The sequence below is a fragment of the Benincasa hispida genome, chromosome 3 (assembly GCF_027475165.1).
Source record: "Benincasa hispida cultivar pf3 chromosome 3, pf3_genome.v1.1, whole genome shotgun sequence".
Classification (NCBI taxonomy): domain Eukaryota; kingdom Viridiplantae; phylum Streptophyta; class Magnoliopsida; order Cucurbitales; family Cucurbitaceae; genus Benincasa; species Benincasa hispida.
This window is the reverse complement of record NC_143480.1, coordinates 69,446,069-69,518,157: the sequence shown is the minus strand read 5'-3', so window position 1 is coordinate 69,518,157 and position 72,089 is coordinate 69,446,069. Positions and strand designations below refer to the sequence as shown.

Here is a 72,089-nt window from a genome sequence, read left to right as displayed (position 1 = left end):
CGGGGCTTGAACAATGTGGCGTCACACCTTTTCTTAGCCCAAGAAATGTTTACTCATAGTAGGACTATGATGTATTGTTCATTAGAGGAATCAATGGTACTTAAGGAGTTAGATGTAACTACAGAGGCAAAACGATAAATTGGCCCAGCTATACTTACAAGCAATTTGTGAAGGGTCATCGTACTGTTGATTGGTTATATCCAATGGACATAGAAATATATCTGTAGTACGAAGAGTGTAGCTGTCAGTCTTTAGTGGAATATCCAGCAGTTAACGGATGGTGGATATTGTGATTAAAGAGTTTAGTCCGTTATTCACGTATCCTTGGAGCTTTAAGCTATAGGTCTATAAGGTCCCCTTAGTAGCTCAATGGATTCATGTTGAGAATCAGTTTTTTGGGTTAGTTTGAAATGTTCAAATTAACAAGAGGGAATTTGATTATATATGATATAATTAAATTAGTTTAATTATATATGATATAATTGATTTGATGTATTTGATACATTTTTTGATTGGAGGAATTAATATAAATATGATTTATATTAAATGCAATAAAGGAGAAAAATAACTATGGTTTAAATATTAGATATTAAAACTATAGGTTATAAATATAATATGATAAATTAGTTATTATATTTATTTATAACAAAAACAATTATAAGATAATTATGGTTGGTTATTTTTCTCTATTAACTGATTAAGTGGGAGGTTTTTATCAGTTTTAATAATTGATGGATAAAAAGAAAAATCGTTTCAATTTTTTTCAGAGATGCAATATAATCAAATGCATACCAATCGCATAAAGAAAATAGCTATACGATAGCCTTTGAGAGAATGAACGATCAAGGATCAAACGTCGAGTTTGCTAGACAATAGCTCCTCGCTACTCAACGATCGAGTATCCAAGTCTTTCTCATTCTCCCACTTACTCGATCATGTAAATAATCATTCAGTTCCTTCTTCCCTCTACCAAATCCACACAGAGCCCATACCTCTTGGATTCTCACACCAAGAATACCAAGGTAGCCTCTTGGTAGTGTCGAGTTTGCTGTTCGAGGGTCGAGGATCGAGTGTTACTCGATTGGTTTCGAGGATCTAACAGTTCGTGTTATTCACTGGTTGTTCGTTGCGTTCGTGCACTTGATCGAGTTTGCTTGGACGCCGGACTGGTGTTGATCGGGGGAATAGTCGAAGAATAGTTCTTCAAAGGTATGTCATTTGATTCCTTTTGTTTTTAACTTAAAAGCATGCTATAATTTACTTGATGATGCATAACTATTCTTGTTTGATTGTAAATGCATTGTTATTTCACAATGGGTTTGGAATGATCTGCTTCCGCTCAATGGTTCTCTTTGTTAAGAGTTCCTTCACAAGGATGTGGCCAACAAAAGGATAGGCGTTGGAAAGCTTGCAACCATGCGATGGGACTAGGTTGGTACCATGTGATGGTTAGGGTATTTGAGGTTAGTGTGGCACAAAGGAAGGTGATGCGATGATCAATTCATTTGATCAAGTAAGTATGCGGGCATGTAATTGGAAGGATGTGATGACAAGGGGAACTTGGAGAGCAAGGCTGAGTTAGCAATTTATCCAGAAAAATGGCTAAACCGTGAGGAGTTTGAGCTTAAGTTGGGAGGAGGTGGATGAATATTAAGGCATACAAAGAGGACATGCATGAGGAAGGCAACACAAACTTCATGCAAGTAGGAAGTGGCATGGAAGTAGGTGGTGGCAAAGCAAGGTGAAGACACTCCAAAAGTTCCTTAGTAGGAGGTGTCATGCGATGGAGCCTTAAGAGGTGATGAGGATCGGTTGATAAAGGCCTATAAATACCACCTCAAGGCTTCTCTTCAATTCATAACACAAAATTCTCTTCAAAGAACATTAGGAAGAGTGTTTGAGGGAAGATTCAAAAGAAGCTTTGTGTTGATCATGAAGAGCATGCATTGATAGCAAAACCATGCATTGATCAAGTGGTTCCAAGAGTTGGAGATGCTATCGGACAGTGAGGTCATGAAGTAGCATCAACTTGGAATGAGGAGTTCTCCCAAACTACTCGTGCATTTTAAGTTATTCTAAAGCCTCTTGAAAACTCTGAGTGTCTAGTTTTCAAGGCAGGGCTACTAAAGAAGAAACTCAAAGGAATTGGGCTGGAAAGTGAAGAAAAGGCAGAAGGGTTGAGCTCTCGGGTAAGCTTGAGCTAGTCTTAATGATTTGAAGATTTCAGCCAAATCATGAGAAGTTCTGAGTTGATATTTTAAAGTAAGTCTTCTGAGATAGAACATGTGTGTAGAAGGAACCTTCCAGAAATAATGCGAATAATGCTGAGTAATCTAAGCTTGAATTTGAATCTGGAAATTAGGGTTCAAAGGGAAACCAAGGGAGACCAAGGAACTTAGAAGAAGACAAAGGTTTTGGCGAAACAAGGTGGGTGGTATTCTTTTAAAGGTCTTAAAGCATATCCTTTAGATCATATGTTTATGTGTGAATGAGTAGCCAGAACGAGCATGAGAATATGTGGCTGGGATGGTTAGGGAGTTAACAGACCTAGTTCCTGAGCCCGAAGCTGAATCTCATGGGATGGTCAGGGGGCCATCAGGCTTAGTTCCTAAGCCTATGGGAGGAACCTCATATAGGATGGTCAGAGGGTCGACGGGCCTAGCTTCTAAGAGGAGAAACTATGTGCACATAGGAGATAGAATGGATATGTTGAGTTTTAGTTTTAACTATCTACCATGTGTGTAGGTAGGGATGCGAACAGACTCATTCGAGACTGATGTTTGGATGTTGACCTCATAATTATGATATGTTTTTATTGCTATAAGTTGAAAGAGACTTGTTAAGTTGTTTACCACTCACTGGGCTTTTTGAAGCTCATTCTTTTCTTTCATGTTTTCTTCCCAGATAGCGAAAGATGAGGAGTTCCAGGGTGCTACTAAAGTCAAGGTCTATCACGCCATAGCCACACTTCCAGTTCTAAGTTGTTGTTGTAAACTTTATAGTTAAGTCTGGGAATTGTAAAAATGTTATACTATTTGTAATAAAATAAGTTTAGCCAAATAGTTGTTGCTTATTTCCTTGTCTTTAAGTTTAATGAGTGAAAAAGGTTCAGATGGGCAGTAGGTATCACAAAAGAGTGGTATCTGCCGTCCTCACGCCTTCTCTCAGGTTCAAGAGGTGAGTTCGAGAGGGGGTGTGAAGTCTGTTATTGTTGTCATTTATATTGTATAGAACGTTGAGAAACTTATTTTATCAATATAAATGCATATATAGTATTTTGTTTATCCATCTTTCACCTTGTACCATGAGCAACTAATTTCTTAATGGATTGAGAAACATTGCAACTAACATGAACTAAGTAAAGCTTAATCGTGCAATCAACTTGTTTTATGTATGCTTTATAAACTATTTGAAGAAGTCAATATATTGTTCTAAATAGAATGAATCTATGCTTGAAAGAGTAAAAGATTTAGACCTCGTAAAACAAGAAGGGATTACCTTTAGGAATAAAGAGACATCTTTTGCATCAAACACTTATCGCATGCATCCTAGAAATAGGATATGGTGGCTAAATACACTAAGAAGTGTAGGTTTTGACTTATGAGTGATTTGCTTGAATGCATGATTTATGAAATTACTTAGGAATTGTTAGTGAATATTTTTCTCAACCCTACTTTTATTCATTGGAAATCGAAATCTCACCGCATAGGTTGTTTTCCTTACGATTATGATTCTCATCACATCCACCATTATTTATTTTAGCGATAGAATAGGAACAAACTCATTGCATACTTAACAAACAACTCACATAAAGATCGAAAGACTTATTGTTAACGCATCAATAGAACGCAATCCCTGAGTTCGACCCTGGACTCACCAGGATTCTAGTTGGATTTATACTTGGATCTAACTAGGTAAAACAATGTGTTTGTAAGGTATCCCATAGTAATTAATCCACTACATAGACAGAATGCATCAGTGGTATTTCGGGAGTGACACCAAAAGGTTATGGTCAAATTGGCACCGTTACCAAGGAATCTAGCAACATTTTAGCTGATTATTGAATTCTATTAGTGTGCATGAGTTCTCTTTTGTGTATGACTCGCTCCTTTGGAAATCCTGGACTTCATTATTTTGTAGATAGAGATAGAGAGGAGTGGTAACTTAGAAGAGAAAGTAGAGAAAGGCTAGAGGAGGTATGCAACACTCAATCAGACCAAGAAGAAAAAGAGGACATTCAGAAGCATAGAAAGAAGGTGACCAAGCACTTAGAGCCTGAGGCAGACATGGGGGATGCCTCAGAACACACATTGAGGCAGTTAGTTAAGCCCGACTTGACACAATAGCCACTGTGTATTGTCTATCCGAAGACTACTGTTCCATTTGAGCTTAAGCTAGGCCTAATTTGTCTGTTGCCATAGTTCACTGATAGTCCAGGAGAGAACCCAACACAAACATTTGAAGAACTTTAATATGGTGTGGTATGAGGCTCCATGGAGTTACTGAAGAACAACTAAATCTGAAAGAATTTCCATTCTCTTTGAAGGAAGAAGCAAAATAATGGCTATACTACCTTCCTCTGGGGTCTATTAGAATATGGTCAAGTTTAAAAAGAGGTTTTTAGAAAAAGTTCTTTCCTCCTTCTAGAGCCAATAGTATAAGGAAAGAGATTTATAGGATCATTCAAGGTGCTGGAGAAACCCTATATAAGTACTGGGAGCATTACAAACGGTTGTGTGCGAGTTTTCCACACCACCAGATTTTAAATCAGCTTCTCATCCAGTATTTCTATGAGTGGTTGCTTTCTCATGATCGAAGCACAATTGATGTTGCAGCTGGTGGAGCATTAGCTGATAAAACTTCCACCAAGGCCAAACTACTGATTTCAATGATGGTTGAGAATTCTCAACACTTCGGGAGGTGAGCTCCGCCGTCATGGCTATTACTCAAGAGGTAAGTGAACTTAAATCTCAAATATCAAATCTTACTTCTCTTGTGCAACAGGTAGCCCTTGCCCAGCTGCAACCTCAAGCTCTTGTGGAGGAAGTGAACTATGCTGGCAACCAGGGAGGACGAAGGTATGAACCTCATGGTAGCTCGTATAATCAGGGATGGTGAGACCACCAAAACTCCCATTGGGGAGGAAAGCCAGTTGAACAACTGAGCAGATCAAACTCAAGTACATCACTAGATGATATTATCAGGTCATTGGCAGAAAACTAAGGGAGGTTTCAGTGGGAAACGATGACTTTCTCGAAAGAAAACTCATTGTTCCAGTAGGAGACAAGAGCAGAAATGCAAAAGTTGAAGAATTAGATTTACCAAACGGTCATGAGTCTGAGGAAGAAGAAACAAAGCCAAGGCTACTTAGAAGCCTTAAACAAGTAAGAACTGTTCACCATGGTCAATCTAGAAGGCATAAAACACCCCTGTAACCCTCTTTCTAGGCAGACTTCTCAGTCCCAAGAGAAGTAAGGACAAGAAATATGTGAATGACGAAACCTTTGGATCTGTGGCTACCGCTCCCCTGAGATAAGCAATGTTCAATGGATCAAAAAGAAGGAAGAGCCTAAGCTTGAGAAAGCAATGACAGTTTGTCCAGGTAATCTTCCAGAGAAGTGCAACGATCCAGGTATGTTCACTTTGCCTTGCAAAATAGGTAAGAAGAAGCTTGAGAATGTCATGTTAGATCTTGGAGCTTTTATGAATGTGATGTTTGCCTCTGTCTTTTATGAGCTTAAACTTAGAAATTTTCAAATTCTAGAATTGTAATTCAGTTGGCAGACCGTTCTCTAATTAAGCCTTTAGGAGTAGTTAGAGATGTAATTGTGAATGTTGATGGCTTTCTCTTCCCTGATGACTTTTATGTTTTGAATGTTAGTGCAAAAAAAATTTTCTACTTGGAAATATGTTATGTTAAGAGGACCTTTCCTTAAGACTGCCAAGGCCCATATAGATGTTGGGGAAGGGTTAATTTCCATTGATTTGTGTGGAAAATCCAAAAAAATTCTCCATGTTTGATGTTGATGCCTTTACTAATCCTTTTTCGTATAGTGAGATTTTACCCTTGCAGGATGGTGGGCAATCTAGTACTTCACAGACAGATGATGGAGAGGTGATGATTATCTCTGATCCTGGATGATTAGACAGAATACGATTAAGCAACCGACCTTAAATATTTACGCTTCCTGAAGGTAGCCAGACATCGAAAAAGAAAAAAAAAATTATCGTTTTCCCTTTGTTTTTAGTATTCAGTATAGCTTCTTTTTTTTTTCTCTTTTTAGCTTATTTGAGAAATTTTGTTTGTAGAGTATCACTTGAGGTTGCATCTTGAAGCAAGCCCAACCGTCCTTTTAGCATGCCTAAATTCAGGGAGTTTCTCTATTCCTCTTTAATTTATTCCTTGCTTTTGATTTTTACTTTTATATATTGGGGACAATATATGTTTTAAAAGTTAGGGCTAGTTTGGGTATCGGTTGCTTATGTGTTGATGCATATTGGACAATCCTTGAGCATTTGTGCTCAAACTTGAGTGATTTTGTATGCCTGTTTGTTTTGTTGCTTGTGCCCGTTTTTAGGATCGTTCATGATATACTCATTTAGGATCTTGCATATTTCAAATAATGTAGGAAGAAAAAAAGCATGATTTTTTAGCCTTTTTTTTTTATAAAAAAAAATCTTCTATCTCCCATGCACACTTGAGTTCTTTGCCTACCTATCCTAGGTCTTTTGTATGCTTAGAGTAGCATTACAGGACCTAGATATTTGTTGTCACCTCGAAAGGCCTTGGTGATAGGATTAAACTCTCCTAAACATCAATTTAATAATGCATGCATAAGGAATTAACCAACTAATTTTTCCACTTATCTAAAAAAAGTAGAGAGAAGAAAGTATTAGGGTTGATGCACTAAACCTCGTGGTCTTGTAATTTGTAATTGTATTGTATAAATATTTTATTTATTTAACAAAATAAGATGTTATTCAACATTTAGTTGAATTTACTCACAAAAACTAATAAACTAAGATCCAAGGTTATCTTCTGTAACTTAAACATGTATGTGGAGACATACAAGTGGATCATGTTTAAGAGGTAACCTAAACGATCTATTGTAGATGGATAAGGCTGGGTACTTTCCCCTGGTGACACTATGAATACAACTTGTTTTGTAGTTGTTACAATTATTGTAAAGTACCACAAATGATCTGACCCTGATCATTCATTTGGAGACATGTGAACAAATGTATTCTATACAAAGAGTTTGTATAAGATCGGACTACGAAATGAATAGTCTCTCTATATAACATCGTTGTTAGAAGAGACTTACATTTCATCAAGATGACCATAGGTGACTTGACCTGAATCTTAAGTGAGTTGTGAACTCCTACCTATGAAGGCGGTCCTTTGATTTATATGGGTAAGGGTGGCCAGTTTTGCCGACGTAACATGTTTATCATTTTGGGGATTCATCTAATTAAGGAGCTGAGAACGTAGTTACACAAGAAAGAGTTCACTCCTTCTCTATAGTTAGGGTAAGTAGGTAAGTTACTCCCTTAAGGATTGATTATGGGACTTGAACAATGTGGCACTACACCCTCTCTTGGCCCGAGAGGGTTCGGTTATAGTTAGACTATAACTTATTGTTAATTAAAGGGATCAGTGGTACTTAAGAAATTAGATGTAACTACAGGGGCAAAATGATAATTTTGGCCCAGTTGTACTTACGAATAATTTTTGAAAGGTCAACATATTGTTGATTGGTTATATCCAATAGACACAAAAATTTATTTAAAGCATAAAGAGTGTAGCTGTCAGTCTTTAATGAAGTGACCGACAATTAATAGAAGTTGAATAATTCAATTAAAGAGTTTAATTAATTAATCAAGTACCACTAGAGCTTCAATCTATAGATTCATAAGGACCCCTCGTTAGCTCAAATTGGATTAAAGAGAATTGAATTAATCTGGATTAAATTGAGTTGTTCAAGTTAATAAAGGGAATTAATTATATAAGATATAATTAATATAAAGTTATTTATATGAGATATAATAATATAAATTTTTATTTGAGAGAAAATGAATATTTGAATATGATTCAAATATTAAAATTAATATGAACATGATTCATATTAAATATTATAGGTTAAATGAGAGAATATTAAACTGTAATTTATATTATATGTGATATAATATAAACTATCACATATAATATAAACTATAGGTTATGTGTTATATTAGATATAACATATGGTGTTATATATATATATATAATCAATTAATTAATTAATGAAAGAAAAATCAAGTTTGTTTTAATTAAATAATTTAGTCAGTAGGGAAGGGAGTTATTTGATAACTTTTCCCCTCCCCCTATTATTCCCTCATTAACTAACATATGGAAGTGGGAAGGATTGAATCTGTCATTTTCCCCTTATGTTCTAGTATAAATAGGTGTCCATTACTCTCTCAAATTGTAGAATATTATCCCTTACAAGTTAATCTTGAAGCACACAAAACTCTCACTGATTCTCTACCCTTCGAAAATATCGAGGTTGCCGTGTGGTTGTGTTTGGGATTTGGAGAAATGTTGTTGCGTTTTTCTAGTTGTTTGAGAGTTCGAAGGGAATTCAAAGAGTTGTTCATTTCAAAAGGAACATGGAGTTTCGGTTTTTAAAGGTGAGCGATCTTCCAATCTTCTTTTCCTCTCTGTGTGATGACATGCTCAATTATATCAAATGTTTACGTTTCCATTCTTTGTTTGATTATATGTTTTGTAAAACAATTTTTGGAATACCGATTCTTTCCACATAGAGTGTCATCCACTCTTTCAGAAAGAGCAGTAAAAAAAATTATAATAAGAGAGATTTACTTTGCTTTCTTAGGAGCATGATTAACCTGGGGCAGTTATGACACCCATAGTGTCCCTCTAGGCTAAAGTGCTCTCGAGAAATGAGTAGCTTAGGCACCTTTGAAGGAATTCGGCCTGTAGTTGGATGTTATTCTCGTAACCCGAGTGGGGAAGCCAAAACGAAAGTAGTCTTTCTTAATTCGGTTTCCTCTCCATTTACTTAGAAAGAAAAGAGAGAATAAAAGAAAAGACAATGAATAAGAAAGAATTGAAGTTTTTTTTCCTTATTGCACGTCATTGCCACTTTGGGTCTAGGTAGTTTAATTTTTTATCTTTCGAGCTAAAGTAGGGAAAAACAAACTGAGAGTTCTATAAAACTAGTCCGGACTTTGCTTAGGCTTAGGTAATGTGGCTTTGAACTCATTTATGCATGAATAGGTTTGAAGAGAGCTTTCATAAATTGTCTCAATTGATTGATTCTTGGAATACATTGTTGATCACATGCCTGATCTTGATAGACTGATAAAACGCGATTAACGAGTCTTGTAACTAAGCAAACATATTATTTGGTGCCTGATTGTTTGTCTCTGCCTTGCTCGGGACGATCAAACATAACTCATTCAAGTTGAAGAAACTATAAATTTAACTTTCATACATGTTAAATTTGTATATGAAATATCATTTTAATTTGAAGTTTCAATCCAATTTGAAAGTTTCTAAACAATAAATTTAATCTATATAATTAAATCTAATTTTATGTTTCAATATTCAATTGTTTCACTTTCTTTCGTTATATATATATACAACCAAAAAATACAAGGTTTCAATTTTATATTTAAATATGTTTGTTTTTTTTAAAAAAAAAAAATACATAAGACATATGGATTTGTGAAAAATGATATTTCACTTGAATATAAATTTGAAATAAATAACTTCTGTAAAGTTATTATTATTTGTATTTAAACTAGTTGTAACATGTACCATGCAAGTGAAATTACAGTTTACTTTAAAATATAAATAAAATAAAGTTGTAAAAAGATTATAATTAATATACATATAATTTATTTACAATGTTGACTCAAATAATTGTATCTATTTGAAGAGAAAAGATAAAATTAAGAATTTATAAAACTTTGAAAGGTGAAAGACGTGATTTTCTGGTCAAACATATCTTCATTGTTGGATATTGATGTTTCCTACATATGACCTAACTCACACTCATGCGTGATATGTATATTTCAACCTAAATAATTGTAATGTGGTAAAGGATTTGTTCAAACATATCTCACTATTGTAAATTTTCATATCTATGATCTACATCACATCCATACACATAAAAAGATATATCAATCAAACCCGAATAGTTGTAACCGAAAATGATGTGATTGTTTGTTCAAATGTCTCTACCATTAGATTTTGATCTTTCATATTTATGTCTAGATCATACCCATATGTAAAAGAATACATCTCTTCATGTATAATATAAACTATAGGTTATATATTATATACGATATAATATACTATTAGTTTTAATTATATTTTTATTAATATAATAAAAATATGAGAAATAACTTCTTTTGGGAGGTAAGGAGTTATTTTTCACGCATTATCTCATATACATTTTTTGGTTGTAAAGAGGGAGGATCAATGTGGTTAACGTGAAAACACATCTTGATCCAAATAGTTGTGACGAATCACAAAATAAAAATTATGAATACTTGTAAGGACGGAATGGGGATGTAAAGATTCTCCCTTCATAACTTCTTTTATATATAGTATAGATATAGATATAGTTAAATATTTAATAAAATATCATAATACATATGAATATAATATTATATAATATTTATTAAATATATTTATTTATTATATAATATAATATTTATGATTATATTCATTATCATTGAACTTATATAAAGTTATTATTAGATTTATTTAAATATAAAATGATATTCAATTATATAATTTATATAAAGTTATTAAATATAATATTTATTTCATACATATATGAGAATCCAATAATAGACAACTTTAAACTCAAGGGTTTTATTAGACTAGACATAAGATTGAAAGATGAATGACTTACTAAATATAAGTCTACAAATTGAGACTATATTTGTAATTTAATAAAACAAATAAGAGAAAATGATTTTTTTTTAAAAAAATTACAAAGTTATCAGATAAGCTGGTTTTGGATAACATATAGATTGATCCCTATTTTAAAAATGATTGATATGGACCCAAATGAACAAATTATCAAAATAAAATAATGAATGAATCAGATTTGGATAATGATAAAAAAAAAAAAAAAAAACCTTTGAATGCTAGTATGTACTTTGGTTCCAATTGAATAATATGTGCAAATGACCAAAATGGTCAATTGGATTGTCATTCATACTTCACTCCAATTCAATATGGGCCATACTTATTACTTGCTTTCATTTTCCAATTGCCTCATTTTTGGAGCAATCAAGGTGGCAATATTTTATCATATAAAATAATCCAATGCAATTATATTTAATTTAGAGTTAAGTGAAAATATTAAAATGAATCTAGGTTAGAAGTGTTTAACCTTGATTAAAAGGTCCCTCAATTTAGTTAAAAAATATTTTATACTAAAAAAAAGAAGGGTAAGGCTATGGATTGAAAGAATAGATAAAATTTGACATAGTTTATGAACTTGCTAAAGAAAAAACTATTTAATCTTGTCAAATACTAATTTTCTATCAATAAAACATGATTAAAAGCTTAGGTTAATAAACCCTTTTATTTTATTTTCATTTCCTTCCAATCAAACAAAAAAAACAGGCTAAATTACAAATTTAATCCAGATGGTTTTAAGAAAGTTAGACTTTAATCTCTATAATTTATAATTAGAATTTATTCCTTATGATTTAATAAAAGTCTTATAAATAGTGTTGACTTTTTGGCCATTAATCTCAAATTAATTAGTTTTAGTTAATTAATTAATTAATATTTTGATGATAACAAACTTGTTTTCGTTCACTAATAATTTTAGAGTTTTGAAGAGCACATTATGTAAGCTCAAAATTACGAATCCAACACAATTTGAATCACTCAAATCGGAACTCAAATGAAAAAAAATGTAGCCAAAACAAACCTAACGGAAAATATATGTGATAACATGGTGGCCAAATCATCAAAATTGACCCAATTGAAAAGTGTCACTTGAGGATGAAAAGAATGACAAATGGTGGACTTTTGATTTTTGGACTGGTTTTATATATATATATATATATATATATATATATATATATATATATTTTACCAGCATCTAATGACCCAAATTGAATTTGGTTTTCACTGACCCCATCTCTTTTTAAACTCTTATCTTCTTCAAAATTAAAAATAACAATTACACTTTTTTACAATCCTCAAAGCCACCATTGTTATACTCTCAAAGCTCTAATTTTTTTTCTTTTCATCTTATACTTGAGAGAGTTATATTATATTGTGAGGATTCATCCGTTGAGTGCTTAAACTTGTAAATCCACTCTTTTAGAGAGTTTGTCAAATGTGTTTTTAATTCTTTCATATCATTTTAAGGGTTTCTCTTGATCTCGAAAAGAGTCGTTGTAATAGTTTGATCTTCAACCGTGGAAAGGATCGGGTTGTTCTTGAGTCCAAAAAAAGAACATTATATAGTTTGACTCTAAGTGGAAAGAGTCAAGTTCATAAACATACCAAAGAGTAACTTGGGAAGTGGATGTAAGCCGGGTGTGTCAAACCACTATAAAATTATCAATGTCAGATTCTCTATCTCTCTCCTTTTTAATGTTTCTCTATCCCTTTCCTATTTAATTTTGCAATTAATTTGTTAATAGATTTCATCACATAGAATTAATTGCTACAATTTGTTGTTGAACTTGTTTATGCCAATTTATTAATCTTTTTTCACGTGAACGTATTTGTATAAAATTTTTGTTTAAATTACTGATTAACAAAAGTGTATTAGTTTGTTTAATTGAGCCCGCTTAGAGAAAAGTTTTCATTAGTTTAAAATAAACCTTATTCACCTCTTTAGGTTTGTCATAATAAAAGTCTTATAAACAGTCCTTCTGATAGGGATTATTTATGAGAATTTTATCGAAACATAGGTGAAAAATTGGATGAATAGTCACTCAAATCACATATGTTAAATAAAATGCACAAGCATGTACTGTAATAACAAAATAACCACAATCGGAGAATCAAGAAAGAATATATAGAAGTTAGTAGTCCACAATTCAATGACAACCACCTACGTCTGTGGGGCAGTATACCCAGAAAGTTAATCCACCGATATTAAAGAGTCAAGGATTATAACCGTAGTACTTATGTGTAATGTAATAACTATCACAGTGACTCACGCAGAGCCTTACTCATTGATCACTTAGGCTCCCCCTAATGTAAGACTCCCTCTCCAAATAACTTAGGCTCTCACTAAGTATGCTAATATTAGCTAGTGTTAAACATTTCGACTCTCCTCGATGTTTGAAACTCCCTCTCTGTTATTATTATCTTTCCTTCATTCAATGAATGACCTACACTAATCTCACTTAGGTACACCCTAAGATGGAGAACTCCTTCTCGCATAGTGAAGTATTAGACTCCTTCTAAGACCGAGAATCCTCTCTCAAGAATAAAGCCTTAGACTCCTCCTAAGACTGTGAATTTCTTCTTGCACAAAAAGCCTTAACACTGATTTCCACAATGGAATATAGAACAAAGGACAACACAAAGTTGACATTCCAAATTTTCAGTCGCCCACCGAAAACAAAAGCTTCAAATCTCAAAATAAAAATTTGCAATCCTAACAAGTATCAATACTCGCAAATTATAAGGCACGCTAGAAAAGGAAAGCATCCTCAAAAGAATTCTGTGGACCATAAGAAAGGAAAAAAAATCATATAAAATAACTCTGCAGTATTTTTCAAATAAGGAAACAAATAATCACTACAAGAATTTTGGGCTTTAATGTCGGTTGAAAAAAGTGAAATCGGATGTATAATGTCGGTTTTGTTTTTTTTAAAAAAAAGAGGATCTTTAATGTCGATTTTAAACCAACATTATAGGAGTACCTTTAATGTCGGTTTTAAACCGACATTAAAGACCCGCTTAATTTATCCTCTCACTTTTTATTTTCCCCCTATTTTCTTTTTCCTCTCACTCTCACACTTCCCTCTTCAGACCCTCTTCTTTCTCACTTCTCTCTTCCAAACTCTTGTCATTCGTCCATCGATTGTAGGTGAAGAGTCTGTCATGGTGTAGATTTGGCTTCCGTGCAGGTCTGTTCATCGTGCAACCCAGATCTACTGCTCATTCTGTCGAAGCACCACAGCCAACCTGGATCTGATCGTGGGTGAAGCTCGTTTTGTCGAAGTGCCATAACTCGAATCTGTTGCTCTTTCTTCAGTTATTTTTCTGTGTCTTATACTCTCGGTTTGATAAATAAGCACCCAAACTTAATACACTAATCATGTATCTCCAGATCTAAAGTTCATATTCCCACGTGGTGTGTGCTACCGTTCATCATTCGATTTTCCCTCGCCGTCGTTCTTCGTTCGATTTTCCCTCGCTGCGTGTCTCTAGATCTGTCGCCATTTGTCTTTGTCCATCGCGCTACCGTCCAGATCAATATGCTCTTCTTCTCTTTCCTCTCTTAAACTCACAACAATTTTTGTTCTTATGTTTACGCCTCTCAACTATTTGTGTAAATATCTCAATGAAAGGCGTTGGGTAGACGATCGTGTAGAAAATGAGCAGCGCTACACTATGAGGTAGACAATCGTCTAGTAAGTGAGTGGCACTACACGATGAGGCAGGTGATCGTGTAGGCGGGCGTTGGACGATCGTGTAGTAATACGGGGAGCTAAACAATGAGGTAGGCGATCGTGTAGGCGAGCGCTGGACCATCGTGTAGTAATGCGGGGAGCTAAATGATGAGGTAGACGATCGTGTAGATATGTGCATGGCATTAAACTAGACGATCGTATAGCAAATGTGCGGAGCTAAACGATGAGGTGGGCAATCGTGTAGGCGGGCGCTAAACGATCGTGTAGCAATGCGGGGAGCTAAGCGATAGACTACACGATGGCGCTACGCGATGGGCATGAGCACTAGACGATAGCCGTGTTGTGCTAGACGATGAGCAAACGTGCTACACGATAGGCGGAATGCTAAGCGATAGGCGAATACGTTAGACGATAAGGTGTCAACGCTAAACGATGCAGGTAAACAATGGGCGGGGTAGCTAAACGATAGGCTATGTGCGAGATTGTTGAGAGCGAGATCGTTTACTAAACGATTGAGCTACAAGATGGGCCGCTGGAGCTAAGCGATAGATGCAGGAACTAAATGATGGAAGCTAGTGCAACCAGAGAAGCAATCCTTTTCAAATACTCTGAGCAGAGAGATTACCGTTGACTGTTAAAGCAACCTTTGAAGATTATGGATTTGGATGCATTCCCTTTAAATGTGAATTTGGTAAAGATTCTATTTTATATTCATAGTCTCTTGTTGCTTTAGAAGATAGCTGCAGGTATGGCGTCTTTTAGTTGTTTTGGAAGTTGTACTCTACATATCAATATTTACTAGAGTCTCTGCTATATTATGGCAGTTAGAGATTCTCCTAGAGTAAAAAGTATTTTGATTGGCTTGAGAACATGTGCATTATACTAATTAAATACTCTAAAAGAATGTTTTACTCACAGTTTTAATAAGTTTTAGTTGATGAGTCCAACTCCATCGTTATGCTGTTGAAAATTTTCCATCATCTTTGTATCTCATATCTAGGTAATCAAGCTTCTCTTCTTCAAGATCTTGAAAAAGAAGATTCTCTCATTTATTCAATTATTGAGTTTTCTTGTTTTGCAGGTGCAACAAAGGAGTAAAGATTTGGTATCGCAGCCTCTTTATGCTTTTTCTTGGGGAACTCTAGATCCAACACATTCACTACAAGAATTTTGCCTTGAATGTACTATTTATACACATTCCCAATAAACAAGGTTAGTTGAATATGAATTCTGATCACATTTTCACTTTCAATCCTTTGTCTTAAACCTTTTTTGTTTATGATCCTTTGAACAATAGTGGTCAAACAAAGATGCCTATAACTGACACTACTGAAGCCGGGGGGTCTGTTCAAGAAGAATTATGAAGGGATCCATACTTACCAAGTGGAGAGGGACAGTAAAGTCATAATGTTTGTATTACTTGTAATTTGTGTTTTCAAGGGCAGAATCATTGTACAGCCTTTTAAATTATAATTTTATAGTAGAATTTGCGGATTAAATGTAATAGATTTGCAATCCATACATAAATAATATGTCATAGCCACAGTATTCAATGATGATGTGTCATGTTATACTTTTTGACTGAAAAAATGGATTCGGCAACGAAATTTAAAAAAACGGATAATAATTGATAAAACGAGCTTCAATGTCGGTTTAAAGGGCTTCATTTGATTCTTAGGCTTCAATTGCAACCGACATTAAAGACAGTGTTATTAAAGCCCTTTGATGTTGGTTTAAACCGACATTAAAGACAACTGACATTAAAGGGCTTTAATTACACTATCTTTAATGTCGGTTGTCGATCGACATTAAACCCTTTATATCGGTTGAAAACCGACATTAAAGCCTGAAATTCTTCTAGTGAATCTGCAAGAAAAGTATCTTTTGTGACATCTTCTGTGACAACCACAACACCATAAAAAACATCGCCCTTAAACAAATATACAGACAATAACAAAACTCTAAAATTAAGTACTATTTTATGAAGTTTTATTAAACTATAGGGACTAAATTCTAACTTTTGAAAGCATAGAAATTAAATTCTAACTTTCTCTAAATTATAGAAAACAAATTTACAATTTTATTTTTTAAAATTTTTTATTCAGAAAATATAAAATAATTATTTAATATCGTTTCTTGAATGCAAATATAGGATTGGATGGTTTTTTGGTTTTATTTTTGTTCATTTTAAATGCGAGTGTCAGTCCATTCTATACAGCCAATTTCAATACTTACTTTTATCATATCCGATTTAAAAACTATATAGAATATAATACATATATCATTTGATAAAGATTTGACAACAATAATAAGAACTCACAATAATAATAATAACAATTATTATTTTTATTATTAATGTCGTTGTTTTTGCTATAATTGTTTTTTTTATTATTTCCTAAAAGAAAATATTGTTTTATTAATATATTAACTCATATTATACTTATTCATCAAATAAGAAAACATAATTCCATAATAATGCATCATAATAGATTTGTTTTAACCCATATGATATAATAATGTATCTTAATACTTTCTAAAATAATAATAATAATAATAATAATAATAATAATAATAATAATAATAATAATGTATCTTAATAATAAAAACTTATTGACGTAACTTTTTTTTTTTTAAGCAACTTGTATCTTTTTAAATTATTATTAACCATAAATAAAATAATTTATATTTATTTTATTATTTCTCAAAATAGAAATAATTCAAATGGCTTTATTTAATTTTTCTATATAATTTCTTTGATTATATTATTCTTTCAAATGTTTATATTCCTTTTCACAAAAATATCCCAATATTTGGTATCAAAAGTGGTTATCATATTTACAAAAAAAAAATGTCATACAAATAAATAATTTGCAAATATGACATTTTTTTTTAAAAAAAAAATCAGGTCTATCACTAATACACGTGCCATTTATATAGTATATGAACGATAGACTTCTATCATCGATAAACCATTATATAATAGTTACTAATCGATCTCTATCATTGACAAACAAACTTTCTTTTTTCTGTCATTGATAGACTATTTCTATGTTTATCATTGATACATGTCAATCATTTATCAACCATTTTTATGTCTATTATTGTTAAACAATTTTTGTATATATTACCGACAGACCATTAATATGTCTATTTGTTGTGTTTTTTTAATCTATGAACAACTAAATTACTACACGTCACTGACAAATAACATTTTCATGTTTATAATTAATAGACCATTTTTACCTCTATTATTGATACATATCTATAGCTACAATGATATATTAGCGATATATTGTTATTAATAATTTAATGTTATTTGTTATCAATTGTTTATTATTAATATTAAATGATCACTAATTTACTATTTAATCGTTTGATATGTTATATTGATGATAGACCAGATGAGTATGCAAAATAATCATTATAATAAAGAAAGAATGGTCAAATATATTGATATACTCTTTTTAATTCTATTATAGGGATATCGGTGATATTATTAATAACAAATAAACATGTTAACTATTACAAATTAAAATGAAAAATAAATATCGTCAATATATCATTTTTCCTTTATTCATATATAAGGTATATATAAGCAAAATATATCTAATAGTAAATAAACATATAAACAACAATTGGCAAAAAAAACTTGGAGAAATATTAATTGCATACATTTTTTTTTTATTACATTGATAATTATTAACATTTTTTTATATTTATTGGTACGATACATCATAGATCTAATAACAAATGAGTTGACAAACAAGTTTATGTTTTTTAATTTATTGATACGGTAAATCAATAATATATCTCATAATATATGATCATCAAATATTCCTGGATAGAAATTTTTTTTCAAATATCATCGATATACCATGTTTAATTCTATTGATATGATATATCGATGATATACTTAATAATAAATTAACATGCAAATAATCAAATGTAAAAAAAATAAAATAAAAGTTAAATATCGTTATATAATGTTTCTATTTCATTGATAATGCGAAAAAACATTAGACATTCCATCTTCTGAAACCAACACTAGAAAAATCCAAAAAATATTTACATTTTATAACACTTTTAGAACTTTTTGCTATAAACTGTAAATATTTTTTTATATTTTAAAAAATCCCTAATGTATATCCATAATAAACTTAAAAAATAAACAAGCAAGAAATAATCTAATAATAAATGAAGCAAAATATTATGATTCTTATAATAATTGTATAGAGAGCGCCTTTAAGGACCCAAATGAAAAGTAACCCCAAGTTCCAAAACTAATAAATTTTCGCCTTTTGTTGATGTCATCATCATGTGAAATTACCACTTTAATCCTTCTTCCTTCTTTTTTCCTTTTGCAACTTTTTTCTTTCTTTTTTTCCCATTTTCTATGCGTTTCTTTTTCTTTTTTCCTTCTTCTGCGTTTTTTTTTTACGTTTCTTCTTCTGTTTTTTTTTCTTCTTCTATCTTTTCTTTTCTTTCCTTTTCTTTTTTGTGTTTCTTCTTTGCTTTACTCCCACCACAAGACTCACTTTGTTGGAATTTTCATAGTTGCCCTCTTTTCCAATGATTTCATACGTTTCGTCGTTGCCTTCTTCAACTTCTCGAATTGAAGATGTAAGTTGGAGTGTGAATCAGAACAAGAGAAAGAAGCGAGAATGAGACCATGGAGCGAGAGGAAGAGACAAGAGCAAGAATTCGAATGAAGGAAAAAAAATTCGAGGAAAAAACTATAAAATTGACGAGGAAGAAGCTAGAGGAAGAAGCAATAGAAAGAAATGTGATAAAGACCCGAGAGAAAGAAGTGAGAGGAAGAAGCTAGAGGAAGAAGTTAGAGGAAGAATTCAAGTGGGCCTTCAAAAAGGGGTCGTCCCTACAAAATTTTCATTCTTATATACCATATTTATATTCTATTGATATGATATACCAATAACAATAACAATCATAATAGTAAATACGAGCATACAAACGATCAATGATGAATCATTAATAAACCTCAAACAATGATAGGTCTATCAGATATGTCTTTTAGTGATTATGGACTTCGGTTAGTGATAGGTATCAAATAAAAGTTAAAAAAATTTCATATTTACCAATAGTTTTAAATGGAATTAGATTTGTGATAGAGAAAATATTCCTCAAGACAAAATGTCAAAAATAAAATATTATAATATTTAAAAAAAAAAACCCAAAATTATGAAGGTTAAGATTAAATTAGTGACTAATGATGAAATTTGGTCATTTTTAAAAGTTACCTAAACCTTAATTACGTTTTTTTAAAAGATGATATAGTGCTAATATAAACATATTAATCGGAAAAAAGACAAAAAACACCAAATGGGCATTGCTCGACTGACACAAACATGTACATGTATGCTCTTATTTAGGGAATGCTTCGGTATGCTGACTATTAGCCTCTTTTGGAAAGGGTAACTCCTTGTGTGCAGAATTGGTTAGTTAGAGCCTGGTCCTATATTGGTCTGTTACAAATTATCTGGTCTGTTCTTTAGAGCTTTGATTGATTACTACACTATTATCTTTAGAAAGGGAAGCTGGACAGAGTTGGCAAGGCCAAGGGTGCTTGGTCAGAGGTTTGTCTTTCGTGTTCTGAGGGTTATCTTGGTATCTGACACTTTTCTTCTTGGAATATTGTTGCTATCATGAAAATGTTGTGGCTTATTCTTATTCACTCTAAATCTTTATGGGTCGCTTAGATGGAAGCTTATAGTTTGTGTGGTCAAAGTATTTAGGTGATTAGTCTATCGATCTTGTCCATTGTCTTGGCGTTGGATGTTTATCCTTTGTGTGCAAGATAGGTTTTGGCCTTTAGTACGATTTTCTATTAGTGATGGGAAATGTTGTATTTAATTGGTTTGACCTTTGTTTAGAAGGGGACCTTATTCTCCAACACTTTAGCATGATGGTTATTTTAGATGTGAATAGTTCTCTCCATGCTGAAGTCTTTGAATTCATTCGTCTTGATGGGGAAGTTGGCATGACCGTCCAACTTCCGAGAGTTGGTTGAACTCTTGGAACAAGTTTAATCTATTGGGTTTGAGGTAGTGAGAGAGGGAATGAATTTAGACTCTCAATTATTATTATTATTATTATTTTAGCTAACGGTCCATGCATTAACTCTATTTGTACATTTTTGTAAAAAATGATACTTAAAGAAGTTTACACACATGTGAGAATTAATGTTTTGATCATTTTCAAAAGTAATCGTAATGAAGGGTATAAAATGATACGCTTACGAAGATTTAGGAGTTTAATTGATACAAATTATAAGCTTCACACAATATTTGTCGAACGAAATATCGAAGAGTGTAAATTAATATACTTAAAAAACTTCATAATTTAAATAGATGCAACTTCTAAAGTTTAGAGGTATGAATTGATTTTTCGTTTAATAGTAATCTCTAACTTTAAAAATTTAAAGCTTAAGACTACAATTCTTGAAAACTTTTTAAGGTTAGAAATATTTCAAGAGCATGAAATAATTTTACTACAGACACTATTTCTACTTCTAAATTTATTCTTTGTTATTACTTTTTACCATTTTTTAAAAAAATAAAGCCACATTATAAAAACTAAAAAAAAAAAGTAGCTTTTAAAAGTTTGTTTTTCTTTTTGAAATTTGATTAAGAATTCAACTAATTAAAAAAGACGCAAATCATTCTAAGAAATTGAGAGAAAATAGACTTAATTTTTAAAAATAAAAAATAAAAAGTAAAATAATTATCAAATGGGACATTAAATTTTAAATTGACACCCATATCCATGAGGTGGAACATTGCTTATTCATGAGATCCTTTGAAATTTAAAATTTGATTTCTTTTTTTATTATTTTAGTTTTACTCTCTCAGTGGTGTATTAATATATATTAGTAGAATATTTGATGTATTTTATATTTAGTATATCAATCCACGGATATACCAAATTAACCATTCATATATCAAATTTATCAATCAATAAGTGCTCGTGAATTTATCCAACTAATTTGAATATTTATGTTTTAGAGTATTGTTTTTCAGTACATTATTTTCAATTTATAATGGTTTAATTCGTCTTGTTGGTAACCATTTTAAATGAATGTTGATAAATTATTAATACATCAATGTTATATTTGGAGTTGAGACGAGTATTAATGACTATTTGATAACTTGAATAAATGTATTTTTAAGAAATAATATATATTAGTGATATGCCAATATTATACTTAAAATGAATTTTGAATTAATGTTGCTATACTACCAATACTATGTTATACTTGAAAATTTATTTAAAATGAATGTTAATATACTACCACTATACCAATTATATCCTTTGAAATTTAGTTTTTAATAAGTATTGATACACTATTATTATACTTTAAATGAGTTTTGAACTAGTGCTAATAAATTACTCATACACCAATAATCTACACGAAATTGCATTTTAAATAAGTTGTTAATTTATTACTGATACCCTATTGATATACTCGAATTTATATTTTGAATGAATATTGATACACCAACGTTCTACCTGAAATAAATTTATAACGAGTATTGATGATTACTAATACACTAATGATAAACTTGAAATGAAATTTTAATGACTATTGATATCCTACTGATACAAGGTTATTTAAAGAAGTTTAAATGAGTGTTGATAAAATATTAATATACCAATATAATACTTAATATTGCATTTTGAACAAATGATGATATACTATAGATACACTAATATATATTTGAAATTCAATTGGAATTAATATTAATATACAATTGAAATATCGTGGTTATACTTTAAGTATATCATTTGGTATATATTTGGTACATCAGTTGTTTGTCACAAATAAAGTAATAAATATGCACCATCTAAATTAGATAAAATATTAAAAACATAACGTAACTAATGTTAGAACCTAAATTAGACCATCGAAATCAAATTAATCTAATGAACATATTAATACAAAAAAAAAACATATATTTGCCACATTCGGACAAACATCATCCACCATAACACAATTAAAATCATGTTACCAATTTTAAAGTATATTAGATATACTTACTAATACACAAATGATGCTAAAATTAGAATGATAAAAAAACAAAAATTAAAATTAAAAAAGTTTGCAAGTAGTATTTTTTTTTTTTTTTTTTTGAGAAAGCCCCATTTGTAGTCTTCCAATTTTTAAGAACATTTGTATTTAGTTCTTAAATTTTTAAAATATACTTTTTTGTCCTCGAATTCTTAAAAATAGGTTTAAAAGGTCGTTATAATAAATATTTTTATTATTTGAAATTAAAAAAACAGTTTTATAAAATTATCTTATCTCATCTTTTTTTTTTTTCTAAACTTAATTTTCAAATTCAGATGTCAAATAGTCGTTTAAAATAATAGAAAAAGAAAAAAAAAATCTTTTTTAGTCCCTAGATTTTGAATCTAGTTTCTATTTGGTTTATGGATTTTAAAATATTTGATTCTTAAGTCTTGAGTTTTGTTTCGAGTTAGTCAGTTTTAAAATGTTATAATTTACCCTTAATATTTGAGTTTTGTTTCAATTGATCCATAGATTTCAAAGTCTTACATTTTTAACCTCAATCTTTCATTAAACTCTCACTTTCAATCATTAACATCAATTTCTATTAATTAATTAAAAATAATTATGAAGTGAAATTTTAAATTTAATTTTAAAAGTGATAAAAAAACAGTGAAACTTAATTAATTATAATTATTTTAATAACATTTTAATTTATTAACATAAATTAACATTAAAGATAGAAAAATGAGTATTTAATAAATAATGGAGATAAAAAGTGTAAATCTAAAAACATAGATAATAAATTGAAATGAAACTAAAAACTAAATGTGTAACATTTCGAAATCTAGAGATTAAATAGACCCATAACCAAAGACTAAATGCGTCAATTTTAGAAACCTCTAAGAAAGGCATATTTTGAAAATACAGGATCAAACACATATTTTTCAAAATTACAGGACTAAAAAGATATATTTATAAATTTTTTAATATTATTATTACTTTTTTTCAAGCCATTGCAATTTATTTTATTTTTGCATGAGAAAGAGAGGAAAAAGAAAGCGAGGAAAAAAGAAAAAAAAAAACTAATCTTTACGAATATTCCGTTCTGTGGAGAAGGATGAGAGAACCAACATTTCAGGTGCTCACGTCACCCGTTTCTTTGCCTTAAATAACTACTGTCTCTCCCAATTTTTCTGCACTTTCTCTCTCTCATCATCATCATCATCCATCTCCTTCTTCATCTTCTTCTTCATAATTCATTCATGCCCATTACCCTTTCTCTACTTCTCCATTTTCCCATTTCTTTTTAAACCTCAATCCATCATAATTTGGACCCACAAACTTCTCTGCACATATTTACCTTTAATTCTCTCCCTTTCTTCCTTCTTTTTGTTGTCTTTTCGCCGGAATTGAGAACAGTTCAGAGATCTCAGGTATTTCCATGAATTTCTTTGCCCCCTTTTCTCCATCATTTCCAATCCCCTTTTGGATCTTTCCCTTCTTTCTTTTTATTCTTTCGTTGATTTAACATTTTTTTTTGTTCTTGGTTGTACTGATTATTGTCGTTTCTTGTTTTTTTTTGTATTTTTTTTTTTTGGGAATCGTTTCGAATTGGAATAATGAATTGGAGCTTGATTGTGTATTTGGAGCCCTTTTGGAACAATCCGAAAGTTGTATTTGCTCCCCCTTTTGTGTTTTGATTTCCTCCTTCAATTTGGGATACCGTTGTCTGTCACCTTTGTTCCCGTTTATTTATTCTGTAATGTGTTTACGTTGTTTTTGTTTGAAGTGGTATGGTACGGTCGGGAATTGATCGCTTGATGGTCATCCATCATTTACTTTTGATGGAATGTAATATTTTGTGTCGTTGGTTGTGTAAAGACGTCTGTAGTATTGGAAAATGAAATTATACACTCTGTTCTTGAGGTAACTTGAAGGTTTCTTTCCCCTTCCTCTGCCAAGGACGGATCTCCACATGACTATGCCATTGAGGCTCACCACCTCAGGATTTTGAAGAGCACTTATTGTTCTTCTTAGAGCGCGTGCAATTGTTCTTGAGACATATTGTTCTTCTTGATACTGGGGGACTTTTAGCCTCCAATACCAATTGCTAGGACAAGGGACCTCTTCACATTTCCTCAACGAAATGATATGGTCCATTTTGGATAGAAGCCCTTGTGTCTTTTGTCTTTTGTTTCACACAAAAGGCCTCTTCCAATGCAGATAATGTCCATCATTTATGTATTTATGATAGTCCTCATGTGTTGCCCATGTGAGACTTTGGTTGCATTTTCAACAAGCCTCAAATAGTCATTGACCTGTCTAGCTCTTATTGAGGTCATCTCCTTTCTTTTCGGAGCACACTAGTTATCTGATAGAGTTCAACCATAGATCTCTACATGACTATATTACCTGTCTAGCTCTTATTGAGGTCATCTCCTTTCTTTTTGGAGCACATTGGTTGTTTGATAGAGTTCAACCATAGATCTCTACATGACTATATTATTGAGCCTCGCCACCTCTTTTTTCAACATTCTAAGATTATACGAACACGACTAAGTTAGAGCATGACTTTGATACTATTTGTTAGAACAACAAACCTCTCTTAAAATGGTATGATGTTTGTCCACTTTAGGCATAAGACGTCATGCCTTACCTTTTGGTTTTACCTAAAACGCCATATACCAATAAAGATTTTTTCCCTTAATTATGTACCTACGATACTTCATTAGTTTAGCTGATGCGGGACTTTTTTTTGCATTCCTAAAAATGGAGATACTGAATTAAGTTTTATTAATTTATTTTTTTAGCCTAGGACAAAGAAAAAGATACTGGAGCAAATGTACCTCCTTTTTTAACTCTTATAGCCTCTCGTCGAATTGGAGAAATCTTTTGTAACTCCTTTGGCTTGGGCATATCACCCCTCTTTTGTAAATTTCATACCTCAATGAAATTTTTTCTTAAAAAAAAAAAAAAGAAAAAAAAAAGAAGAAAAAAGAAAAAGATACCAATTTCACTAATATATTTAAACTATTGCAATTTTGACAGAAGAAGAGAGATGTAGCTTACTAGGTATGGCAATGGTCAATAAACTCGAGTATAGATGGCATAGCATATGTGTAGCTGCATTGTGTTAGTTGCTTTTGTAGACATTCATATTAGCTTATTGTGATGGTCGTTTATGTGTGTATATTTTTTTTTCCTCTGAGAATATTGGTATCATTTCTTGTTTTATGGGTTATTGTCAAACTCTTGAAGCAACCGTGTATTTTTTGCTTCTTTTCACTATAATAAAAAATTTATCTTTCTTATATGTACACAAGAAAAAGTTTCATGAATAGTGGCACAGGGTAACTTGAATGATTATGTGTACTCTATGACATGAGTATAATCCGGCTGCAGTTCAGTATAGTTGCCTCTGATATCTCCGTGTCAAATAAGTTCACATGCATGTGCTCTAAGGAGAAGAATATGCACGTTGCACTTTGGAAAAAAATTATTCAAAACCAAGGAATCTTTTTACTTGTGTAAATTATGGGCAAATAAAAATGTCACTTTCTTTCCATTTGTTTACTGGGCAACTTTGCTATTTTTTTTTATTTCTTTTTTGTATTAGTCAGAAATATGGTATTTTTTCTGTGTTCCACAGCCAAATTGTGGGAGAAATCCTGAAACACATGTTTTTATCTTTTTTGAAGTTATAAATGCTTAAAAGATATGCAATTTGATTTGGATTCTTGGTATTTTCCTATCTCCATTTTACTGTTCACTAGTTAACACCAAAGGTAACCTGTTGTGCATTAGCAGGATGGAAGTTAATTAAAGTAGGTCTTACAAACATCCCAATTACATTTCATTATTAAGTTCTAATTTTTAGTTTTTGTTATAAATTTATCCTGAGTTCCTACTTTCTCTCATGCAGGGTTTCGTGGCATTTTTGGATGATAGATAAAGGTGTTTAAGAGTCTAGCATTAAATCTGTGTTACCATACCCACTTATAAGGAAGAAACTAAATCATGTCTGGCCCCACAAAAGTTATGGATCCTGCTTTTCAAGGAGTAGGGCAGAGAGTGTATCCTTTGTTCGTTTTTTCTTTTGAAATAAGAGAATTTACGTTCATTCTATATCTTACGTTTTAAGATGATCATGTTATTGAATTATTCATTTATTTTGTTTAGACTTTTTTTTTTTTTTTCAATATTGAACATGCTTGTAGTAGTTTTACAGGTTGAACTTAACACCTTTTAGTGGCTCCGAAATTTGGCGAATTGAGAATTTTCAGCCTGTTCCATTGCCAAAGTCCGATTTTGGAAAATTCTATATGGGGGATAGCTACATAGTATTGCAGGTTGCTTTCATCTTATTAGTACTGCTCTAATATGTATTTGAAATGACTTATTACATTTAATAGATTTGGCAATGATTATTTAACTCGATTTCCAGGATTATTCTTTTTTATCATATGATTAACAGAAAAAGCTAGAGTTATACCCACCTTGGCAGTTGACACCGATTTTTGGAGTCTTAATTAGTGTAAGCTTTGTGAGATGTTTGAAGCAGTTGGATAAATCATAAAAGTACAAGTACTTATATTATTTTTCCTTTTTGGTTGTCTTAGTTTTTTCTTCTTTGAGAAAGAATGAGTCACTCATGCTAAGAACTGACCGATAAAATATAGATATGGAAGGTGGCTTTGGAGTAAATGCTTGTGCAATAACTTTGTGATAATTGTCACTTACATATACTCTATTTTAACAAATATTTCCTATTGCAGACAACACAAAACAAAAGCGGCTCTTTCTTGTTTGATATACACTTCTGGATTGGAAGAGATACAAGTCAGGTGTTCTTTCTCATCTTGTATCCTGCTCTCCCTCTCCTTGCTTTATGGAAAAAGTTTTAGATCATGGCCATCGTATATATTTGTAGCATGTAGGTTTGTATTGACCATTCTAATAAAATTCTGAGATGTCACATGCTCGATTTGGCTATCGCAGACTGTTAACTTGTTATTTTTTAACAACACCAATATTTCTTGGAATTTGGAATATCCATTACATTACAGCTTGGATCTAAAAAAAATGTAAGCAGAATTTTCTTTAAGAATTTTAAAAACCACTGTTGCCATACTCAAAATCATAATTTTGATTTTTTGTTTCCATGAATGTCAACTGGCACCCTTTTTCTGCTTGCTTGGCCTCACGTGGCTGAATCTATAAAAGAAATAGATATTATTCTTTTATTTTCTGAGAATTAAAAAAATTACAGTTGCAATACTCATGATCTGTAATTATGATTTGTTTTTTTTCATGATTCCCATATTGGACGCCACTTTTGTGCTCACTTGACCTCAGTGGGTGACTTAACCCCCCACTTAGATGGAGTTTTGGTTGTGATTGAAAAATAAAATAACTCAGTCTTTGTTGATGTCTTTTCCAGGGATCCAAAATTATCATCTGAATCCTCAAGAAACTTTGCTCTGCATTTTTCTTCCCCTTCTTTTTTGTTTTGAAGATTAATTCCTAAATTTCTGGACCTTTTGATCTAGGATGAAGCTGGGACTGCTGCAATAAAATCCGTAGAGTTAGATGCAGCTCTTGGAGGCCGTGCAGTGCAGCATAGAGAGCTTCAAGGCCATGAATCAGACAAATTTTTATCATACTTTAAACCTTGTATCATTCCACTTGAAGGAGGTGTTGCATCTGGATTTAAAAAAGTTGAGGAGGAAGAATTCGAAACACGGTTATATACCTGCAAAGGAAAACGAGTTGTTAGAATGAAACAGGCACAGGATTCTATACATATGAACTCCCCTATATTTTGGAATTCATTATATTTCTGGGATCAAAATTTTCATTTTGATAATGCAGGTTCCTTTTGCTCGGTCTTCTCTTAATCATGATGATGTGTTCATCCTAGACACTGAAAACAAGATATATCAGTTCAATGGTGCTAATTCCAATATCCAAGAAAGAGCCAAGGCTTTGGAAGTGGTGCAATTTTTGAAGGAAAAGTATCATCAGGGAGTGTGTGATGTTGCAGTAGTGGGTATGAAGAAATGCTTCTAGTTTTTCACTCTGCTACCTTTCCCCTCTTAATAAGAAACACAACTTCTTTGAAAGTAAAGGAGTGGCAAGAATAAAAAGAAAAAAGAAAAAAAAAAAAATCAAAGGAGTGACATTAGGCAGAAAGGAATTTAGTTTTTCACATGGCCAAGGATCTATAACTTGTTTTCTGAAGTTGCTTACTTCTTGTTGTTAGTTACTCCTTAGTTTCTTAACTGTGTAACTTTGTTTGCCATTTTAGATGATGGGAAGTTAGATACAGAGTCAGACTCAGGGGAGTTCTGGGTCCTCTTTGGTGGTTTTGCACCTATCGGAAAGAAGGTTAGCACTGAAGATGATGTGATTGCAGAAGCCACGCCTGCTAAACTTTATAGGTATCTGTCGATTTCTCACCCTCACCAAGTGAGAATTAAGAATTTATTTGATTTAGCATTTACTTTGTGCAAGTACCTTAAGAATGGAAACTTTTCTTATATAAATCATTTTTTTAAAAAAAAAAATAGAAAGACTTCCATTAAGTGAAAAGTTACACATAGCACCCCTTAGGGTAAGGAAAAGCAATGATTTAGGGTTGAATATCTTATCCTCCTTTCTTTGTATCTTCTCATATTCTCAATGATAGTATAGTATCTTATTTCTGAACTACAAGATTTAGAATCATTGGATACATATGCCAAAAATGTTCGATAAAGTTTTCATGATAGATGAACCTGGTACGCCTTGCTAATCTTTTAAATGAGAAGGAGATCATTAAAACGATTTTTGTTCTTTGGTGGGTGATTTTGGGAGTTGAAAATATACTTGCTTACTTTTGTTTTTTTTTCTTTTGGGCTGTTTCATTCACATACTCAAGTTGAATGCAACTAATTTTTAGCAATAGACCTTTAGTAAGTAATAATTTGCACATAGTTATCCAATTGTGTCTTCAAGTAATTTTGAGTACATTCATGAATCTGCTTTCCCTTTTCTTTTTGCAGCTAGACCTAGAGATAGTTCATGGAATCTTTTAATGTTAGATATAGATATATAACAGTTTTCTCATCAGTTTCTCAGTCGATGTGTTTTATGCTTTTGTTGTCTAGAGACTCACTGTAGACATCAATATTTCCGTTATGATCCAAAGTTTCCTTCAATTTTATCTTGTGTATCTAACTTTTGTCATTAATCTCAATTTTGTGTAGTTTAGTGTGTCTTGGGAGTATATTGTCAGGGATAGCCTCTAAATTTCTTTAGGTGACTGTTTAACATTTTAGAAATTGTACACAAGATTGATTTATATAATGTACAAAACATTTTTAAGGATGGTCTATTACATCACATGTGGAGTGGGGGGGTACTCTTATCTACAAAGTCTTAAGAGGAAGTAGAGAAGCACCGCTGAGTTGAGCTCATATTGGCAAGGATGGTCTTGGTATTTTTATATTAACACAACCAGCTTGTTGCATATATTGCTATCTTTCTTCAGACAAAATAATATTGAATCATAACATGTTTTGTGAGAATCTTATATGCTTTTCTAGATTAATATTTAACTTAACGATGCTTTTCCATGCTTTCATTATCCGTATGATTCTTGTATTATTATCTTTTAGCAGAAAAACAAACTTGACACACTAATTTGTTTTTTGGATGCATGCAGCATAGCTGATGGCGAAGTGGGTATCATTGAAGCTGAACTATCCAAATCATTGTTAGAAAATAACAAATGCTATCTACTGGACTGTGGTTCTGAGGTATTTGTTTGGGTTGGACGGATCACCCAGGTGGAGGAAAGAAAAGCGGCCATCCAGGTTGCTGAGGTAATAGAGAGACAGTGTAGTGTCCAAGAGAGTAATGTTCCACTAAATTTGGATCTAAATGTATCTGTTCTTCACTACCTGTACCTTTCTAGGAATTCGTCGCTAATCAAAATAGGCCAAGATCAACACAGATAACACGACTTATTCAAGGTTATGAGACACATTCGTTCAAATCCAACTTTGGTTCCTGGCCAGCAGGATCTGCAGCTTCTGGATCTGAGGAAGGAAGAGGAAAGGTAGCAGGTACGGATCATTTGTGACTTAAGTAGACCTAAAGTACTTCCTGCTCAACTTGTTCATTCTGGTATTCAAATTTCTGCCAGCTTTATTGAAGCAACAAGGTGTTGGTATTAAGGGGATGTCAAAAAGTAATCAAGCAAATGAGGAAGTACCTCCATTGCTGGAGGGAGGTGGAAAGTTGGAGGTTTAGTCAAAGATTACTTCTTCACGTTAATTTTGAAAACTTTATTTGGTAAATACTTGTTTTATGCTAAGAAATTGGACATTGTTCATTTTGTAGGTATGGTGCATCAATGAGGACACCAAGACTCCAGTGTCCTCAGAGGGTGTCGGTAAATTTTATAGTGGAGACTGCTATATTATACTTTACGCTTACCACTCAGGAGAGAGGAAGGAAGATTATCTTTTGTATACTTGGTACGGAAAGGATAGCATTGAGGTAAGTTAAAATATGTTGCTTTGGGTGTTAAATGGAATTCCATAACTTGAGGTTGTGCATTTGAATGAATTAGAAATAATTAGCATTAGAACAAAATGGAAGTATTGTTATGTTCTTATAGATATCATAATACGTTAAGAAGGATCTTACAGGATTTGATTTAGAGTATGCTTGGCCTAGCATATGTGATTTAGGATGAATATAAGTTTTTTTTTATTTGTTATTGTTATTTTTAAATAAATTAATTTGTAACGTATGGTGATAAAATCAGATTGATTTTAAAACACTTCTAAAAGAAATACCTTGGTGTTGGAGACTTTTTAAAAGAAATACGTGGGTGATGAGTCTCCAACCAGCGATTCTATTGTGATTGCCTAGGAATCACTTTAAAATATGCATTGAGATTTATTTGTTTAATAATTGTTTTTTGTTATAAGAACTCTCGGATGTGTGCAATCAAACAAGTTTATTTTTATTTTTTACTTTATAAGAAATTAAGCTTTCAATGAGCAAAATGAAGAAATTACAGGGGCATACAAAAAAGTAACCCCACAAAAGGAGTCCAAACCCTAAAATGCAGAAATAGACTCCAATCTAAAAAGAACAATGATCACTATAGCAAATTTGTGATTAATAGTGTGTTTGGAACAACTTGTGATTATTGTAGCTTATTGAATGATTTTAAAGGATAAAAAATGTTTTTTTTTAAATTAAAAAGAATCTTAATAAATAAAAAACACTTTAAATAACTTGAATTAATTTAAAAGCTATTTTGAAGAAACTCTTGAGAGAGAGATTGTCCAAGAATGACTTGTAAATTAATCCAAGTTTATTAAAGTGCTTTTTATTGATTAAGATTTTTCTTAAAAAACACGTTTGTTCATCTAAAATCACTCAATAAGGCATAAGCTATACTAAAACACACTTTAAATTATTAATTCTTCCAAAGATACAATTGATTTTGTCTAAAAAGCATCTTTTTATAAGTTATTCCAAACACATTATAAATGCACTTTTTAGACAATGCAGCTCAACACTTCTATCATTGGTATTAAAATCCCATGGTACATAGGCCAGAGAAATAGTTTAAACATACGAGATATTTAAATTTAAAATTTCTTTGACGAACTTCTTTGGAAATGTCTTTTCGTGGGTTGTGCCACTAACCAAGAAATATCCTGGAATAAATACCCAATGGATCTGCAGTCTGCATATGTTCATGGCAGTGGATAAGGAAAAGTCTGTCTGTCTTTGAAGTTGGCATAAAGTTTTCTTGTGCCACTGGCCCACCAAGTAGTTACTATTTAAGGGAAATGTGGAGAGCCACTTTTAGAGGAGAGTGAGAAGATATTTTTTTGTTATGTTGACAGGAGCTTAAGCCAAGGTCTCCCTTGGGAGTTCTTCCACTTTTGGAACTTCCTAAGGATCTATTTGAGAATAGGACTCTTGGTCACAAATCATTAACAATAAATAAATAAATAAGGACAGTAGTTGCACCACTTATTCAAGTGTAAGGTTTAGTCTAAAATGCACTACTTATTTAAGGTTTTAGGGTTAATTAATGAAACTGAAAGATCAAGATTAAAGTTGACCCTCCTGCAGCCCTGCGTAAGTTGGGGTACAGATTGAACTTGTCCCTATCTTTTATTTGTGTAGTTAGTTTAAAGTTTGTGCAAATGTATTTATTGAGGACTGTCATTATTTCTTTATGCATATTATAACTTGTAAGTTAAATGTCTGGCCACACTTTTGTTTTCTTGGCAAAAAAAAAGGTTAGACCGTACTCATCATTACCTCACACGTTGTCCAATGTCAGGAGGACCAAACGACTGCTGCTCGCATTGCAAGTTCAATGTCAAACTCTCTCAAGGGGAAACCAGTTCAGGTATTAAATCAATTTGTTAGATCAGGATTATGTTATCAACATTGACACGCTACATTGGTACTTCTGTAGGGTCGCATTTTTCAGGGTAAAGAACCGCCACAGTTTGTTGCACTTTTCCAGCCTTTGGTAGTCCTCAAGGTATGTAGCTTAAAATATTTATTGTAAGAATCCTGCTTTTTGAGTTATGGTTTCTAACACGAAGATTGGAGGCAAGCACTTCTCTTTTTTAACTGACTACTTTCTTCAGGGTGGTGTGAGTGCTGGTTACAAGAAATTTATAGCAGACAAAGATTTGGCAGATGAAACATATAGTGCAGATAATGTTGCTCTCATCAAGGTTTCTGGAACTTCTGTCCACAACAATAAAGCAGTGCAAGTTGATCCTGTATGTGCAGAATAAACTTCTACCATTTCTATTTGTTCTGGCAGTCTATAGTTTATGAATATTATTTTGTAGAGATGCCTTTATCTTATATAAGTTGCATTGGACCATATTTTCTTTGTATGTATATTATTCAACCATAGTAGAGGAGTAAAGAGAGAACAGAAGTATCTAAGAGCAACTTTCAGTCATGGGAAATGTTGCTGGCTAAAGAAAAGGTTACAACATTGTCTCCTTTTAGATTGGACTCTTTTATTGAACCAGGGAGAATAAATAATTGCTTGGTTCTGGACCACTTCATCCACCGAAAGTTATTTCATGGTTCTACGAAGGGATTAAACATTGTTTTCTGAGTTTTATGCGTGAGTGATATGCAGGAGAAGATGCCAAATATGAGGGCTTTTAAAAGAATGCTCAGCCATGTTTTCACCCCACTAATAGTTTCTTTGGGCTTAGAATTTTGTCACAGTGAACATATCCATATTATCATTAAGCATTGATTCTGAAAGGGCAGGCTCAACATATCATCAAGCACTTATTTGAGATTGATAACTTCCAGTATTTCTCTCAGGCCAACTCTTTTCCTGAGTACTTTGGCTTTTAATTTGAATAATTAGGCTCTAGAATCTTGAAGATCGTGATCATTATATGTATGGACATGTAGACTTGAACAAAGCTAGTTATGGTAGAAATTACTTAACCACTTTTTCCCTTTGAAGTGGATGCAATTCTTAATTGGCATAAATGGTTCTGCTTATATAGTTAAAAGTCATTCTTTAGGATAGAAATTTCTTAATCATTTTTTTCCTTTGGAATTGGATGCAATTCTTAGGTGGCATAAATGATTCTACTTCTCTATAGTATAAAAGTCATTCTTTATGTTACTTCAGGAACAATTTCATAAGCTTTGTTCTTGATCAGGTGGCAACATCATTGGACTCTTGCCATTCTTTTGTCCTGCAATCTGGATCTTCTTTGTTTGTATGGCATGGAAATCAATGTGCCTTTGAGCTGCAACAATCAGCTACAAAAGTTGCTGAGTTTTTAAAGGTTTGCAACTCAGCATTGCCTTTTACCTTTTTCTTTACATTGGCACACTATAAAATAAGGGTTTAGTAACTTATGTATCTGATTTTTGTTGAATATATACCATAACACTAACTTCATGTTAAGGGAGGAGCACAGAGAGTAATGTTTAATTGGTTTTGTTAGGCTTTTTTATGGAATAATTTAAATGTTAAAGATAGAGGGTTAACATGGAATGAAGGAATGACTTCTTTCTTTAAATTGAACTTTTAGAATATAATGAAAATATCTATGAATTGCACATCTGTTCTGTTTCTTGTTACGATCATGCTGTACAGGCATTCTTGTAGACATGAATTCTGTACACTTGACACTAACAGTAGTATATCCTTTCCTGTTTACAATCTAGCCGGGAGTTACTTTGAAACATGCTAAAGAAGGAACAGAAAGTTCAGCTTTCTGGTCTGCTCTTGGGGGAAAACAAAATTACGCCAGCAAAAAAGCAGCTTCAGATATTGTCAGAGACCCCCACCTATACACAATTTCATCAAATAAAGGTGGCAGTTCTTTATAAATTTATTTTGCATCAATAATTTCTCTCTTGTAATGGCATGTTGTTCTCTACCTTATCTAATTAGTCGTTATATTGATACCTATTTCCTTTGACTGATCATTGTGACCATTCCCCATGCTTTGGATATTTCAGGACGTTTTCAGGTGAGCTTTGGACCACTCTGTGTATCATTTTGGATGCTTTATTAAGCCTGTAAAGTTATTCTTGTTCCTCATATTTTGAAGGTAGAGGAGGTTTACAACTTTTCTCAAGACGATCTCTTGACAGAGGATATTTTGATTCTTGATACACATGCTGAAGTGTTTGTATGGGTTGGTCAGTTGGTTGACACCAAAGAAAAGCAAAATGCCTTCGAAATTGGGCAGGTACTCTTATTTTAGGATATCTCAAAATACTCCTTTATTATTGTCATTGACAACTGCTTTTGCAGAGTTACATAGAACTGGCTGCATCTCTGGAGGGTTTGTCTCCAAAAGTACCACTATACAAAGTCAATGAGGGGACTGAACCAAGCTTCTTCACGGCCTACTTTTCATGGGACAATACTAAAGCTATCGTATGTGCTGGCATTTTTTCCTTTCTGTTTGCCTATATACGTTCTTCTTCTTAGTTCATCTACTAATTCATAAAGAATCTCTTCAATTGAAAACTTGGTTAGATGCTTCTCTTGCCACTCGATTTACTTCATTTATATTTATCACACACAAAAAAAAGAAAAAAATCTGACTTAACAGTGAAAATTGAAATGTGATAAGTATATTCTTGAAAAGAAACTCTTGAATTTGAATGGACAAATATGGGGGTCTTTGTTTTGTTTTGTTTATTTATTTATTTTTTTTTTTGTGGGAAGGGAACAGCTTGGGACCTACAGGAACAGTAATGAGCAGCTGAGATCTAAACCCATTCTCTGTTTCTTATAACAAAAAAGAAACAAATAAGGTCTCTAAACCCATACGAAAATGGAGATTGTATAAGGATATCTTGGACTTAAATAGTTAAACTAAAGGAGAAGTTAAAACCATGGTTGATTGAGCCAGTTTGTACACACTTGGACTATTCTTAAATTAATATTCTAGGTGGGTGGTTGCTATGATTTGAACTTATGGTCACATTCATTGTGATCTATGTTATGGGTGGTAGATAGTTAGGTTTACTTACGAAACTTGTGAGTTTAATCAAAATATATTTGATTGGAAATCTTTATTCTAAGTCCTCATTACAGATTCTAAAAGTTGTTGATTAATTTTTGCAGATGGGTCTAGAAGGATTCTTCTTTTGGAACCAAAAACAACTTTTCATTTATTGATGAAGATACAAGATGTTAAAGGAAATAACCTCCTATAATAAGAAAAAGAAAAAAAAACCAAAAACCAACCAAATAAAATGGGCTAAAATAGCAGCCCCGAAAGGAAGAATCCAAAAGCAAGCCAAAGAACATCCTCCAGCTGACCAAAGAAAAAAGGAGGGGGGAAAAAAGACAGAACAGAAAAGAAACAAAAGAACTTCTCCCAGACAACCAAAAACCTAAAAACAACCACAAACAGTCATACCAAACCCAGCAAACCAAAGAATGAAATAATGACAGCAAAACAAAAAAATTAAAGCTCTTTTGTAGTTTGCCTTTGTGTAAGATAGGAATAAGAGTTTCAGTGGAACGATCTTTTAATTGGTGTAAAATATGCAAAGCCAATGAATAATCTCGAGACCCTTTTTCTCCTGTTATTTAGCCTCTAGGTTTTTGTAGGCCCTTGTTCTCCAAGCTAAATCAATGGCTTTCTTCATCTCTGATTTGATGATCGTTATTTCAAAGTTGAAAGTTGAGCATTGTGGATGAACGTTATCAGTTTTTATGAATTTTCGGCTAGAAACATTAGAATCTTCTGGGGAGGAAGAAAAACTATTTCTTTCTTGTGGGATCACATTGTTTTGTGGCTTTCATGTGGTGCAAAAATCCTTCCTTTCTATAATAATAATAATTATTATTTTTTAATTTATAAAAATGAGCTTTCATGTAGAAATATTATTCTCAAACCCTCTAGAATTTTTAGAGGGTTTGAAAGGCCCCTAAGTGAGGTGTGGTCCTGTTTTAGGTTCAATGTCTCCTTGTGGACTTCTATGACTACTTTTCTTAATTAACCGTTAGATTTTAGTTTGTTAGGTTGGAAGCTGTTTTTGTATGTTGCCTCCCTTTTTTGTCGGCTCTCTCTTGCAGACAAGTGTATTTTTAGGTTTTTTAATTTTTTAATTTCTTTTTTGTCAGTACCTATAGACCTTATTGTGCCATAGTCTTAAACGTGCATGCCAATGCTAGATACTCTGTCTGGAAGTTTCAAGAAAATTTTGTCAAGTTTGTATGGTTTGGGAAGCATAAAGTCAAGATGATATGGAAATGTGTCAAGGAATTTGAAAATTTTCCATTCATTTATGTTTTATATCATATAACTTGCTTTGACTTTAGTTCTTTGCATTGATAATTTATCTCGTTATACATGTCTCTTTTCTTCTCTTCTTTTTTCCTTTTTTTTTTCTCTCTGTTTTTAGAATTTTAGTTAAACTTTGAATTATCTTCACCAAATGTAGGCTCAGGGTAACTCGTTCCAGAAGAAGGTTTCTCTGTTGTTTGGAATTGGCCATGCTGCGGAGGTAAATGCTCAACTTTCTCTAACCTCTTAAAATTGTGAATTTAGAATGCAGCTCATGTATATATTTTTTTTCTTTAAAAAAGAGGTTCTGGCTGTCCTTCCGATTTGCATCATGTACTCCAATTCTCAAGCCGGCTTTTTTATATTTATTTTGTTTTGTCTATGAAAATCCATGGAAGAGCACAGAAAAACCATTACATTATTAGGATTGTGCTGCATTAGGCATCTGAGAAAAGTAAAATTATAGCAATTCTTTTCTTGTGGTGCATACCAATCTTTTTTACTTCCTTTCCTTGTACATCTGTTTTGTTTTGTCTATGAAAATCTATGGAAGAGCACAGAAAAACCATTACATTATTAGGATTGTGCACGTATGAGAAAAGTAAAATTATAGCGATTCTTTTCTTCTTGTGGTGCATACCAATCTTTTTTACTTCCTTTCCTTGTACATCCTGTCTTGAAAGGATAACACTGGTTAACTCGTAATTTTGCTTTGTTTTTGGCCAATCATATGGTTTTGCCACCTTTTTCTTCTCTTTTTTTTCCTTCCCCCTGCATTGATCAATTTTCAATCATATTGCTATTGCAGGATAAAACTAATGCATCGAGCCAAGGAGGACCTAGGCAAAGAAGTGAAGCTTTAGCTGCTTTAAACTCTGCATTTAATTCATCCTCGGGGCCGAAAACTACTTCTACAAGGCCATCTGGCAGAAGTCAAGGAGGGTCACAAAGAGCAGCTGCTGTAGCTGCACTTTCTTCCGTTCTTACAGCAGAAAAGAAGCAAGGATCTGACTCTCCTTCCGCTCCACATAATCGCAGCCCAACTTCAGAAGATATGGGTAAGAGAGCTCCATTGGACTTTTAGATATCTCTGATTTAGTTGCACGTTTAAAATTCTTTGCATTGACATTTATATACACTTGAACTTGAGTTGGTCTAAATCCATTCTTTTTGTAGTTGAAATTTAAAGTGTGTGGTTGGAAATTATATAGTATGTGGTTAGATATTGCTGGCAGTCCATTTATAAAGACCATCGCTCTTCTGAAAACTCTTGTTTCACTGAATTCTATTGTTGATACACCGCTTTTTTCTCTCATTTTCTGCTGTGAAGCGCACTTGATTTGGATTTCTCCTCTTTTTCAATTGTACATGCCTTCTAATTATAACCTATTTATGCACTCAAGAGTGTAAGGTAAGGATCAATTTCTTCCAAAAGTTAAACCTTTTCTGTTGCAATAGAGAAAGGAACGAAATAAAATTATATCCTGTAATCTGCCTTGCGGTTAAACCACAACCTCATAATGACGATCCTTATATGTATACTTCAACATTTTATATAATTGGGTATTGGCAGGAAAAGGAGATGATGAAAGTTTCCAAACAGAAAAGGAGTATACTAAAGAAGATGAAGACAAGGAAACAGGAAATTTTTCCCCTTCATTTGAAAATGACGGGGGCGATTCGACGCCCAAGCATGATGGGGGTCAGGATTTTGATGCTGAAACTGTTAATAGTACATTCAGTTATGATCAATTAAAAGCCAAGTCTGATAATCCAGTGACTGGAATTGACTTCAAAAGGAGAGAGGTTGGTGTGACGATGGAGATTTCTCTCTAAACTTTTCTTGATTTATGATGGTTTTAATAGTTGGTTCAATGTCCCTGATTTCTCAGGCCTATCTTTCCGTGGAAGAGTTTGAGACGGTATTTGGTATACCAAAAGAAGCATTCTATAAGCTGCCTAAATGGAAGCAAGACATGCATAAGAAGAAGGTTGATCTATTTTAGTGAATGAATTTATTGTGGCGTTCTGCATTTGCTCGACTGACTCCGACATCCATATTCGAGAATCAGTGTTTTGCGAATGCACGGGAATCATGACTGGTTTGCATTTTTGTCTAGAATATGGTAGTGTTTCCATCAAGGGAAAGACCTTTGGTTATTTTATTGATTGTGATGCAGCCTAATGAGTTGTTTTTTTTTTCTTCTCCTTTTTGTTTGTTGAACTCTCTCTCTCTCTCTCTCTCTCTATCTCTCTTTAATAGTTTCCCTCCCTGCATTGTGTCTCGTTTTTGAGACCAGTCTTTGCAGTTCAATTCTTTTATTGTTGGTATGTATTAATTGTGTTTTGTTTTGAGGTGGTTTGAGCTTTTTTTTGATCTTTTATTTGGCAGAAAGAAATGAAAATGGTGTATATGCAAATGTATATGGGATTGACTCAATATTAGGAAGAAAAATTACTTGGTTTTCTGCTAATTTTGTGTTTGCAACTATTTCTATAGTAGCTTCAGAATGATCTGGATTTTTGGTTGGTTCTATGATTGTGGTTGCTGCTAAACTTGGTGAAGGATCTGGAGGTGTGAAATGGAAAATGCTTGTGGTTTTAGGATGATGCTACTTATTGTTGAATTGGGTCAAGCTAAGGAATCTTTCTATGACATTCAAATTGTGTCTAATAAGGCTATGGATGACAAAATTCTCCAGGGGTCTCCGATTCGATTGAGGTGGAGGATCCTCGGTTTGACTGGGTATAGGATCAAATTGGGTCTCCGGTCAGGGACGGGGAGGAGATCCTCGCCCCATCTCTGACCTCGAACTCGATTCCTGTCCTCGCCTCGATTTTTTTAATTTTTTAATATATATATATATATATAATAATAATAATAATAATAATAATTAAAATTAGAAAAAAAAACTGAAACAATGGCTATAAAAACTACTTTTAATTATAATTTTTTCTAATTTTAATTATAAATATTATATATATATTATTAAAACAGTTAGTTTTGTTTTTATTTTATTTTATTTTCTAATATAATAAATTTTGTAATAAAAAAATATTAAAATGCTTTTTTCTAACCAAATATATGTGACAATAATATTAATTTATTACATAAAATTTATAATTTCAATATAAATATTAATTTAAAATAATAAAAATAATAAAAAAAAGTAGGGACCCGAATCCCTAGCCCCAACCCCTTAAGGGATGGGGATTAAAAATCTCCACGGAGATGGAGAGTGCATCTCCACCTTGGCCCGACCTCGTTGTCATTTCTAAATAAGGTATTGAATTTATTTATTTATTTATTATTTTATTTTATTTTTTAAGAAGCAAGGGCATATCTTTTAATTTTGTATTTAATAGGTGTGTTAATTTTAAAAATGTTAAATAGGTCAAGTGTCATAGCCATAAAATTGTTTACATATTTATTAAACATGATTAAAGATTTAGAGTTTTATTACACTTTTAAAAGTTTAGAGGTTCATCGTCCAATTTGGCACCTAAATTGAATCGGTAATAAAACTTTTTTTCCCCATTTTATGTGATTTTTTCCTTTGTTTTTGTTAATTTACTTTTTAATTTTTTAAATGATTGAAAATGCTTTATGAAATCGAACATTTTTCTTTCTAGAATATTACAATTTTAAGAGGGGAGAGACTAAGGAGGTTATTAATATTTTTACTTTTTAAGCTATCAAACTAAACTTAAACTTTTAGTTCTAATTAGGAATTGGTAAAAATGACCTTGTGTCAAACTAAAGAAATGAAATCACTAAAAAGAAAAATGGTAGAATTGAAAAAACCTAACCACAAAATCAAAGAACATTGTAGAATAAATGATTAACTAACATCGTTTGTACTAATACGTCAATTGGATATATTCTATGATCAATAATTTTATTATACTCAATAGATTATTAATGTATCTACTAGAATTGATTAATAGATAAGACATCAATTACTATTTTAAGAATCAAAGATTCGATCCTCCAACATTTGTAATTGTTTTTTATTTTTTATTTCATTTTCCTTTTCTTTATTTTGAGTCGAACCTTTGTAATTATTGAACTTAAAAAAATGCCAATTGTTTAAATTCTTCATTATTTATTATTTTTTAAAAAAAAAATGTAATAGAAACAATACTAACCACTACAAATTTCTTAATTTTGTGTCCTATAAATTGACTCAAAGAAGATTCTTTAGCAAAGAAATTTTATGATGTAACCATAGTTTCATTCTATTACCTTTTTAGCCTTTTGCTTATGATTCTTCTTTTTTAGAAAAGATCTTAGACAAAAAAATTAGCCTTTATCTCTAACCTTTATTAGTCCCCTATAGACTAAACTTCATTGCCATTTTCTCAATGCTTATCAATCAATAAATAATTTTTCCATATAACAATTTAAGCACTAAATTCTACATATCATCAATTTTATTATGTTAACTAATGATTAACCAATAATAACTTGCTGTTAACTTATTGATTTCTATACTGTATATTTTTCTTAAATTAGATTTAAATCATTTACAAATAAAATTATGATAGTTTTTGTAATTTGCTCAATATATAAAAAGAAGAGGCAGTTCAAATTTTATAGTAGTAGCTTTCAAAGACCACATTAGTCCTCATCAATGGAGCTGTCAACCACAAACAATTATCCAAAGACTCAACCACTAAAGATATGATTTATAGATTTTATGTCTCTTTATTTTTTTTTTCTCTTAAATAATTGATTATGAAGTTTAGATTCTCATTGGCTCTCTTTCTTGTTTGCTTTTTGCTCTCATTATTCTGCCACATATACATTGTTCAAATTAAATCCTATAAAAAACCACTTACTTTTACTTGATAAGATAGATTATGCTCTTGGTGGGCCATGGTTTAAATATGATTAGTTTTTTTTTTTAATTTTTTTAAAATAATATGAGAATGAAATTTAAAACAAAAAGTAGGTGGTTTTGATTAATGATTTTTTTTTTTTAATATAAAACATATGGGATAAATTAAATTTCTCTAGCTTAAGAAATCCATCCTAAGATTTTGAACCAAGTTTTTTAAACAATATGTTTGGAGGAGGAAAATTGAATATTTATCCTTAAGATTGATAGTATATATTTTATGTCAGTTGAATTATGTTCATATAGACAACTTTTGATTGAACTTGTTTTGTCTAATTGTGTTGTATTTTGTTTTTTTTTTTTTTCCATATGTCATATTTTGCATTAAATTAGTCATTAAGTAAATGATATTAACTACAAGGACTATAGAAAATCAAAATGGACTGTTGAGCAACATGATCAAACTTATATTTTTTAAAATTTAGGATGCAATAAGCACAAGTATCAAACTTCATTAAGTAATTTATAATCTTATATATTTATAAAAAAATCATTTTTTATAAACATCTTTTAAAAAATTAATAAAATAAAATGGATGTAGTGTTTCTTGAATGAGTTTAAGTGGTCAAAAGCCTTTTTTTAAAAAATCTTACTAAATATAAATAATAATTTTTCTTATTGATTTAGAAGCTTTTGCTAAAAGAAAAGCAAAAAGCCAAAAAAAAAAAAAAAAAAGACAAAAAAAACTCTTGATAATATTTATATATACATATAGTGCAACTAAATTTATTTGTTATTTCAAGGGTTTTTTTATGAGAAAAAGTAAGACTTTTTTTTTAATCGAAAATTTAAATATTTTTAAGAGTGTCTAAACTAAAACATATTCTAAACCAACTTAATTGATGCTTAGAAGCTATAGATTTGAAGTTAAAACTGTAGATTTGAAGTTTTAAGTTCGATTAAACCTCAAAATAAGCGTCAAAGTAAAAATGATTCAACTGATATATAAATGTATTAGTAATAAAAAAGTTTGTGAATCAAATTCTGTTACTCTATTGTACTCAAAATAAATAATAATAATGTAAGCCTCCAAATAAGTTGCAAGTACTTTTACTTTCAAACTTATGAAATTTGTGTGCTATATCATTGAAAATGACCATAATTTTGTGAAGAAATTTGAATGTTGTTAACAATAAATCTCTCCACAATAATTATTGAGGAAAATAGCATTGAAAATATTTGTTGATTCCTAAGATTTTAGAGTCGCCTCAAGATAATTAGATGATCTATCGGGTGAAAAGGAATGCCTGGTTTCATGTTTGACTAGGGTCGGCCTCAACCAAGGTCAAGGCTGAGCATCTTTCTTAAGCTATATTATGGGCATACAATGATCTCTTGGACTTGGGCATGTCAAAAAAATACTCCGTTAGACATTTGGTAAGACTCGACCTCGATCTTGGCCAAGATCGGGTACACTGGCTTGGGCTAGGCTCATGCTAGACCTTTTTTCCTAGGCTCATTTTGGTCTGAAGTTGCCACTTTAGGCCTGTATCATGCTCTCTTCTAGACCTTGTCATTTCTATTTACGCTAAATGTCAATTATACCATTCGATAAAAAATCACTCATAACATTACCCCTCACACCCATGTTGGGTCTCGAGATTAGGCTACTCATAGTTATTAATTAAACATTCTGAGCCCGACTTGGGATTATAATTTCTTCTAACTCATGCTGCTTTAGTGATATTTTCGATTAGCTCTCAACAAGATTACACTTCTCGCTAGTGTCCATGTGAGGTCCTTGCAAATTGACCTATCAAACCTGTAAGGTTGATGTTGGGTACTTTCATGGACGGTGTTTTAGGCCCTGAAGTTACTGTAGGTTGGTTCTTAAATTATCCCTGGGATGATCCATGGCACCATATTAACAGGGTTGATGTTTGAAGTTCCTCTAGGTTCAATTATTCCAAAGTCAATCCCCTTTTGAGGTATTAACACTCTACTGATTCTTTTAAGAAAGATGAAAATCGATTTTCTTAAGATTATAAGTACTTTCTTGAGAAATATGAATATTGATTTATGAGAGGTGGCGTGACCAACAAATGACCATCTTTGGAGCTTGAGATTCTCTCTAGAAAGATGATAATCGATTTTTTAAGGATGATGTAGCCAGGAAATGACCATCTTTAGTGCTTGAGATAAAAAGATGATACTCGATTTATGAGAGGTGATGTGGCCAACAAATGACCATCTTTGGAGTTTGAGATTCTCTCTAAAAATATGATAATCAATTTTTTAAGGATGATGTGGCCAAGAAATGACCATCTTTGGTGCTTGAGATTTTCTCTAGAAAGATAATAATTGATTTATGAGAGATGATGTGGCCACCAAATTACCATCTTTGGAGCTTGTAATTCTTTCAAGAAAGATGATAATCGATTTCTGAAAGATAAATTAACTTTTATGTAGCTTTTTTGGACACCTTTGAACATGTGTTAGGCTGTGATTGATGGAAGCATCAAAGAATGTGTAGTGACCATGTAGCGGTAGAATATGTGTTGACCACATGCTGGCAATTAAAGAAGCTTGGCCAAGTTCGACCTCGACCTCGACCTCGACTTGTGTTCTAGCCTCCAGTTCAATCTATGCCTAATGATTTGCTATTCTATATCAAGGATGAGCTCTTAGGTTGCAACCAAAAAACTTAAGTGCATGATGTGTAACTTCTAAATAGGACGAGTCAAATTTTTCCTCGGCTAAGCTTGACCTAAGCTATTGGTCACATGGTTTGTCGTCACCGCCTTTTATTATTCTTTTTGTGAGGTTGGCCTTGACTTATTTACCTTGGAAGCCCCCAAATTTTTCCCAGATTTCAAGCTGTCTTTTGAAATTAATTTAATGCTTGTTTGAAGGATCTAATGCCTTTTGTTTGATAGGGAAGTATATCCCGTGAAAGTTCGGTTTTTGTTTGATAGGGAAGCATATCCTCTATAACTTATGTATTTTGTTTGATATGGAAACATATTCCCTATGCAACCCCTACTCAAGGGACATTTTACTTAGAGAAAATGTTTGATTGAGTATGAAGTTCAATATCTTGAAGAAAACTAATCTTGTTCAAAGGAATATAAAAATTTCTGAATCAAAATAACCAGTATGCCAAAAAAAAAAAAAAAAATCATAAAAAACAAAGTGCCCTAAGATAGGGTTGGCTTGAAACTTGGTAGGTTGGCTCGACCAACTTGGCTGGTTAGCCTTGGGTGGTGGTTTTTTCTATCAAGGCTCACATGTTTGTCTTCGACTGTCTCTTCATCTTTTGAGATTCTAACTGATCCTTAGTCTCTGTTGGTGCTCTTAGGCCTCGACCTCAGCCTGAAACTTGGACTATCTAAACTTCGAATCATTTTTAAATGATGAATCTTAATTCTTTTCAACTTCTTGAGCATTTTGTTATGTACTTCATATTTGTGTTTACATCTAGATCTCGAACAACTCTATTTTTCATCGGTATAGTTAAGCCTCGACCTCGAATACTTAAGGTTCACACAACCTCCTAGATGTTAGGATGAGGTCGATAGAGATCTCTTGCCATTATGTACTTAGGATCAGCCTCGGCCTCGGGCATTTTCTAGAGTGATGGTGTACTTAGAAGCGTATAGATGATGAAACTATTTTACTTTTATGCACTTAGGGTTGACCTTGGTCAGCACCCTGTGAAACTTTGATTATAAATTCACGTTCTATCGATAATTTGAGCCTCAATCTTAGCCTGGCTTTTCACATCAAATTGATCTCCTCAACCTCGACATTACTCGCCTCGACCTTAGCTATTGGCTTCAACTTGGTCTTCTCGACCTCAACATTAGTCGCCTTGGCCTTGGATGTTCGCTCCAACTTGGTCTCCTCGACTTTGGCATTGGTTACCTCAACCTTGGTTCTTCGCTTCAGTTTAGCCTCCTCAACCTAGACCAAGGTTTTTTTGGCCTCGACTCGGACTCCTTAGCTCAATCTGCACCATGGATTTTAGTCCACCAATCTGCCTAGCTTTGCTAGACATAACTTCATGTTGCTTCATCTGTGCAGCAATTTGAGGTTGCTTTTTCCCGAGGTCGAGGTGATGTTTGATTTTTTATTCTTCTCGAGTGGCAGTCTTGATCTGAGTTATGTTTCTCTAAGTTATATTTTCATCCCTCCCACTCATGCTTTGTAAGGTATGTAGATTGTTATTAGAACATTTTCTTCCCCACAAATGGTGCTAATTGTTGATACCAAATTTTGGACAGGAAAAAATGCACATGATCTTCACATGAAAGCAAAGCTAAACTTGTAATTTGGTAAAGAGATGACCTACAAACAAAGATAATGACTCCAATGCCAAAGTCAGATATGAGTACTAATATAATAGATAAGAAGTTAAAAGTTTATGTTACCTCACATGGAGCCATAATGATTTATAGAGAAAGTTGACTTAGGTTGTTCTCTAGGGGCTTAATTAGATGACCCACTGGGCCAAAGAGTATGCCTAGTTTCATGTTTGGCTAGGATCGTCCTCGGCCAAGACCGAGACCGAGCATCTTTCTTAGGCCATATTATGAGCCTAAAACGACCTTTTGAACTGGGACGTGCGCAAAACATGTCCCATTAGACATTTGGTAAAGCTGGGTGTGCACACACAACATTTACAATATTAACCCAAAAAAGTCATAAATAGGATATGCACACACTCAAAATTTACAATATTAACCCCAAAAAAGTCACAAACAGGATATGAATAAGAATTAATAAAAAAAAAAACAATGAAGTGAATTGGAAAAATATGACCTCTACTTCAAAAAAAAAAAAAAAAGAAAAAAGAAAAAAAAAAGTCATAAATAGGATATGAATAAGAATACAAAAACAACAATGAAGTGAATTGAAAAAGTGGGGCATCTACACTAATGTCATAATTTTCAATTTGTACTTATTATTTATTATCATATAAAAATTCTTCCGTATGACAAATTAATAGGCCCAAGAAACCTCATCTAATCATGAATTATTGTTAGATTGTTCTGAAAAACACCTAATCCAAAATAATTAACACAATGACTTTAAATAAAATATTGGAGTCTTGCTTGGATGGATTTTCTTCCTCTCTTTTTTTTTTTAACTTCTTTGAATTGTCTTTTAGTACCTAAACAATTGCAAATATATGTGTTGAGGAGGAAAACAAGGAGAGAAAGATAAGGGGAATGAAGCAATTTGAGGCTCTTAGAGTGTTAGGTGAGCTTTAGGTATCCAAAAGGACTATAAATAAATAAATAAATAAAAGTCCTACCATTAAACATAGTTAATTTTATTTTACCCATGAGAATTATTGTCATTTCTCTCTATTTTATTCCCTATGTTTTAAGAGTTTTTTTTTAAAAAAAAAAAAAAAAATTAATATAGGTTTATATTTTTGACTTTAATTCATTTTGATTTTGTACATCTAAAATGATTAATCTCTATAATTTCAAATCATCTATTTTGGTCTTTGCACATTTAAGAAGTGACAAATTTTAGTTACTATACACAAAATTTGAATATACGTTTTATACACGATAGAAACACTTTAGTACAAATTTATGGCTATATTTCAAGAAATGCATTAACTTAAGTGCAATACTAAAATTATTATTAAAAAAGAGATAAAAATGAAAATGAATGAATCAAAATGATCTTTTCTTAAAAGTATAGGGATCAAATGGATGTACTGAATATACATAGACTAAACTGAACATAAATTGAAAGTATGGAAATCAAAATAAACATTTTGAAAATATATTAATCAAAATGAACCAAAACCGAATTATGGGACCAAACACTAACGGAGCCACGTAAGGGTCAGGGGGCAAAATATAATTTTTATGGAGCTATGAATACTTGTAGAAGACAACTATAATATGATTAGTTAATTTATGGAGCTATGATTTTTTTTACATTTTTCTTGCAGTTTTTTTTTTTTTAAATTATCCAGTGTTCCCAAAATATAATTTTTAAACTTATTTTTTTAACATTCGAAAGTATTGGTTCAAAAGTAAATCCAGACATTATGAATTATGAAATTCAACCAAATATGTTCAGTCGGTTTAAGCGATTTCTTTGGTTTTTTTGGGTTTTTTTTCTTGCACCCTTCAAGTGAAACAATTTGTGAAGGTTACATTAAACCCTAAAATAATTAAAAAAAATTTTAAAGCACAGTTCAGACAACGTTTAAAAGCACATAAACTCCGATATGATCATTAAAATTTGTAAAAAGAGGAAGAAAATAAAATTTATATTTTTTGGTAAAAAAATAAAATATGAGATGAAACTATTGAGGTTGATGTCCTAAATCTTGTAGGGTCCTATAGTTTGTAATTGTATTGTACAAATATTTTATTTATTTAATAAAATATGAGATGTTTTATTTGACGTATAGTAGTACTAAACCTACAAACCAATAAATTAATAACCAAGGTTATCATTTGTAGCTTATACATATATGTAGAGACATACAGTTGGATCATGTTTAATTGATAACCTAAATGGCTTGTAGTAGATGGATAAGACTGGATACCTAATCTTGGTGACACTACGAACCAACCTGCTTTGTAGATGTTACAATTGTTGTAAAGTGCTACAAATGATCTGATCCTGATCATTCATGTGGAGACATGTGAGCAGGGGTATTCTATACAAAGAAGTTTGTATAAGACTGGACTACAAAATGACTAGTCTCATTATATAACGTCGTTAATAATTGAGACTTATGTTTCACCAGGATGACCATAGATGACATGACCTGAATCTTGAGTGAGTTGTGAACTCCTGCCTATGAGGGCAGTCTTTTGATTTGTATGGGCGAGAGTGGCCAGATCACCAACTCAATAAGCCTACTCTTTTGAGGATTCGTCTGATTGGGCAGGCGGGAACACAGCTACACAAGATGGAATTCACTCATTTCCCGAGGTCAGAGTAAGTAGATAAATTGCTCCCTTAAGGGCTTATTCCAGGGCTTGAACAATATGACACCACATTCTCTCCTAGCTTGAGAGGGGTTTGGTCATAGTTGGACTATGACTTATGTTCATAAGAGGGATCGGTGGTACTTAAGGAGTTAGAAGTAACTACAAGGGCAAAACGGTAATTTTGGCCTAGCTGTATTTATGAGCAGTTTGTAAAGGGTCATCGCACTATTGATTAGTTATATCCAAGTGACACAAAAATATATTTGTAGTGTGAAGTGTGCAGCTATCGGTCTTAGTGAAGTGCCCAAAAGTTAATGGATGTTGAATAATTTAATTAAAGAAGTTTAATTAATTATTCAAGTACCATTGGAGCTTCAAGCTACAGGTTCATGAGGTCCCATCTGTAACTCATCAGGGATTAAATGAGAATCAATTTTGGATTAATTTGAATTGTTCAAATTAATTGAGAGAATTAATTATATGTGATATAATTAATTTAATTTAATTATGTATGATATATTTGCTATAATGTATTTGATACATTATAATATAAAGTTTATTTGAGAGGAAATAAATATTTGAATATAATTCAAATATTAAATATGTGAATTGGATTAATATAATTAAATTTAGTATAAATGGAATTTATATTAATATCATGTATTAATGAGAGAATGTAAACTATAAGTTATATTGTATTTGATACAATATTAAGCTATAGGTTATATGTTATATTTGATATACCATATAGTTTAATATATATTATATGATAAAGTGGTTATCATATAAATATATATTAATGTTTTATTAAAATAAGTTTTCTTTTATTTATTTTAAATTTTGAAAAATTATTTCGGGAGTGAGTTGTAACTCCTTCCCTCTTTTTCTTTCTACTACGTGGAAGTGGGAGTGTGAGATGGTTACAATAATCTTCTTCCCCATTTGAGTTTTACCAAGAATAATCTTTGCAAGAATTTAGAATTTCTCTGAGAAAAGTTCTCAGTTCTTCTCCTCTTCCTCTCATAAACTCTATCTCTCTCTTCTAAAATACCAAGAGCCTACAACTCCTTGGATTCTCACCCTAGAGAATATAGAGGAAGCTTTTGTAGTGGTGTCCAAATTAGGGGTTCGAGTTTGTGACCTTTACGAGAGGAGGAATTATGTGAAGAACATTGCTCTTCAAATGTTAGTATTTTCTTTTTCTCTTTTCTCAATTTCATATTTAGCATGTTGTAAATTAAATTAAATGCATAATGTTTCTGTATGATTTTGTAAATTTGTAACATTTTGTAAAATTGGGATTTGGGTCTGATCCCCGCTTCTGCTCCAAACCTCCACCAGTTCCTTCAGGAACATTAAATTTAAGTGGATATAGTACATGTCAATTATCATTGAACTAGATTTATTTTGACATAAAAGCAAATACATTTAAAAATGGATGGACAATTAATGTAACACACAAATACATATACATATATGTATATGTTAAGGTTATATATCTAATAGGTTAAAAAATCTTTTGGTCCCTAAAATTTTATGAAAATAATTTAATCTCTAAACTATAATATGTAACAAATTAGTCCTAACGTAAAAAAAAAGATCAAAATTCGTTGTTAATTTTTAGTATTTTATGATGTAGACATTATATTTTATTAAAAACATCGAGTCTCTAATTAGTTTATCGGTTTATTTATACAAGAAATCTCATTGAATCTTAACACTAAATTCTTAGATAGAGACTAAATCGTTATAGATTTTAAGGTATAAAAACTAAATTATTACATAATAAATTTCAGAGACTAAATATAGTCATTATAAACTAAAGTTTATTCTATAAAAGTTTAAGGAGTAAAAGTCATCGTTAATCCATATAATATTGAAGTGAGCACTTTATAGGTATATACAATTGGGACAAAGCACAAAAAGAAAATGGGCACTAATTATATGGTGCTCCACGCTTCGTATATACTTCCTAAATTTTCTAAGCTTTAGAATACAATCTTCTTTTTCATTATTATCGTTCCAATTATGTATATTATAATAATAAATAGATATCCATTGCTTAGTGTCTCAAAAGTTATGTGTCATCCTTCATGTTGTCCATATGTCATGTAATTATTCATGCTTGGTGTCCATGTAAGGCTACATCTTACTTGCCACTTTGCCTATAAATAGCATTTGTTGGATCTTAGAATTACACACATACATTGGTCAGGATTTCACTTCAAAATTCTACTATTTTTCATATTAACCAATTTTATAATTTTAGTTATTTTATTTTATATATATTTAATATTATTATATAAATATACTATTATATTATATTTTTTCTATCTTCGTGTTCCCATTGTGCTATTCAACTTCACAACACGTCAGCAGAGCTCCTGTCGTTTTCTCTGCTAAAGGTAGGTCCTAAAGGTAGGTTGGTTTTTCCCTCTTCGTTATAATTAATAAATTTAATGTTATTTTTCATATTCGATATCTATTAAATTTCAAACATAAGTACAATGTTTTATGATAGTGTTGCCATGACAAATCTCACAAAATTAGAATTTTCCGCTCTTGATATTAACGACAATAATTATTTGTCATGGGTACTTGATGCTAAAATCCACCTGGATGTTATGAATCTTAGGGAGATTATTAAAGAAGGAAATATGACATCCAGTTAGGACAAAGCAAAAACTGTGATTTTCCTTCTTAGGGATTGAAAATGGAGTATCTTACAATCAAAGATCCTCGTATCTTGTGAAAAAATTTGAAAGAGATGTATGATCATCCAAAAACAATTATTCTTCCTAACGCTCGTTATGAGTTGATGCACTTGAGGCTACAAGATTTCAAATCTGTAAGTGATTACAACTCCATATGCTTTAAAATTAGTTCGAAATTGTTATTATGCGGAGAGAAAATTATTGATTATGATATGTTAGAGAAGACATTTTCTACATTTCATGTCTCCAATATGTCTTACAGCAACAATATTGAGAGAAAGATTTTAAACAATATTATGAACTAATTTCATGTCTTCTAGTGGCCGAACAAAATATGAGTTGTTGATGAAGAACCACGAATCTCGACCAACTGGAACAACACCATTCCCTAAATTGAATGTTGTGAATGTTAATAATTGTTGTCGTGGTCGTGCTCATGGTCGAGGTCATGACCGTGGTCAGGAAGAAATAATTATTAAATTTGTGATGATCATTCTAATCATTTAAATTTCAAAAAGAACCACACAAAATGATAATCACAAAGGAAAAGCTCCACAAGATAAAAGTTCAAAGAGTGTTAAAAATAAATGCTTCTGATGCAGAATGACTGAGCATTGATCACGTACCTGTCGTACGTCAAAACACTTAGTTGACCTCTATCAAGCCTTCCTAAAGGAAAAAGAGAAAAATGTATAAGAAAATTTTGCATACCAAGATAATGACCTATTTGACCCATCCCACAAGACAAATTTGGATGTGGCAGACTTCTTTGAATCTCCTAAAGAGAAGATTTGCACAGTTGGTCGAACGAAAATTTCACAAAATGACCTAAAACCCAAAAATTTTTCTACCAATGACCTATTCCTAAAAAATTTTCTACCATTGACCTTTTGCCCATGCGAAATTTCAAAATTACCCCCAGTTTTTAAAAAGCCTTCAGATCGTTTGGTGAATGCGCGTCTCTACGAATCCTTTACAACGATAGGGTCTCCTTCCATTTCATTCATTTCTTGATCATTGAGAGAATATTAAGCGAGCGTTTAGAGAATTTAAGTGAGCATTTAGATATTACTAAATGATCGAATAAAGATTACTAAGCGATTGTATAGAGAATACTAAGCGATCGTTGAGCTAACTGTTACGCGATCGTTTAGACATTTGTTATGCGATCGTTTAGCTAACTTTTACACGATCGTTTAAATATCCATTATGCGATTGTTTGGCTAACTATTACGCGATCGTTTAGTTTTTGTTATACGATCGTTTAGATATCTAATATGCAATCATTTAGATATTTGTTATGCGATCGTTTAGTTTTTGTTATACAATCATTTAGGTTTTGTTGTGCGATCGTTTGGCTAACTGTTACACGACCGTTTAGATATATGTTTATGTGATCGTTTAGTTTTTGTTACGCAATCCTTTAGATATATGTTATACGATTATTTAGTTTTTGTTATTTGATCGTTTAGGTTTTGTTATGCGATCATTTAGATTTTGTTATGCGATCGTTTAGTTTTTGTTATATGATCGTTTAAATAATTTTGTGCTAAATTTGTAGAATACAATTGGTGTTGTACATTTAACTAAGCAAATAAATAGCTAAGAAAATAAATAACTAAGTGATCGTTTTGATAAACTTGTGCTAAAATTACATATTGCACAGTATAATTGGTGCTAAAATTACATATTGTACAGTATAAATTTGTATAGTTTAATTGGTGTTGTACAGAAAAAATGAAGCGAAAATTACATATTGTTTAGTCTAGATGGGCCAATGCCAAGTGTTATCAATGTTTTTCTGCACGTTTTCTTGTCATTCCTATTTGACCAAATCATGTACACCTGTTGTCATGGCTCCTCTCCAATTGAAGGTATCCTGACGGTTTGACGTCGACCTACACTTGCTACCTTTTACGGTAGTAGAATTGGTTCAAAATCTCTAACATATGGTCTTCGAACCGATTCTTGACTATGTTCGACTGGGAAGATTGGTTCGGCGTAAACAACAAGCACACACTCAACTATAAACCATTTTTCCCATAATGTTTCTCAGGGTTACTATATATATTGCATGGGAGCACGGGATCTCAAGGCAATTAAACTCCATACACATACATATCTGTGACCAAAGATCAACCAACCCCCCCTAATATCCATTGTCCACATTAATTATATGCATATCCACTGGGGAAACATGATATGTTCTAGAAATCAATTCTGATTCCGAATACTCATTGCATATGTGCATGCCATTGCATGTGTACGTCGGATATAGGACCAACCTTGTAGTCACTCACAGATATGCTTTAATAGCTTTGTGATTGGTAGTTCTTGGGCATCTTTCAACATTCCATTGAAGTATTCTACTATATTTGTCGTTATATTGTCATACCTACAATGGACTTGATAAACCTTTGCCCATCGTTGTAATCCAACCTCCTCAAGATAGGTCGTCACACCAGGATATTGATGAAGCTTAGCCTAATACATCTGAAAGTCAGACATTCTATAAAATTTTGCCGCTAGGTAGAAGTGTGGGATTATGTCCTTTTTCCTTAATTTGTTAACCAAATTGTTTCGAATATGGTATATACATAGGGCATGAAATGCATCAGGGAATATGCTTGCAATAGTTTTTGCATGGATGTTAGGTGTTAGAGAAGTTTGTAGTTTTGAAACTTGTCATATCCATGTTTAGTATCGAATTGTGAAGTACATTTGGATTCACTGTTCTGACCAAACCAAGCTTCACTTCGTTCATCCCCAAAGTTACATGGCTCAAGATGATTATCAAGTGAAGACAAGGTATTCATTGGATTAGGTTGATCGGTTGGATTGCAATGTTGGTACATATTGTCCGTGTGTACTCCATGACTTTCGTAAGGTGTAACTGATACAAATAACGGTATTCGAGATGCATCACTACATTCTAAAAAGAAGCTAAGATCTTCATCGTCGACTATGTCAATTGTGAGACCCGGGACCGATAGATTGTAGCAACATTTGATGAGTATATCAAACATATCCGGATCGATATTCAGTCGTTGGTGCATCACACTCACTAATTGACTGACTGTTATATCATTGTTGACGTTCAGACCTTTCATATGACCACCAACAAATTTCTTCCAGACTCATCCCAATCCCCACCAAATCTACAAAGATACGAAGTAGCGTCATTGATCTACAATGGGATAAACAAATCATTTAAGTGAACGATCGTGTAGATCGTTTATAATTTACTATACGATCGTGTAGTAAACGATTGCATAGTAATGTATAAACAATCGCATAGTAACGTATAAACGATCTTATTGTAATTTAATGCTAAACGACACTTATATTGTAATGAATCATTGTGTATATATTACTACACAATCGTTTATAATTTACTAAACGATCGTGTATAAATTACTATACAATGGTTTATAATTTACTATACGATTGTATTGTAATTTATGAACAATAGTGTAGTAATTTATACACGATTGCATAGTAATGTATAAACGGTCGCATAGTAATGTATAAACGATCGCATAGTAATATATAAACGATCGTATTGTAATTTAATGCTAAATGACACTTATTATGAAAGTGATCTGGGACAAGAAATCGTACATTGAATGAAGGGCTGAAGAAACCGTTGAAGGAAGAAGAAATGTGGACTGAATCTGACGATGAAAGCGGTCAATGAAGATGTTGGGCTGAAACTCTGAGAGAAAGCTACGAGAGAACAATGAGAGAATTTCGTGGGGAGTTCAATGACAGAAAATTAATAATGAGAGTGACGTTCCATTCTCTTCAATGCTATTAGAAGAATATTAGTTGGGAATTAATGTCTTGGTGGAATGTTGGTGTTGTATTGAATGCACAATGAATGAAGGGCTGAAGAAATCGTTGAAGGAAGAGAAATGTGGTGCGGTCTGAGGCTTTTTTAAAACTGGGGGTAATTTTGGAATTTCACATGGGAAAAAGGTCAATGGTAGAAAAGTTTTTAGGAAGAGGTCATTGATAGAAAAGTTTTTGGATTTTGGGTCATTTTGTGAAATTTTGACTTTGAGAATATCTATACTTAATATTGTTGTTTTCTTTTGTCTATCTTCATATTTTTTTTTTTTGTAAATTTTGTATATTTTAAGTGTTTTTCTTATTGTAATTATTTTTTTTTAATGAAGAAACATAGATCATTTTCATATGTTGGGTGTTTAAAAAATGAGCAAAGAAGATCTATGTCTGGCAAACAGTGCAACTACACATATAATACTTACAAATAAAAGTTACTTTCCAAATTGACGATGCTGAAAGAAAAAGTAAATACAATATTAGGTTATGCAAACTTGATCGAAGGTTTTGGAAAAACAAATATTATTTGCTTAGAGGAACAAAATTTCCAATTGATAATGCATGGTTATCATATTGAGACTGATAGTAAGAATAATGTGGAATATTTATATATCATATCCACTGTTTCTAATGAAAAACATCTATTGGAAGAGTTGTTTGCTTTATCTTCTAGATTATATTATACTCATATACGAATAATTGAAACATATGCAACAATGAACCTGAAGTTCATGAATCCAAATATATCTAAAATTTGGCATGATCGGTTGCATCATCTAGGATCTATAAAAATGAGGAGAATTATTCAAAATTCAAATAGACACCCATTGAAGAACCAGAAGATTCTTCAATCTAATAAATTATCATGTGATGCTTGCTCTCAAGGAAAATTGATAATTAGATCATCACCAGCTAAAGTGGGGACTGGATTACCTACATTTTTAGAACGAATTCATGGTGATATATGTAGACTTACTAACCCACCAAGTGGACCATTTAGATATTTTATGATATTAATAGATGCATCCAGTAGATGGTCACACGTGTTCTTATTATCAAGTTGAAATCTTACATTTACAAGATTACTTGCTCAAATAATTAAGTTAAGCGCACAATTTCCTGATTATACAAATAATACCATTCGTTTTGATAATGCTGGTGAATTTTTATCTCAAGCTTTTGATAATTATTGTATGTCAATTAGGATAAGTGTTGAATATTCTGTAGCTCATGTTCATACACAAAATGATTTAGCAAAATCATTTATAAAATATTTGCAATTAATTGCAAGACCGTTACTTGTGAGAGCTAAGTTTCCTTCATTTATATGGGTACATGCTATTTTACATGCAGCATCACTTGCACGCATTAGGCCAATAGCTTATCATAAGTACTTGCAATTACAATTAGTTTATGGTCATGAGCCAAATATTTCCTATATGAGAATTTTTGGATGTGCAGTATATATTCCTATTGCTCCACCACAACGTACTAAGATTAGTCCTCAAAGTAGGTTAGGAATATATGTTGGATATGATTCTCCATCAATTATTAAATATCTTAAATCCCTGATGGGTGATGTATTTATTGCACGATTTGCTGATTGTCATTTTATTGAGATAAATTTTCCAACATTAGGGGGAGAAATTAAGAAATTGGAAAAAGAAATTACATGGAATGCATCGTTATTGTCCTATTTAGATCCTTATGCAGATCATTGTGAACTTGAAGTTTACAAAATAAATCAATTTTAGCAAATCAGTTACCAGATACATTTATAGATGCAAAGAAAGTAACTAAGTTACATATACCAACTGCAAATGTTCCATTTAAAATTGTTATTTTAACATAACAAGTTGTCACTAATGAGTTTGGAAAACAAAGCGTGGTAGACCAATGAGTTCCAAAGATAAAAATCCTCGAAACGAAAAATAATTAATAATGAAAAAGACTTTCTTATTTCAACATAAAAAGTTGTCACTAATGAGTTTGGAAAACGCCAGAAGCGTGGTAGACCAATGAGTTTCAAAGATAAAAATCCTCGAAAACGAAAAATAATTAATAATGAAAAAGACTTTCTTGAGGATGTAAAATACCTAAAGATAATAATGAGATTTCAATAAACTATGTCATGTCAGAAAAAAGATGGAATCATACTAATGTAATTATTGACAGCATTTTTTCGTATAATATTGCTCTTGATATTATATCTGAAAATGAGGATCCTGAACAAAAATCTGTTGAAGAATGTCGTCATAAAAAAGATTGGCTTCAGTGGAAAGAACGATCGAGGAAAAATTAAACTCATTTTCAAAACGTCAGATTTTTGGACCAGTAGTTCGAACACCAGAAAGTGTTAAACCTATGGGATACAAATGAGTATTTGTAAAAAAAAAAAAAAATGAAAATAATGAGGCACAAGATATAAAGCAAGACTAGTTGCACAAGATTTTTCACAAAGACCTAATATTGATTATGAGGAGACATATTCTTCAGTGATGGATGAAATTATACTGAGAAGGATTTAAGGTACCTGAAACATATACATCAAATTCACCGGAATGGTATTCAATAAAGTTACAGAGATCATTATATGGATTGAAACAATCAGGATGGATGTGGTACAATCGCCTGAGTGGATATTTATTGAAATAAGGATATCAAATAATCCAATATGTCCATGTATTTTTGTAAAGAAATCACAATTAAGATTTTCTATTATAACTATATATGTTGATGACTTCAATATAATTTGAACTCCTGAAAAGCTTTTAAAGGCTAAGAAATAAATTTGAGATGAAAAATCTCAAAAAAACAAAATTTTGCCTTGGTTTGCAAATTGAGCGTTTAACAGATAAAATATTTATTCATCAGTCAACTTATAGAGGAAAAATTTTGAAAAGATTTTATATGGACAAAGCACATCCATTAAATATTCCAATGGAAGTTCATTGATTAGATATAAAGAAAGATATATTTCGACCGTGAGAAGATAATGAAGAATTTCTTGGTCCTAAAGTATCATATCTTAGTGCAATTGGTGCACTTATATATCTTGCTAATAATATAAGTCAAAATTGTATTTTCAATAAATTTATTAGCTAGATATAGTCCTTCTCCTACAAAAAGACATTGAAATGGAATTAAGTGTATACTCCATTATCTCCGAGGAATAATCGATATGGGTTAGTTATATTCAAATAAATAAAATTTTGATCTAGTTGGTTATGCAGATTCTGGATATTTATCTGATCCACGCAAAGCTAGATCTCAAATAGGTTATCTGTTCACATGTGGAGAAACTACTATACCATGGCGATAGGTAAAGTAGACTATAACGGCCATTTTCTCAAATCATATTCAAGTTCTTGCAATTCACGAGGCTAGTCGAGAATGTGTATGGCTAAGGTCAATAACTCAACACATTCATGAACGTGTGCTTGTCTTCTAATAAAAAACTTCGAACAATATTATATGAAGACAACACAACTTGAATAACCCAAATGAAAGGAGGATATATTAAAGGAGATAGAACAAAAATATATTTCACCGAAGCTTTTCTACACTCATGATCTTGAAGAAAATGACGATATCACTGTACAATAGATTTGTTTGAAGGAAAATCTGGCAAACTAATTTACAAAGGCATTAACAACCGCAACTTTTGAAAAATTGGTATACAACATTGGAATGCAGCGACTTAGAGATCTTAAGTGATGTTTTCATAATGGGGAGTAAATATAGTGTATTCTTTTAGGAGTATATATTATATGAAATATGTACTTCTTTTCCTTCACTAGTGTTTTTTCCCATTGGGTTTTTCCTAAGAAGGTTTTAACAAGACATGTTTCATATATATATGGGCATCTAAGGGGAAGTATTATGAATATTGTAATAATAAATAGATGTCCATTGTTTAGTGTCCCAAAAACTACGTGTCACCATTCATGTTGTCCATGTGCCTTGTAATTTATCATGCTTGGTCTTCATGTAAATCCACATCCTACTTGCCACTTTGCATATAAATAGTGGCACTTGTTGGATCTTAAAATTATATATACACTAGTATTCCACTTCAAAATTCCACTAATTTTCATATTATCCAAATTCATAATTTTAGTTATTTTATGTTTTTAGTTATTTTATTTTGTATTATTTAATATTATTATATAAATATACTATAATTCGCGTTTCCGTCGTGCTCCTCAATTTCACAATAGTTTCTTCTTATTTATTTCTTTTGCATTTCTTTTCACTTCTCTTAGAAAGCGTGTTTCTTGGAGAGAGATTTCTATGAGGTTCTTGATTTGTTTGCTAAGTTCTTGTAAACCCTTATTTTTTCTCAATTCTTTTTAATTTTAATTTTTTAAATTTTCTATTCAAACTTGATCTAAAAAAAAATAATAAAATTATATTTAGATTTTTGTTTGTAGCTACAAGGGTAAAACAATAATTTGACCCAGCTGTAGTTGCAAACAATTTGTGAAGGATCAACTTACTGTAGATTCGTTATATCCATGGGCACAAAAATATATCTTCAGTGTTAAGAATGCAACTGTCAGTGTTTAGTGGAGTGAACGACAATTAATGAATGTTGATTAATTTAAATTAAAGAGTTTAATTAATTAATCTCTTATCGTTGGTGTAATGTCCCTATCTTTCTAGAACTCTGGCAAGGTTTGTTACTCATAAATACACATTTAAAACCAAAATATTTTGACTACTGAGGAAAACAAAATTCATTAAAACAATAAAGACAGTTTTCCAAAATAAACTGAAAAATTATTAAATAACAAATAAGTAAAACCGTTGTTCGAGGCCGATAAAACAATTAGGAAAAATAGCGTTTCAACAAATAAAATTTTTTGACCGACATCGAGTTCCAAATCAAAACTTTTAAATAGATTGAAAACGTAAAATAAACGAAAGCGATTTCATGTCTTATATGGCATAGTCATGAGCCATTCTCGTCACTCATCGGCCTATTCCTGTCCTTACCTGAAAAACATAGTATAAGAAAGGATGTTAAATACTCATTAAATGACCCCGTATTGGGCCCATTCAGATGATCTATTAAACCCATCCTAACATTCACATAATGTACATATCTTAGCATAGTATAGCATCACATGGAATAGATATAAAATAGTGAACTTAAAAGCCCACAAAACATAGCATAAGTAGTGGTCTCGAAGGATCATAATATTGTTGGGGATGATGCCCTAAACTCTCGTGTCCTATAGTTTGTAAACACAGTTTTGTACAAACGCTTGTGATGTATAATATATGATATTTTCTTCACTACTTTTCTTTGAACATTGGATGTTTTATTTGCTTTACCACAAACAATTAAACTAAAATCCCTCATTGTCATTATGTAACTTAAGCATGTATGTGGAGACATACAAGTGAATCATGTTTTAAGTGATAACCAAAACGGCCTGTAGTATATGGATATAGGAGGGAAACCTTATGCTGGTAACGCTACGAATGCGACCCGCTTTGTAGAACAAGTTACAAGTGTTGTGACTTGCTATAGATGGTCTGATCCTGATCATTCATGTGGGGATGTGCGAATGGGGGCATCCTATACAAAGAGTTTGTATAAGACCTGACCACGAAGTATTAACGTCTCATTATATAATGTCATTGATGACAGAGACTTCACTTAACTAGGATGACCTGGAACTCCTGCCTTTCAAGGTGGTCCTTTAATTTGCATGGGTGCGAGTGGCCAGTTCGCCGACTGAAATCTACCACTTTGGGGATTCGTCTGATTTGGGAGCTGGGAACTCAGTTACATAAGATGGAATTCACTTCTTCCCCAAACCAAAGGTAAGTAGATAGATTGCTCCCTTAAGGGCTGATCCCAGGACTTGAACAATGTGGCGGCACACACCTTCTCATGACCTGAGAGGTGTCCACTCACAGTAAGACTATGTTGTATTGTTCATTAGAGGGATCAATGGTAATTAAGGAGTTATATGTAACTACAGGGGCAAAATGGTAAATTGGCATAGCTGTACTTACGAGCATTTGTGAAGGGTTATCATACTCTTGATTGGTTATATTCGTGGTGGTGTTATCCCCATCGTTCTATTCGTGTTGAGATCATTCGTGGTAGACGATTGGGTGTTGGTGAACAATTGGCTTGTCATTCCAACAAGAGCAAGAGAAATCTGTTTGCTTGAAGAGAACGAGCTTCGTAATGAAGAAAGAGTCTTCAACTGGTATGTTTCTTTGTTCTCTTGTTTAACATCTTAAAGTATACCGGTAATTTATAGTATGATGCAAAACTGTATGTTTGAATGTAAGTGTGGTACTTTTGTCACAATGTCTTTGGAAAGATCCACTTCCGCTTAGTGGTACTCTTCTATAAGAGTTCCTTCAAACTTGACATAGGTAGTGATCCCATTGCATCACAAATCAATCATAAATGGTGAACCTAGTGCTTCACAAGCATAAAGTGTACATAGCCCAATAGGAGAGCTAACAGTCACCCCTTAGTCTAGCATCCATACAACAGTCAAAGAAGATTAAACATAATGTCATAGTCCATGGCTTTCCAACATACTTATAGTTCAACTTAAAATTACATAGCCTAGCAAATCATTCAAAGTTGATCTCCGATCGAGCTACGAGCACTAGTAGGTAGGCGGCTAGGGGGGAAAGATCAATCACTAGCATGTTTTTATGCTACCATCTAGTTAACATTTTTATTTGACATGAGTGTCCAACTCAAGGGTGCTCCAATAGAAAATCACTTACCTCAAAACGAAATTCCAAAATTAGTCCAAGCAATTAGTCTCCAACAAAAAAAAATCTTAAATTAATGCTGCTAACACAAAACACAAACATTCAATTTTAATCTTTGGGACCAATTCCAAAACATACAAAATACATTCCACTGATCCCCAATTCATTTCCAAAATGAAGCTTGATCAACAATCACTACCAATATTTCAACTCCAAAATCTCCATTAAAACCAAATTTTAGTTCCAGCAGACAGCGGCTTTGAACCTTCAAAATACGAGAGTTAAGCCAACATCTAATCCAATAATTAGTGGGTACCCAAAAGATAAAAAAGAAGGACCACAAATCTTACAAAATTTCTTGTCCAATCCAGTCTCGAGCCAATTGGACAGCAACACGCTGCAAAGGGAAATGTTTCCACCGCAACGAAGAAGAGCACTAGAGGAGACACTGCCCTCAATATCTTGTCGAGAAGAGAGCAGAGAAAAGGTAACCAGGCTAACTTGACCCTGAGACCATTTGCTCAGCTCATCCATTGGGAGAAGTTGCTACTTGTTTTTAATTGTTAAAACTTGTAAAGAACATATTGTATATATATTTTTTGATAAATCAAATTTCATTTTCAAAAATTATGTTTGTTCTAGTAACCTCTGTTGTGAATTAAATTATCTAAATGGCTAGATCAAAGTATAAAAAGTTTAAAGATTTCTAGATCTAACCGTTAAAAAGAGTTGTTGAGACAGGTCAGATGCATCTTGCTCAAAAAGTTGAGAGTACTTCAATGTAGTGGGAGGAAAGTGTGCTTCCTGGCCATTATTGAGATTAAGATACAATCCCCTTATATTTTTTTATCTCAAGCCTATTGTATACTAAAATGTTTACAATAATTCTCTCGGCTATAGTGTTTGAGAATTGCCTAGTAGGACTACGAATACCAGATAACCTAGGGCAAGTAGGAGAAATATCAGGTAGAGAGATACAAATGGTAAAAGTTGGGTATGAGATGCCCTAGTTTATTGCATTTCTCCATAAAACTCAGAAACTTAGTCTTATATATCCAATGTATAAGTTACCATTGGAGTCTTAGTCCAAGTGGGAGTATGTTGGGTTTTATGTCCTAAAACTCGTGGTATATAAACAATGGAACTTATTCTGATAATTCAATAAAGGTGTTATTGAATGTATCTATTACTTGAATAGAAATCCAATAAACCTAAAAGTCCCTTGGCTATTGGATGAGTACTTAAACTTTATGTGGAGACATAAAGGTGGATCAGGTTCGAGTAAATAGTCAAAATGATCTATAGTACATGGATAAGGTTGGGTACCTTATTCTGGTAACACTATTGGATATGGCCTGCTCTGTAGTTTTACAAAGAGTTGTAAAGTGCTACAAACAAAGTGATCCTAATTCGTTCATGTTGGACATGAGAAGTGAGAGTGTCCTTGGGAAAAAAAGTTTGTACAAGATCGGACCATGAAATGAGTCACTCTTAATTTATAACGCTGTTTACTATTTAAGGCTGACTATTTCAAAGTGATGACCTAGGTAACTTGACCTTAATCCTGAGCTAACTATGAACTCCTGTTTATCTGGGATTGCCCTTAGATTTGCATAGGTGAGAGTTGGCTCAACAGCACCGGCCCAATATAACAACCATTTCAGGGGTAAGACTAGATAGATAGCTGGGGGCATAGGGTGCAAGAGGGAATTCACTCCTACCCGCTTTAGGGATAGTAGAGAGGTTGTTCCCTTAAGTGCTGATTCTTGGGGCTTGAACAAAGGATCCCGCCCTCTCATTTGGCATGAGTGGGACTAAAAATTGTTCATTAGGGGATCAGTGGGGACTTAAAGAACAAGAGGAAATTTCGGGGGTAAAACATAGATTTCACCCAGCCGTTATTACGAACAACCTGTGAAGGGTTAACTTACTAATCATAGTTATATCGAGTGGACATAACATATCTACAGTGAGAGGAGTTCAACTATGGGCTTTAGTGGAGTGACACATTAGTTAACAAATGGGGGTTAGATCGGTCTAATGAGTTTAGCCGATTAATCTTGGGTCATTGGAGCCCATAATCTGTAGGTCCATGAGGTCCCCCTACTAGCTCAAAAATGGATTAGCTCTAGAGTAGTGTGATAAGTTAATTTGAAACGTTCAAACTAGAATCAAACGGAATTGGAGAAAATATATTTAAATATGATTTAAATATATGAAGATGAATTTGTGTAAAAATTAATTTAATATTAGATATTAAATTAATTAGAACTATTTAAATTGTTTAAATAATTAATTGTTAATTTTATTAGAAAATTAATTTTTGAAATTAATTTGTAAAATTAATAAATGTTGATTTTAGAAATAAAATATTATTTTAAAATAATTTTTTGATTTTTGGAAAATGGAAAAATTACACAAAATTTGAAGGTGGGGTTTTCAAGTTCATCTTCAAGTTGCTTACAAAGAACCCACCACCTCTTCCTTGATTTACTCCAAGCATGAGCTGCATCTCATGCAATACTTCTCTTTGCATGATAGTCTGCAATATATTGAAGAGATTGGAGTGAAGAAAGAGAAAGAACCGACTGAATTTTTGCTGAAAAATTCGGATGAAGAAAGTGTTCTTCAATGGGTTCTGTTCAGTGAGTTTTCTCCATATTCCTTTTGATTCCAACTTATTTTGAGTCTCACAACTCAATCTAGAGCACCAAGAGGATAGTAGGGAAGATCTTGTGGTGGTCTACACAGGGATTTGGAGGATTTTGCAGTTGGAAATTGAGAATTCCTTGGTACGGCCAAGGTATGTTCTTGAAACCCATTAAACTCTATTTTTTAGCATGTTTCATTTCAACCAAAATTAATGAATTAGAATGCTTATGGAGCCTGATTTCTTCTGCTGCGTGCTGGTGTAGATCCAACAGCTTCATATTCCTATGTCGCAGTATTAAGTATGCGACACTCTAACAATCTCACTAAGTGATGCAATGAAGATTAAGGATGCTAAGTAAAGGAAGATGGAGATGGAATCGAAGGAAATATAAAAATGCATTGATCACAAAATGTATTAATTTCTTAAGCCAAAATAAAATACAATACAATATAAGAAAAGAAGAGAAATGGAAAATGCTAGCTAGAAGTAATGTCTTGCTTCCAGCAGATGTGTATCAAGGCCGCCGGTGGTGCCATGGAAGGGCGGTGGAACTGACTCTCTCGAGATCTAATTCCGGCAAAGGCTCCGGTTGTCACTCGAAATGGATGAAGGAGATGAAGAACTCTCAAGCTTTCTTTACATGCTTTTGTCTGGATCACAAGGATCCACACGAAGGTAGAAACTTGGATCTGCTCATCGGCTTCTATTAATAGAGGTAGATCGCCGACATCATTAATGGACCTGCTCTAATTCAGAAATTCACGGCGCGATGGTCCTTTTCTGAATCTCTGTTGCTAACTGTGTGATAGGTGAAATGTCAACATCATCTTTTGATTTTCCCGAGATATGCGTTGATGCTTCCATTCTACCAACCTTGTGTTCATCCCTCTATTATGGTTATCATCGTCAGCCGCAATCTTGCGATGACTGCATTCGTTTGATGACCGCAACTTCTATGTGATGACCGCAATCGCTTGATGATCGCAACTCCTATGCGATGGACGCATGCGGTCGATTACTGCAACACCCATGCATTGAACGTATTCGTTCGCCTTTGCGATGGAGAAATTCAACGCATTCGGTCGTCTATGCGTAGCCCGACTTCCGCGTATGCGTCCACTTCCTGCGTTAGCTACAAAGATAAACAATTAAACGCATAATAATGCGTAATAGTGGGTTAGCCAAGATTCTTAATATTGAACGATGCAAACTCATTTTCACATGAATTACTAACATATTCACCGCATATTCTACTTAACAACCCTCATAATTCTAAATAAAAGGCATAAGATGACGCATATTTCTGCCTGCCATCACAAACCATGGCCATAAATTAAGGAGCTCTCTCTCAGAATGCAGCGTAAACCAGTGCATTGACGCAAGTGGCAGCGATAAGTTGTATACATTGTGGTGAAGCTCATTCAGTGGAAGCCTGCCCATCGAACCAACAGTTCGTATACTAGATCTAAAATATTTCCTTCAGAAACACATAAAACCCCGGTTGGAGGAATCATCCCAATCTCAGTTGGGAAGGAAACACTGAACAGGGAGGCCAGAGGAATCTGCAGACCAATTATTCAGGGAATAGAGGAAATCCCTCAGGTTTTCATCACCAAGGTCAAGGTCAAAATAATTATCAGAACAGACAACCTTACAATCAACCTTCTTCATCCAACACTGCACCAAATTCATCGTACTTAGAATCATTGCTTAAAGCATACATACAGAAGAATGATGCGCTCATGAAATCGCAAGCATCTTCCATTAGAAATTTAGAGGTACAGGTTAGGCAACTTGCGATCGAATTGAAAAATAGAACAACTGGTACACTGCCCAGCAACTTAGAAGCACCTAGACCTAGTAGAAAAAAACAATGTCAAGCGGTGACATTGAGCAGGCAAGTCTGATCGCCTACAAGGATGCGCTTGCGATAATGTTGAATTTTTTTTTCTTATCAAGCATCCATATAAACTATCTTTACTGGTTTGTTACTATCTTTACTACTTTGTTAAGTTAGTTTCCCTTTCAGTCACTATTTGTGTTGATTATATTGAATTGAATGAATGATTCGTGTGAACATTGCAATGACTTATCATTATGGTTTTGAGATAAGCATTGCGATGTCAGATATACAATGCGATGACGGGTATGCATTGCGTTTGACGGGTATGCATTGCGTTGATGGATATGCATTGCGCCCATCTTCCATTTAATAAAATAAAATAAAATTGCGGAGAAGGGAAACGTATGAGCGTTTAAGCTCCCGAGGTTCATTATTTCGTAGGAGACGAAAGGTTGTCTTTGTCTGCTAGGTTATAATGGAGAGGGGCATGGCAGGCTTTTTGGATTACCAAGGCCTGTCGAGCACACTATCAGTATGCGTTCGGGCTTTCAAGGCCCAACCTATAAAATCCCCCCCTCAGCCTCTTCGAGAGTACATCCACATTTTTCGTGCAAACCTCCCCAAAACCCTCTGCATACTCATACCCTGCCATCCGTTCTTCCTTATCCAAAAAGCACCACTCTCTTCTTTCCCTTCACCTAAACCCGTGGTCGACAATCGTCGCACTCTTCTTCCCAACCATTATCCCTCTCCTAAGCCCCAGTCTCCGTGTGGGAGGCGTCTTTTCTCGTCGCCCAGCCCAAACCAGTACCCGGAATCGTCGAAAAACCCAAGCGAAACCTTCAGTGTCTGCATCTCCATCTACTAGCCGAGAGGGGCCGAGCACAGAGAGTGCCCCTACCACCAATCCTGAGGTGGCGCTCCCACTACCTCCAACTGAAAGTGAACAATAGAAAAAGAACGACAAGGAAGTATTTGGGAGAATCTTAAGTTATTTGGAGAAGGACGGGGGGCTGCCGGAAGCAGGAGTAGTGAACCAGCCCTTGGCGTCGGAGGAGGAGATGGTTTCAGCATCGCGGAGGATGGCCCTCACAATCTTAAATCCTAAAGAGAATGGCCCTGCAGCTCCAATGAAGGACCTATTAGGGTAGTTTTGGAGGTCATGCGGAGGCAAGCGGAGCAGCCCGAGTAGGAGGCAGAGAAGGGAGTCAATGATCAACGGGCAAAAAAAGATGAAGTTGCCTGGAAAGAGAAAAAAAAAAGGAAGAAGAAGTGAAGAAGCAAAAGAAGGCAGCACAGGCGCGAAGAGAAACACCTGAGAAAAGAAGAAGAACGGAGGAAAAGGGCAAAAAGCCCAGACTTCGAAGGAGAATCCACCACCGCAAGGGTGGAAAAGGGGATGTCAGTGCAACTTGATCCATCATCGCAGCAAAAAACCTCATGGCCATATCCAAGATTAGTTGCGACGGAGGCTCAACTCTGAGGTTCAGATGACAAAAAAGATCCTGTCATCTCCCCACTTATGCAGCGTCGCAAGAGTAATGCGCCACAGGTTCTACAGAAGGCTTAGAAATAAATGAACACTTAAGGAAGGATAGAGAAGAGCGGAGGAGGGAATTGAAGGAGAAGGAAAAAAAGATGGCAAGAGCGAGCCAAATCATCGCCTTAGGCGATTGGGCTAGACGGCTTCATGACGAGGAGGTTCGCCTTGCCAACGCAAGGTCGGAAGAGGATGAGAAGAAAAGGCTCGAGGATGAGCAGCGCATTGTGCTCGCCTCCAAGAAATTTGAAAAAGAAATGCAAAAAGAGAAGGAAACGGAGAGGAAGGAGAAGGAGAAAAAGGAGTTGCGCCGCAAAGCCAAAGTTCAATGCAACATTGAGTTAAAAAGAAAAGAGAGAGAAGAATGGGAAAGGGAAAAAAAGAGCAGGGCAAAGAACGGGAACACATTCAACAACAAAAGTCCTGCCTTGCATCTGCTCAAGAAAAAGAAAAAGAGAAGGTGAAAGGCAGCGAGTCTTCGCTGGCCAGCAGGCGCCCAAAGGTCCCGAAAAAAAATGATGATTTATTAATGGAAATGGGTTTCTTCCATACACCGGCCCCACTACCAGACCTTATCATCAGCATCATAGTGGAGCATGGATGGGAAACTTTCTGTCAATGCCTATCCATAGTCATACCCATGGTAGTACGGGTCTTTTATCACGGCCGGCTCCACGACACCGAAGATGCATTGGTCGTTGACGAGAGGGTGGTGCCATTTAGCGCTGAGGACATCAATCAACTCTATCAGTTAAAGAATTTCCTGGAAGCACCGGTCAACAAAATGATTGATGATTCTGCTTAAGAACACATGGAAGATGCATTAAGAATACTGGCGCAACCGTGCACCAATTGGACGGTGTCTCTAACTGGCATTAGGACCCTTGCATCCAACCGTCTGCTACCAAAATCATGACTTTGGGTCTATTTGGTGAAAAGACGTCTCATTCCAACATGTCATGATAAAATAATTTCAAGGGATCGAATCATGGTCATATACTGCATTGTGCACGACATTCCAATCGATGTGGGCAGACTTCTTGCGAGGAAAATTAGAGGTTATGTAGGCCGCATTAGAGCTGATGACAGAAGTCCATGGCCTCATTAGCACAAAAATCCTGAGAGTCCTCCTAAAGGATTCGCTGCATTGCCCCGAGCCTCCACAAAAGCGACCCCTTATCGATCTGAATATGCCGCAACTGCCCAGTCCCAAAAGACGGCGACGCAATGACAAAGGAAAGGAAATTTTCCAAGGCAGTGCATCGTATCAACCAACCATTTTACCCTTGGAAGATCCTTTACCTTGAGTCATTCGACCACCAAACCCCACCACTGCGCCCCTTTTCCCTCTTCCCGTTCATTTTACTAACCTTCTCCTTGCTCCCGACTCCAACCCCCCATCCCTAGCAACATCCATTAGCCATCCATCTCCATCCCACCTTTCCCCTAAAAGATCGCCACATGTTGATGACCCACACGGTTTTGGTGCAGGCCCTATCGCTCAGCCCCAAATCGATGCAGGTGAGACATCGATGGCACCACCCCCCACCACATCCATTGTTGTTGCCCTTGAGGATATGCAAGGCTTCTTAACCCAAGAACTCTCCTCATTCCGCCGAACCCTGATGGAGTTGTGAGAAAGCAACGTAGAGCTACGCCAGGCGATGATCAACATTCAACGCAATATCTTCATTCTTCGCCTAAATGAGAGGCAGTTGGCAGAACGCAACCACGAGTACTTCAACTTCTTGACCGCATATTTACATGGTCTCGTGGGTCCTAAACATCTGCAACAACCCATTTTCTTTCAAGAAGTGCCGCTTGGAACTCCTCCACATTGTCCTACCCACAATGAGCCCCCGCCTCAAGTTTAAATTTAGGGGTGTATCATCTTTTTCCCTACCTTTGTATTTTCTTTCTCCATTCTTTTTTGAAATTTTTGTGTTTGCGATCATTATAATTTTTTGTACTTAGTCAATTTATATATATTGAATGACTATCTTTCCTTATTTCTTGGCCTCTTTATTTATGTTATCCTTTGTCAATTCAATGCAGTATTTCCTTTTTTTTCCTTTGCATCGTTTATTTGCACTACTATGATGAGTATTATGTGTAACCTTAGCGCAATTTCTTCATATATCGCATTTTTCAGCCTAACACTTAGACAATTTATGCAATAGTTTAAACTTTACCTTCTCTAGCACAAGACCATTCTCAAACCTTCTTTTCAAACTTTTGACCAAGTTTTTTGTCTTTTCTGTCCAAAACGACGTAATGAGAACCTTGCGACCCTCTAAATTTTGTGGTGTGAAGGGTCTGAGCAGATGCGTTCATCTTCAGAAAAAAGAAAAAAAAAAGAAAGAAAGAAACTTTGTTGTCAGCGCAAGGGAAAAATCCCAACCTGATAAGAGTTAAGTCGTGAAAGGAACCTGCTCGTAGTTGGATGTTCGCATGACACCCGTACGAGCAAGACAAAATGAAGGTAGGTTACAAGGATTGACGCAATACAAAAAAAAAAAAAAAAAAAAAAAAGACAACTCCATTGACCAGCTAAAGTAAAAACTTGGCCAAGGGACAAGAGTTGAAGTTGAGCTTGGTACACAACCGAAGTTGGATGTTCGTATGACACCCGTTGGAGCATGCCAAAACGAAGAGTGTAACCATGATAACCGATCTCTATGATAAGACGCAAACCAGGCTATAACATAAAAGACAAGAAGGGAACTTTGAGCAAAGGTTTTTCTAAGGTAAGACTAAAGTAGAGCATGCTGAAGAAATGTTAGAAGGATAGAAGAAACTAGTGATTTTGAGAAATTATGTAGAGAAATAGCATTCTGAGTAGCCGATCGGCGTAAAGCAAGGACAAGACTTGAGCTGAATTTCCTTAATAGAGGATAAGCATGAGGACAAGCATATATCTAAATTTGGAATGTGATAACTTGTAGAAATACAAGTTATTTATATCATCTTACTTAGAATATGCAGCAATCGGAAGGAAAAGTTGAGTCAAATATATTAAAATTCTCTTAGGAACACAAAGAATGTAACAGTATCGGAAACACACCCGCTGACCACATTGCGATTGCAAAAAGGATGTCCAAATCTCTGTTTTGCAGGTAACAGGTATCACCGCATGCGAAGATTACTCATGGACAAAAAGAGCAACGGATTCTCGGGGATTTTGTATCACCACATTCGACGATTGCTCATGGACAAAAAAACCAACGCATTCTCGGGGATTTCTAAAATTGTATAGCTTTTCTGATGTATGACCTGACAAATGAAACGTGGAGCAAAGCGGACATTCCCACCAAGCCTCGACAGGAAAAAGTAACTTTTCAGAGCGGGACCACTGACGCAGGAGGTGCTAAGGTCTATAAGTAGCAACATCAACACTCAACAAAGTAAAGGAAAAAACAGGAACA

The 72,089-nt window shown here is 33.2% G+C and overlaps 1 protein-coding gene across 2 annotated transcripts; it reads left to right on the top strand.

The window, feature by feature from the left end:
* Nucleotides 1-23,827: 23,827 nt before the first annotated feature.
* LOC120073236 (villin-3-like) lies at nucleotides 23,828-39,974 on the top strand. Of its 2 annotated transcripts, XM_039025960.2 has the most exons (23): nucleotides 23,828-24,099; nucleotides 26,589-26,739; nucleotides 26,916-27,015; nucleotides 27,442-27,510; nucleotides 28,216-28,452; nucleotides 28,538-28,715; nucleotides 28,974-29,106; nucleotides 30,372-30,531; nucleotides 30,624-30,774; nucleotides 30,855-30,955; nucleotides 31,052-31,210; nucleotides 33,027-33,095; nucleotides 33,165-33,233; nucleotides 33,343-33,480; nucleotides 34,399-34,527; nucleotides 34,913-35,060; nucleotides 35,210-35,220; nucleotides 35,302-35,442; nucleotides 35,508-35,633; nucleotides 37,658-37,720; nucleotides 38,309-38,558; nucleotides 39,074-39,306; nucleotides 39,393-39,974. In XM_039025960.2, the coding sequence occupies exons 2-23, from the start codon at nucleotides 26,684-26,686 to the stop codon at nucleotides 39,504-39,506; spliced, it is 2,835 nt and encodes a 944-aa protein (XP_038881888.1). In that variant the 5' UTR covers nucleotides 23,828-24,099; nucleotides 26,589-26,683; the 3' UTR covers nucleotides 39,507-39,974. The 2 variants fall into 2 exon arrangements, with proteins under 2 accessions (XP_038881888.1, XP_090168479.1); XM_090312353.1 differs by lacking the exons at nucleotides 23,828-24,099; nucleotides 26,589-26,739; nucleotides 26,916-27,015 and adding an exon at nucleotides 27,116-27,200.
* The last annotated feature ends 32,115 nt before the right edge of the window (nucleotides 39,975-72,089 follow it).

Excerpts from the sequence above, each read along its gene's own strand:
- LOC120073236 (XM_039025960.2), top strand. The coding sequence starts at position 26,684 with ATGTCTGGCCCCACAAAAGTTATGGATCCTGCTTTTCAAGGAGTAGGG. Across the intron at positions 30,775-30,854 it reads AGGAAGAGGAAAGGTAGCAG|CTTTATTGAAGCAACAAGGT; the intron begins GTACGGATCATT and ends AATTTCTGCCAG. Across the intron at positions 33,096-33,164 it reads TCAAGGGGAAACCAGTTCAG|GGTCGCATTTTTCAGGGTAA; the intron begins GTATTAAATCAA and ends GTACTTCTGTAG.